General features: G+C 37.8%; 5 protein-coding genes across 13 annotated transcripts; 1 reads left to right on the forward strand and 4 right to left on the reverse strand.

Moving 5' to 3' along the window:
- Positions 1-2,134: 2,134 nt before the first annotated feature.
- OTOP1 (otopetrin 1) lies at positions 2,135-15,012 on the reverse strand. The gene is made up of 6 exons (XM_056490359.1): positions 14,727-15,012; positions 10,060-10,196; positions 7,120-7,178; positions 5,097-5,227; positions 3,191-4,137; positions 2,135-2,814 (listed from the first exon to the last, which is right to left on the reverse strand). Exons 1-6 carry the CDS (start codon positions 15,010-15,012, stop codon positions 2,644-2,646), a joined length of 1,731 nt encoding a protein of 576 aa, XP_056346334.1. The 3' UTR covers positions 2,135-2,643.
- A 2,253-nt stretch (positions 15,013-17,265) lies between these two features.
- TMEM128 (transmembrane protein 128) lies at positions 17,266-23,661 on the reverse strand. 2 transcript variants are annotated; one of them, XM_056490383.1, is made up of 5 exons: positions 23,539-23,661; positions 22,325-22,463; positions 21,455-21,616; positions 20,366-20,474; positions 17,266-19,001 (listed from the first exon to the last, which is right to left on the reverse strand). In XM_056490383.1, exons 1-4 carry the CDS (start codon positions 23,654-23,656, stop codon positions 20,375-20,377), a joined length of 519 nt encoding a protein of 172 aa, XP_056346358.1. In that variant the 5' UTR covers positions 23,657-23,661; the 3' UTR covers positions 17,266-19,001; positions 20,366-20,374. The 2 variants fall into 2 exon arrangements, with proteins under 2 accessions (XP_056346358.1, XP_056346357.1); XM_056490382.1 differs by having other exon boundaries at positions 22,325-22,466.
- An 8,810-nt stretch (positions 23,662-32,471) lies between these two features.
- LYAR (Ly1 antibody reactive) lies at positions 32,472-42,079 on the reverse strand. Of its 8 annotated transcripts, none has more exons than XM_056490370.1 (9): positions 41,948-42,079; positions 41,005-41,172; positions 40,603-40,717; positions 38,598-38,705; positions 37,128-37,211; positions 34,940-35,279; positions 34,569-34,673; positions 33,612-33,697; positions 32,472-33,294 (listed from the first exon to the last, which is right to left on the reverse strand). In XM_056490370.1, the coding sequence occupies exons 2-9, from the start codon at positions 41,124-41,126 to the stop codon at positions 33,160-33,162; spliced, it is 1,095 nt and encodes a 364-aa protein (XP_056346345.1). In that variant the 5' UTR covers positions 41,127-41,172; positions 41,948-42,079; the 3' UTR covers positions 32,472-33,159. The 8 variants fall into 8 exon arrangements, with proteins under 8 accessions (XP_056346345.1, XP_056346346.1, XP_056346349.1 ...); XM_056490371.1 differs by having other exon boundaries at positions 34,940-35,276; positions 41,948-42,049; XM_056490374.1 differs by lacking the exon at positions 41,948-42,079 and adding an exon at positions 41,305-41,449 and having other exon boundaries at positions 34,940-35,276.
- Positions 41,200-41,700, reverse strand: LOC130252853 (keratin-associated protein 19-2-like). The gene has a single exon (XM_056490855.1). It carries the CDS (start codon positions 41,698-41,700, stop codon positions 41,200-41,202), a length of 501 nt encoding a protein of 166 aa, XP_056346830.1.
- Positions 42,080-42,119: 40 nt separating the features above from the next.
- ZBTB49 (zinc finger and BTB domain containing 49) lies at positions 42,120-59,595 on the forward strand. The gene is made up of 8 exons (XM_056490358.1): positions 42,120-42,182; positions 43,494-43,667; positions 45,618-46,726; positions 52,109-52,155; positions 55,227-55,300; positions 56,044-56,126; positions 56,214-56,375; positions 58,283-59,595. The coding sequence occupies exons 2-8, from the start codon at positions 43,516-43,518 to the stop codon at positions 58,927-58,929; spliced, it is 2,274 nt and encodes a 757-aa protein (XP_056346333.1). The 5' UTR covers positions 42,120-42,182; positions 43,494-43,515; the 3' UTR covers positions 58,930-59,595.
- The last annotated feature ends 4,095 nt before the right edge of the window (positions 59,596-63,690 follow it).

Raw genomic sequence — 63,690 nt, forward strand, 5'->3', positions numbered from 1 at the left:
AAATCAATATTTCTTAAAAATGTATATTCTCAAATATTCAGAATTTCATGACTCACTATTGCTTCAAGAGTAGTTAAGCTAAGAGCTGCTTCCATAAATACTCTATTTGGATGAAACAATATTTTTTGAGAGAAGTCCTGTTGTGAAAACCTCTTAAGCATGTCAGGTCAAAATCAAGTCTCTGGTCCTGAAACAGAACCATTTTAGTCAGCGGGATTTCATCAGTGCAGCTTGGAATAGAATTTGCCCATTAGCATGTTTAAAGCATTTGCTCACTGCCAGAGTGCTACCTTAATTCACTTTTCTGAATAAACTTCAATTTCAGCACTCAAAAACAATTTAATATTGTGAGCAAATGAAATTATTTCAATCACAATGTGAAGAAGTAGAAAGGGATAAATAATTGAAAATGAAATATAACTAAAGAGGGATGTTATTTATTTTTGAAACTTCCAAATGTGTGCTACATGTTTGTAATAGAGCATATGGCCCCTTCTTGGCCTAGGGATTTAGAGCTAGCTCTGCTTTGGCTGAACACAAATGCTGGAAATCAGCTAAAGAACACCAGTTCTAGCTAAAGAATGACATGGGACCCATCCCACAGGAGCAGAGGAAGAAGAAACAGGCTTCCTCTAGCCATCTTTATGAGCAGTCAAAGATTGAAATGGAATTTTTGCCCCTACTAGTGAAACGATTTTTTTTTTTTTTTCTGATACTGGAATTAGCTCTAGAGTTTGTCCAGGAAGGAAGATTAAAGATTTCTTTGGAAAGAAGATTAAAAGTTTTATTTGATTACCTGGATGGCCCTGTTTACTCAAATTGTAGAGAGACAACTGAGCCGTCAGAGCTGGTATTTACATGAAACTAGGTGAGATCAAGCTACTGAGTTCAGGCAGAAAGACAGAAAATGCTACTGTCTGGAATGAATATAAGAGCCAAAAAAGATGTTATAAAAGAGCATGACAAGCAGCCTTAGGAACAGGCAGAGATTACAGAGGTGTGTCTCTTCTAAAAAATCAAACAACTACAATTGCTTTGCAGGAAGATAGGAGTTCTCATGCTCTGTTTCCTGATGTTTCTATAATTCAGACTTCACCTGAGACTTTAGATGGATACATCTTTACCTGATCTGGGCTCTGCAACAGGTAAAGAAGGCAGTAAAAATTCCTAAGCAGGTTATGGGTTATGTGTACCTTAAAATAGAAGTGAAGATTAATGATGATGTGAAGCAATTCCAGAAGCAACCTAAAGCGATCAGGTAATTTATCGAGTAGTCTGTGTTTGCCATCTAGTGGTACAAAGCCAAAATTTCTTTGGGCAGAAACAACTGCTGAAATCTCCTGTCTCAGAAGCAAACCTCTCCTACATGGAAATACTCCTGCTCTTGGGGTGATGGCAGTGGTAAGTACAACTGTCCTTTCAGGAACAGGAGCAGAAATTCTTCAGCCCTTGACCCACCAGGCTTAGGACTAGGTCATCAACAAATTAGCAAAGGTTATCCAGCAATTATTTGATCTCTAGCTCCAGTATCCTGGTTAGTGCTCCAGTCTTTTGATCTTGCAGGTGCAGATTCTAGTATTGAGGCACCCAACTTTTCACTGCTTTCTGTGAGAATTCAAGCAACTAAATATCACAGGGTTTTAAGATTATATTCTAACATCTTGTAAACTACACTTTTAAAACTCTCAGCCAAAGGCCCTCCAGATTTCTAGAGGCTTCAGCTTTGCATTACAGCACCTCTGTATGAAAACATATGATTATTTTCCAACCAGGAGACTGATCTAAAATGAAATTAGCAGCTCATTAAAAAATTGTGCAGGGAATACATACCAATCTGGCACTGGAACACATATACCTAAATATGAGCTATAAGACTAGATTTTTCTCTTAAAACATTTCAAGAATATTTGAATAAAGAGTTAATAAAAGGATTAATTTTATTTCTCAGTTATATCATAGAGTAAATACAAGAAAATTAATACAAATACATTTTAGTAGAAAAAATTATATACAGAATGATATCTAATCATACACGTTACTTACCTGGATTTCTTGCTATCTGTATGTATCCACAAAATAATAATCATATATTGATTTTCATCAGTAATAAGGAACTTTAAACTAATTCCCACACCCCAATCTTCTAGCAAATATTTTCTTTTTTACTATGAAAAAAACAAAGGTAGGAATTAAGAGTTTGAGTTTTCCTAATATCTCTGTGATTCAGCAGAGGCTCTTCCCAGGATTTTCTGTTCTAAGTCATACAGAATTTTTTTGTAAGCCCTTTTCACAAGTCACAATGAATGAAAACAAATCCATACAAATTGTATAGAGAACAAATACAAGTTGACTAAAACAAAGATTAATGAGATTGAATTAACTTTACTATGTAGTGCTAATCATATTAAGACTAATATGATTCTGAAAAGTGTATTTATACAATAACACCACATATATAACAAAACATGTGGAAAGAAAAAGAAAATTACATGCTATTAGCTATGGTCCCTTATTTAAAAACATTATTGAATCTTCTATTTATTGAGCAGCTGCTGCATTCACTCATTCATTCATCCATTCCCTCGACTGTTATTTATGTAATTCATTATTCAATCAATTGTTCACTGAGGGACCGTATATGATCTATGTTTTACAATTGACCTCAAAGAGCGAGGCAGCTGAATGCATCCGATAGAAAATAGAAAAAGGCATCGCGAGGTTCACAACAATTATCCAGGGTTCAAAGCCAAAAACGATTTCTTCCAGCCCATTGTCATATTCCGGGCGGCACCCGAACGCCGGTGGTATCCACAGCTGCAGGAAAGAACGCCAGGCCAATATTAATCACCAGTGGTACAAGTCAATAGCCCTTAATGACTGTGACTCCTCCATACTGCAAATTGCCTTCAGGAATCCCTAAGAAATCCCTCCCTGTTGCTACTGGGGCACGCTGGTGGAAGAGAGTTTCAGCTTCTGCTGCTGATACAGTTTTTTGGACTGTTATTGAAAGGAGCCTCCCATAGTCCACATTCAAATAAACTTTGTTCCCCAAAAGCATGTTCACCTCTTCCAGAAGTAAAATTTACTGCCTACAAACTATAGAACCATGCAATTTTAATATAGTTATCATACTTGAAAGGATGGGAAGTTTTTGGGTATTAACTTGTGAATTACATTCAAAATGTCTTACCGAAAGATTGCAGAGGAATAAAAATGCAGCGATGTTCTTCAAAATTCTCCTCTTGTTGTTAGTAGCTGAGTTTCTACTGGAAAATGAGAAATCTGAGGCTGAGTGCATGACCAAACTATGGTCCTGACTCATTTCCTCTTTGGCAACACCAGCTCCATCACTTTCTCTCGCACAGATGCTGCCCTTAAACAGACAGGGTATGTCACCGCTGTCACGAGCTGCTCTGCCATTGTAAATCTCTTTGTACAAGGGGGTGAGGGACAAAGTGCTCCCCCGAGATATGGTCACTATCCGAAGAGTTTTAATGTCATCATTCACCTTCTCCTGCTCGCGGTGGATGGATTCAATGATAAAGAGGTTCTGAATATATTTCTCAATAATAACCAGAACAGAGTAGGGCAGGTTATACCATGTGTATTTGGGATGACCTTGGGCACAGATAATGGCAAGGATTGAGCCCCAGGAGAGCAGCCAGGACCCTGCAGCTGTGCCCACCAGCAGTTCTGCATCCAGTTTTCGAGCAGGATTCTTGGAATTATCCAGAGATCTATCTTCCAGTCTGTAGATGAGAAGGGCAACAATTCCAGCTGTGCACATGAGAGCCAACACAAAGATAGCGTGCAAATAAAACATTGTGAGTGCTAACTCACTTTTGATTTTTGAACCTCCAATCTGAATTAAATACACAACAACTATGGCTATTGTGCTAGTTAACACCATTAGTCCAAAAATCATTCCAACAGTTATGCCGTGGAATTTGAATGGAGTTTTGTTTTGCTGGTGGTACTCAACTTTACGGCCAATGTTCTTCCACAGGACATAGAGCATGGTGGATGCTAGGATGTGGTACTCTATATTAAAGGGATATAGGTAATATATTCCTTGAGAAAATATCGAGCAGAGAGTTGTTGTTGTGCAATTGCATTGAGGTGCATGATCATCTAGAACTAAAGGAGAAGGAGAGATTAGTTATGTGCTTTATAAAGATTCCTTGGTTTAAGTGAATAAATAAAACATAAATAAAATAATGAAATACAAAAGGTAAGATTTCAGTCAAACACCCAGTTGCCCACCTAAGAAAGGGTCCCACTTCTCCATGCTTCACTAGGGTTTGAAAGCAGAAGGCATCCCCAGCAGTTGTCTCAGGATGGCCTGGGTTGGAAAGGACCCTAAAGATCGTCTGTTTCAAACCCCTCTGCTGTGGAACCTTCCTCTAGATGAGGCTGCTCACAGTCCCATCCAACCTGGCCTTGAACATTTCCATGGATGGAGCATCCGCAGCTTCTCTGAGCAACATATTCCAGTGCCTCAGCACCCTCAGAGTGAAGAACTTTTTCTTTATATCTTCCTTATTCTAAATGTTTGCTGATGACAACTTGCACCATCATACCAATGGAGAAAAGTTTTCATTATTAAAACACCCAAAGTGTTTTACACTTGTCTTGTAAAACAGCACTAATGGATAACTTCTATCCCTTTGAGCCATGCCACTGAATCCTGTAGAACCACAGGCAACAGGCAACAACTCTCCTAGGAAAGATTTGCAAGATTATTCATGCTTGTTTTTTAATTAATAAGTTAGTAAATAGTAAACCCTCATTTTAACACTGCTATATTAATTTATTACTGTGATTTAGTAATAAAATAGTTCTTTAGTGATGCTCCTCAGTGATGTTATTCCTCAAAAGAAATGTTCTTTAAAATTCTATTTGTTTGGAATTTAGAAAAAACTACTGCCTTGATGACATGTATAATAATGATCATATAACATTTCAGTATCAGCTAATTACCATGTGCCCCAGAATGACTATGCTGACATAGTCAGGAATTACTCAGCTACATCCTGTAGTGACAGTATGAGTGTCCTAGAGCAGGAATTTCACAATGCACCAAACCTTTTGCTTACCTATAGTTATGTTCCCAAAACCAAGGGTGATTAGTCTTTCCTTATGTTCATTCAATTGATGTTTTGACTCTGCTAAAACACCATTTGTCCACAGGAGCAAATTTGTGAAAACAGAATGGATAACACCAAACCTAGAAAATACAGTAATTATTGAAGGAATCTGCACAGACTGTATCTTGTGAAATATGTGAAATGAAATCAAATTTATTAAATTTCTGTGTACAAACTACCTGGCAGTATATATTGTCAGTGCAGGAGGAGGGTTGAAAAATCACTGATCTCTAAAGATGTTCTGCAGACACTGAATATCAGACTTCTAAAACCTCACAGAAATGCAATGTATTAAATGACCTCATATATTCAACTATTAACAGGGTGCTTTTATTATTTTTTATGCTCTCTTATGCAATGGGTTTTATTCTTTGGGCTGGACAAGCTTCATGTTAGTGATTGAACAGTCTGAACAGGATTAACTTTTTGCATACTGTATTTCACAGCCTTCTGCAGTGCTCTTTCATATTCTGTGTATGATCTTTCTTCACTGATACAGCCTTCTCCATCTTCTAGCCCATGGATTTTTGTCTCTTGGAGAGAGCTGAAGCTAAGAGAGGGCTTTATTCCATTCAAAGTACTGGGACAAATGAGGGTAGGTCTCCATGCATTTTTGAGACTCCTGGCTTCTGGCAAGCCCCTTCAGCTTGGTGAACAGCGTTGGAGAAAGAAGTCTACTAATGGCTCTGAACTTCCTAATAAAATCCAGACAAAAATTGTTCTCCATTGCCAAACAGTCCCTTTTTTGTAGGAGGTCATGTATCTATCTCTTTCCTAGGCAAAATCCTTTCACCTACCAACGTCAGATGTTCTCCTGCACCCGAGGCTCTTCATGTTTCTTCACCAAGAAATAGTTCTTTATTAAAACACTATTCTCAGTGATAAACTTGCAGTTAGAAATTTTTAAAATCTACTTATAAACAGAGCTGACAGCACCAGCTGACATGGCAAAGGCTTCTATAATCACTTTCCTCCTAAGCATGAGGTTTGAACACTTACCCAAGAGAGCAGAGCAAATGGAGCCCCTTCACCACAGATGACATTTCCGAACAAATTTATTTTACCTCCTACAGAAATTCATCAGATCATTTTTAAAAAGTACTTTGAAAATTACCATGTTTGCTTACATATGTTCTATGTACAGGCAGATTAATATGCATTAATCCACCTTCTCACAAAACCAGAAAACACACTGGATCTGATTTGGCACATAGGGCACCACCAGGGAAGTTGTGTTTCCAAGTGCATGTGCACAGCTGCATCTACCACAGCTGTGAGGTGTGGCTGACATGCCTGAGGGATGGGATGCCAGAAGGACCTGGATGAGCTCAAAAAGGGGCTCCATGGGAACCAAGTGCAAGGTCTTGCACGGGGGTCAGTGCAAGCCCCATTATCAACACAGCTGGAAACATCCAAGGCTGGGTTGGATGGACCTCTGAGCATCCTGATCTAGTTGAAGCCTATTGCAGAGGGGTTGGACCAAATGACTTATAAAGTTTTCTTCCAATCCAAACTATTCCATGCATCTAAGTCCTAGTTTTAAAAAGGTGCTTTCAATAAAATCAATATAAAATATTTCCATTACGTTGCATTGACTGCAGGTTGGTGATATGGGTTCCCTCTCAGTAGGTAAATAAATAAAACATAATACAGTACATAGTCTTAAAATCCATACATGATGCTTCCTTCTTAAGTGACTCTGTGGTATCATATATTGCCATTTTCCTCTCTCATGAGAAAAATATATGTATTCTGTCACTCTTTTGTATTACAAAATATCAGTGCATGTTAAATAAGGGTGAATGGAGTTTCTTTCTATTTAACTTTTGTATTTCTTTCTACTTAATGCAATCAAGAGGAGAATCAATCTCTATATACTTTCACTGTCCCTCATAAAATAAAACTTTTGTGATAAAGCACTGTACAGACCTATACCTATTAACATGCCAGATGAGGATCAGATCCACTTTACCTTTCAAGTGTTTTGAAAGACTGGATAACATCCTTTGCATGACACCACAGAAAGTACACCTAAATGGAAGAAATACAAATATCAATACACTAATGAGCATGTGTAACACTCAGAAAGGAAAGTGTATCTGTAGATAGACATTCCAATGGTTAAAACTTCTGATGATTTAAACTGAGGCAGCTCCATCTCTACATGTGAAAGAGCTCATGATTTCCTGTCATATTTACACAGAACCTAAGATTTCTTACATGACAAATCAGTGGTTTAACAGTAGAAAGTCTAAGTATTACTCACCAAAACATATTTTCCTTCTGTATCTGAAGAGACTTTTATTTCCATGACAAACAAAATAAAGCCACTGGTTGTGGATACAGGTATGATTGCTGCAGGGTGTGGTGATGCTAAGTTGGAATAATTTATGAAATACATTAAATTCTATGGAGGGAAAGAGATTAATGAAAGTATGTCAGACTTGACTAATAAAACAGATGCCCAGGAGGCATAAGAAAAGTTTGTACTAACTGCCTGAGATCCAACTCCATTAAGAACATGGCAGTCGCACTCAAGGATAGTGCAGAAAACTCAAGGAATAAAAGAGAGGGATAGCAATGATGAGTTAGCAAATCAAGGGCAAAGAGATTGGAAAATTCAAACAAATTAGAACCCTCTCTTTGTGAGAGCACAATGAAGACCTCAGAAAGAGATTGCTGTTGAAACAAAACCTAGTGTGGACAGGTTGAAGAAGAACTATACCAATAATACCCCAGAGATGTTAGGGTGACACTGGGAGTCTGTTTACAATAATTCCTAGGCTACTGAACTCATCAGTAGGTGAACTGTGAGGAGAGAAAGAATCCTAAAATTTATCTTAGAAACCTGCCTGCAAAAATGGTCTGAAAAGTAATAAAAACTTTGGGTTTTTCTTCAGGAACCAGAATAATTGGAAGCCCATTTTTCCACAGCATCCATTACTGTAGGACGCCTCTACAGCCTGTTTCTGAGGCGTTCAATGTCTCATTTTGGAAAAAGCTAGGCAAATGCAGTTCTTTATGGCTCACCTATGCTACCCAGCAATAACAATTTCCCTAATGAAGCATTTATGAATGAGAAGAGTGGCCACTGTAAAATCCTAGATGTAAAGACTAAAATATTTCATGTAAGCTTCAGCTGAAATCATATTGAAGTTACCTTAGTCTCTAATGCCAGATTCAATTTCCCATCCTGGGATAAGTGCAGTAAATCTGACAGCAGATGTGAAACCATTCTTTAAAAGTTATACAAATGTAAGTTTTGAAGATCTGTTCAGACACAAGATAGTGGGAAGAAATAGGAAAAGTCAGTAAAGAAATAGTATAAAATCCAGTTTTCACTCACGGAACTCATTGCCTCAAAGGGACTTCTGCCTGCAGAAGAATGTAATGCACAGCCTTCCCTGGGAGGGCAGGTACATGTTAGATCATATATGGGTGCAGAATGTATATATTAATTTCATGGCATGTATCAGGATGCCTCAGAGTAAATGACAACAGAATCTGATACCTATCCAGTAGAAAATTAATTCTTTGGTTTTTAGATGACACATATTAGGGATGTTCTCTGCTGTGATTTCATCCACTATTTCAAAGACATGAGAAGATTTATCTTAGGTAAGAGGTATCTAGTTAATTACTTTTTTAATTTAACTTTTTTCTTTGATTGCTCAGGCTAACATTCAAGTGTTCATTATTTTAAGCTCTGTAGATGATAAATTCAGAGACACTGGGTGCTGTAAATTTTAAATCAGAGGTCTTGTTGCCTTTGTTCAGCATTTTTATTCACTCTTCCACACTCCAGTTCATGGTGGTTGGAAACTTTGTTAGCTTGCTATAATGAAGAATGCTGTGTTCAGATCAGCAGGGCAGAAGGGCTGAATTTTGTTGTTTTTCAGAGATGAAGTAAAGTTGCAAGACATGGAGAGTGACTATTACAAGAATGTGAAATTAAGATTACTTCAGTCAACTCAGAATTTCACACTCAGAGAAAAACATAGATGGGGTGAGAGTTACTGTTTAAATTTCAATGGTTTTTGCTTTATTTTTTTAACTGTTGAAGAAAGCAGAAAAATGTAGGTTGTTCAAAAGTTCATTTACATGCAACCACAACTGCTGGGAAAACATTTATTTTCTTTCAGAATGACTTAAACCTCTTGGAAAATGCATAGAAGTGCCTGGCTATGGTTGAGTATCTCAGTTGAGTGGCTTTTTCTTTCCTTCTTCCCTACAAACCTGCTGACAGGGGTTCAGAGGAGTCAATGTGAGAAGCAATCAGCTATGGAGTGTACATTTACCACACACTGTAGACCCAAAGCCATGTAACAAACAGGCAGCTGGAATATTTCACAGGAGTCACTGGCCATGTTTGCTACTGTGCAGCCACTGATAAGAGCAACCAATTGCTTCTAGAAGGAACATCCATGTTCGTTTCACAGGGAAGTTGTGCAAGTGTTTTAGAACCAGCCAGGAAGGGTTTTGACCCCTTTAATTTACACCTCTAACCACAATGAAATATCAGGTTATACAGATTGATTGAACTTGTGTGACAAGTTCTACATATACAAACAAGGGAATTGTCTTTAGCAAAACACTCATTTCAGCTTGAAAATTCTGAAAATTCTGTATGTAACTTCAATTAAACAAAAAGGCCATGTAACTTCAACTACAGGAGAAAATTTTTTTATTATTTTTTTTTTCAAACCCGTGTTTGAAACCCATGAATATTATGGCTAAGCAACTTCAAGTTGCAATGTCTGAATTCACTATACATGCACAAGCATTTAGTCTTCAAAAGTATTCTATGATATGCTTAGAAATTAAATTAGCATTAAGTCCACTGATGACAAAATAAAATATATTTTTGTTAAGAAACAGAAATTCATAAAAAACTGCAACCAGTGACTTTTACCTGTAAGATGGTGTGGACAGCATGTGTAACAGGAAAAATGCCTTCAGTTGGTGATAGACAGTTTGAAAAATCAATATAATATCCAATTTTAAAGGAATCCAGAATTAAAGTAATCACTGCAAATAATGTAATCCCACCTATGAAAGAAAAAGATATTAGAAAATTTTAATGTATAGTTACAGTGTCTGGAGACTATTTGTAAAATATACAAAAATCTATTTAGGGGAGAGAAAGTTGATCAGTATCTGTATTCTAGTTTAGGGAAATAAGACTAGATCAATGCTCATGAAGATAATTTACGCCATTTTTGTTGTTGTTATTGTTGGGTTTGTACCTGTATGACTAAGAACAATTGGCAACAAGATTACTGAACCAAATTCTAAGGCCTCAATTTCCCTGATTTTGGTTTGTTTTGAGGGGGGAGGTGGGGGTTGTGGTTTGGTGTTTCATTGTTTTTTGTTTTTTTCATTTTCTTTTAGTCTTTTATTCAAGTAAGCTTTCACTGGATTTAATTTGGACTTATTTGAATGAAGACTAGATATAAATTTATCCACGGACCTGAACCAGACCTTACTGTATAAATCAGCATCAATATCTTAATCATTCCTTGCCATTCCTCACAGAGTAAATAACATCACTAGTGTTGACTTTGATTAATATTTATCTTTTATATGGGCCCACAATCTAACTTTCATGCAAGTATCATGTGTTCCACTTGACTTGTGGTAGTAAAAAAGTAATACTAAAATATAAATTTATGTAATTATATTTCTATTATCAAAGTTGCATTGATAAAAATTAGGTAGAAATTATATAAACATACTGTATTTCTTTATTATTTCACTGACCCTTTAAAATTAAAAAAAAGTAGATTTCAGAAACCTTTTTAATCACAAGGGTATGAATTCCAGTAGGATTTTGTGTTTCTGTTTTACAATCTCTGTAATAAAAAAACTGTCAAATTACAGGTTGAGTGTAATTTCTACCAAGAGCCAAAAACTTTTGCTTTCATATTGCAAAATCTAAAGCCTCAGCTCTACACTTCATGCATGTGTATAATCCCATACAGTTTGTTTTTTTAATTTATGCTTCTTAGGTCAGCTAATCTGTATTCTAACAAATGTAACAGAACTGGAGTCCACGTTTTTAAATAGAGGTGCCTTTTTCATTGTGTATGAAAGTAAATGGTATCATAAAATTCAAAATTATAGGCTACTCTTGAGATCAAATATGTTTCCTTCCTTATCTAAAGAATGTTAATAATTCTGAAATAAATTAGGATTGCTAGTTCTGATTATATTATTTTAAATATAACTGCTTATAAATCACTCTGCCTGAGGCAACTAGACATGCTCTGAGCAAGGTGTTAGACTAGATAACCTTCAGAAATCCTTCCTAGCTGAATTATTCCAAGATTGATTTTGTGATTTATGGTTTATTTAGAAAGTATGCAGGAAAGAGCCTGTTTGTTTGAATTGCATCAGTTTGAAGAACTTCACTTGTGTTATGATTGTTTCAATAAGAAGGCAAAAACTATCTTCTGTAGCAAAAAGATTATAGATTACTGACCTCCAGGGATTAGAAGACTTTATATTACTCTTTTAATTTTAGATTGTTTCATTTATTCAAATGGTATTTAGATATTTCTGCAGTCACCCAGGTGGCCAGACAGCAGGTGTATAAAAAGTGTCCAACATGCTTATTTATGGGCTTCAAAAGAGAATGATTGTACTAATTTTCTTAGTCAAAAATCAAAGCACAAACATAATGACCATGCATATGGTATGTTAATAGTTCTTCAGCCAACTTTTTGTGATGGAAAATTCAGTAGTGTGTACTAATATTAAATGGACACCAGTAATTTCAAGGAAGATAATTCCACTGCTTAGTTATTTCCATTTAAATTTTAAGAAAGGTAAAATTATTGCTATTGAGCACTGTTTCATTATTTTTTCTTTTCAAACATTCATTGAAACCTGCGTTTCTTAAGGTATCATTAACAGGATTTTCAATATTGCTGAGTGCTGGCTCATTTCTTCCTAGTAACCATCAAGAAGAAAAAAACCTGATAGTTGCAAAAATACCACTCTCATTTTAAAATATTGTTCAAATAATTGGCAATTCAATGCAGAGAGTAAAAAGATACAAGTTGAAGTTTGACAAGAGCTTTTAAGTTGTCAATGCTTTACATAGAAACTGTGCTGCTAAAGAATATGATAAAATAAAGCTGTTTGTGAAGCCAACTGGTTTTCTTTTTGAGTTCTCTGGCTCACTTCACTGAACTATCCCAAAAAATGGTCAGAGAGCTTTTCCTGGCAGGAGAGCATACTTATGGAAGCAACATTTGGAATAAGTCAAGGAAAGACTTCCTAAGGTTCCCGGTGGTTATTTAGGTCAGGATAACTGTGTTGTGTTAAAGACACAGCTCTGCCACAAACTTTTCCCACATCCAAACTCTAAGAGTGGCTCTCGGTCAACCACTCAGGCAGGAGGACAACCAAGGTCAAGAGTTCACACAAATTGACACCTTGGTGCAGAAAGGCTTGAGGAAACCTTCCTGTGAGCAGCTCTTGCAAACCGATCATCTGTTCTTCTAGCATTGCTGAACATGTACAATGAGTCAGTTATAGAAGGTTTTGGTTAAATACTTCTGTTTCAACAATTGTAAGAGGCAAATGGTCTAAGCAGGCAACTGCCACCACTTTTACTAAAATGATGTTCACAGTTTGAAAGTACTCATGAAAATACATTCATTTTATACTGTTTAATACAAGGACATTTGCTTTCACAATTACAGCAATGAGATGTTCTTCTAAAGCAGCTGACAGAGCTAGAAAAAATTGCAGACAACTTTCAGTGGAAAAACCCAAACAAAATATGTCTGTCCCACTCCATCCTCCCCTTTCCTTTTTGGACTTTTGATCTTTCAGGTAAAAGATTTCTATGACAAAAGCACACATAAAGAGTAGGACAAGGGAGATCTTGGCAGAGGAATTGCCACCTGAGTTTTTCTTAGCTCAAATAAGTTTTCTTTTACCAATAGAAGATAAAGCAGTTGTACAGACTTGTTGTAACTACAAGAAACCCCCAAGAATAGGAAAGTGTAGGTCATTCCCTAAGGGCAAATTTGTTGAATTGCAGCCTAGACATCCAAGAGAAGCCATGGAAGCCGCACCACTTGAGAAGCCAGTACAAAGAGACATCCTGTGCTGGTAAAAGAAATGGATAAGGTAACCTAGTAGTTCAATCCAGGATCTTATTTCTAAGTTTCTGTGACTCTTATATTCTGTAGGACAAATGAAATGCTGTGAATGCGGCGCCAAAAGAAAGAGGGTGGGGGACCCTGCTGTACTTACCCATGTTAGGCAGTATTTATTCCATATCTAGGAGGGGAAAGCTACTCTCTGAGTAACAAAATCTTAGCTTGGTCCAAGGTAAGATCAAGTAAAAAAATAGTAAAATAGTAAAAAAAGTAAAAATTCAATGAAAAATAGTAAATAATCAAGAGGAACAATTCAACAGTTGGTATATGAACTCCATACCTTTCAGGAAAGAGTCTACAGACCATAGTTGTACATTAAACATTTAAAGAATAGGTTTTTTGTCAGCAATTCAAACATAAATGTTTACTGTTTTAAAGAAAAGAAATGATACACAAAAACTGGGATTGAGAACAAACTACATTTCCACAGCACAACCTTGCGTTTCAATATTATCAGGATGTTCTTGGAATTTTCATTTAGATATTTCATTAGCTGCTGTTTTAAAATTAGCTGTTGTCTTACTGTTAGTAGGTAGAAAAGCTGTCATAACATTCCATAACATCCCAATGGGGAAAGCTGTCATAACATTCCATTTAAATGCTTACTTTCCAATCTATTATTTACAGTGCTGAGACTGGAAGAGGCTGGTAAAACTGGGATTGCCTACTATTCCACAAGCACTGATGTAGGCTGTTTCTTTTCCTAGGTACCCAAAAACACTGTCACTATGACTCTATGATGTGCTCCCCTAACCCCTACTCTCAATATACCCTTATACCCTCACTCTGGTACGCACCTGGCTGTAGATGAGGTAACTTGTGTACTTCTGCAAGTGAATGCTCAGATTAGATTCCTTGTTTAACTGCTTTATGTACTAATTAAAAACTGATCTGGCCAGGGATTTTGTCCTCTTCTGTCTAACTCTAGGTGTTTTGAAAGCATTGCTGTACACATATAAACAGGAATCTCTGATATACTTTAGTATAGAGAGTACTCGAGGACTGGTACTACCATAAATAAAATTGCATTATACCATCTGGAAAAGATGATAATTCCTCCAAAAATGTGCAAGACACGAACAAAATTGCCTCTTCCACTAGCTATATTTCATTTTTCAAGTTTCACCAAAGCAGCCTGATAAGGAAGAAAGGTGCCAGAGCTTCCAGCACTATAAATAGTAGGTTGGAAAGTGAGGATGTTTAACAAACAGCTTCCCAATACAATCTCCTAGTATGTTCAGCTTATGCATATATTTACTTTAGAGTGCACTGCGTGTGCATTCAGTTGGTGAATACCAGGATGCCTGCCGGTAGGGATGGAGAGGGTAACAAAGAGTCGGCAGACACAGGTGATGGCACAGTGTCCCTTGTGCGGCACCACTCCGTGCCATCAGCCCGTACTTACACTTGAGCCAGCGGGCTCCGGCGTGTGTGTCCTTGTCCCGGATCAGCCTCCTCTGCGTGCAGCTCCTGCACAGGTACCACAGCATCCACAGCAGCTGGATGAGCATCAGCGTGATGAGGTAGGAGAGCAGGTGGCTCTTGCTGATGCCCACGGCATGCACAGCCCAGGCGAAGGTGAGCAGCAGCCCGGCCAGGAAGAGGTTGATGCCGTACTGGCTGCTGAGGATCTCGGCGTTTTTCTGCGGGTAGCTGCCGCCCACCGCGGGGCAGCCGGCGGCTCGCTCCATCTCCAGCCGCCGGCAGGTGCTGCGGGCAGGCGGCCCCGCTTTCCCCGGGGAGCCCCGAGCCACGGCTGGCCCGGCCCCCATCCCGGGGGGGCGGAGCGGGGCCGCCGGCCGGGCCGTGCCCCGAGCCCTGCCCGCGGGCGGGGGTCCCCGCTGCGGGACAGGCTGCTGAGCTTTCTGCGGGACATCCTTGCCTGAGACTGACAGCTGGGGTCCGGATCGGGGGAAGGAGAAGTCACTCGGACGAAGGGTAGTTCAGACATGGGGCTATGTCCTGCTGGGAGACCTGTGCGGTGAACACGTTCCCTGGACGGGAACAACACTGTGTGTTGAACAAACCCCCGGCCCGACGGCTGGAAAGCCGAGGAAGTGCCAACACCTGGGAGCCGGCGAGGCTGGAGCCCAGGAGCCACCGGCTGCTGCTGGAGCTCATTCGCGCAGTGATGCACAGGGATCACACGCGAGCTTCACACTCCGGGCCCCACAATCTTCTTTTGGGCAATCGGTACTTTCAATGCTAGCCTCGGTTTTCAAGAATTCTCTAGAACTTTCAAAAGTGGTAATTTACCTTGTTTTTTTTTAAAAAGTCCCTTTCTAACAACACAGTACTATAGGAATTGCTAGCTGGAGAAGAAACTAGGAGCTCAAAGTAGCAAAACATTCTGCAGAATTTAGCCCACTTCTTATATATTCTTTTCCCCAATATTTATACACACTTTCAGTATTGACCCTTTTCTACTTAAAATGAATTCTCTTAACTTTGGATATTTGGGTGCCAAGCATATCTTGGAGGCCAAACACCAAGATAGACTGGTTCTTGTTCTGGCTAAACAGGTCTTACATTTTTTCTCTGTTCCTATTTATCACATATTGATGACCAAAAACATTGGTTTTACAATGAGTGACCCACATCTCACATAAAATTAAGCCATTAGTTCTACTACAGTAATAATAAAAAATAGATATATTGAAAATACAGCATCTATTTTACTCCACTTCCTCTGGCAAAGGAGTAATTTTAAACTTTTTCTCTTCTGAAGCCAGAAATTAATAGAAGGGTTTTTCTTATCTAACAAAGGACACTTTTGTACTTACATACAAGTGTCTGGAGTTCACAAGCCTCTTAAAGAACGGGTAAGAAAAACAAAATGGTAGAAAGGTAGAATGAGTGAATTCTGGACAATCATCTATTTAGATAAACATAAAGAAGTAGTAGTTCCAGTCCTTTATTCATTTTGTCCTGTTCTCAAGAAACAGGTATTTTAAGCTATCTGCAAATTTTCATTTTGAGGAAGGCACTTAACAGGAAGCCAGCCCTATGTTTCTGTTTGGCCTGTTAACAGCAACATAAATCAAAAGTGTAACTAGTCAAAGAATCAAGCTTCAATTACCTCTAGCTCACACCTACGTCCATCATTATCAGAACTGGCATTGTGGAATTGTCAAATCCCAATTCTATCTCATATGATGTACCCTGTAAGTAAGGAAGATGCTTCTATTTTACAAAACTTCTATGGGTAACCATGATAAATAATCTTTACTGCATGGAGTATTTAACTTCATATTATCGAAGAGTGTCCCTTGTCATCTGTGAAGGAAAGGTCTTTGGTGCTGGTACACATTCTCATCCTGAAATGAATTAATGTAAATGGATACAGAAGATACCTATGGTGTTTCTGTAACAAGAGAATACATTCAAGCTTTAGTAGAGGTGGGGATTTCAATTGCTTCATTTTTTTTTTTTTTCAGGGAATTATTATGCTACCTCTTTCTACTCTCTTGTCCTAAATTCTTTATTTGGCAGTAAGGAAAATAACAAAAGCAAGGAGTTCACAGAAGTGGCAGCAGCATTGTGTCAGGTTACAACAATTAAAATAAGCATTGTTTTGCATTCTTACCAGATTTGCCACTACTTCCTTTTGAGCATGTAAGTGAATGAGTGTTGTGTTGGATACTCAGATTTGTTACTAAAAGACTTTGCTTGACACAAATGATACAATGAGCATATCTACTGGGATTCTCAGGAAGACTTCAAAGCAGTCAGAAGGCAAACAGCTCTCCAGAGGTGAACAGAGTATTATTACACTTTCAGTAAACCCAGCTGAGGCGACATGAAAGCCAAAACACTCCAAGTCAAGTATAGTATTTAAAATCTACATGAACATCTATTTTATAGAAAAGGCAATGAGATGGCATGGAAGTCTCCAAGAAAGTGTAATTAGACAGTTAAACAATTAAATACTGAACAACTACTGATCGCTTTTGTACAAAGTTTATTAAGATGTTCAGAAGAATGAATTTGGAAAATCATGTAGCAAATAGTAATTTTAATTCAGATCACAAGGCAACTTAAAACACCTAGAGCATTTATATAGCTGATAAATAAAAACACAGCTATAATAACCATCCCTGAGCAATATTGCATTTTAAATATTATAAAAGTTACTCAAATGTACCTTTGTATGCAGACATAAAATTGTTAAAACCTCTTAAAAGATGAAGACCTGAAAATAAGCAACTTGCACTTTAAAGATGTGAAGCATGACTGGTTTGGGCAAATTCAAATATTTCATTTAAACAAAGCAAGCTGTTAACTTACCCTACAAACTACTTCAAGTAGTGCTGAATGCACTTTGTTTTGGTTTGTCTGATCCTTCGTATTACATAATATTTGGTCACAACCTTTTTCGTTAATGGAACAGTAAATGCCAAAGATGATATGTACCTCTTTCATTACTAAACATTCCATGTGTTCAGCAATGGTGTGAATCTGGAAGTCAATATGAAGAACACAGTATCTTTTGACAGTCCAGACTTCAAGCAACACTCACAAGGAGTAGATTTTAACTGGTTTCAATACCCAATTTCTACATTCTTCTATTTTCCAAAAGGCATGAGTGAAAAAGTATTTACACAAGGATCTACAAGAAGTGGTCTAGCAACTAGATGGTGCCCAGGTCTTCAGGTAGTTAAGTATGTCAGTCAACATGAACAGACACCTAATAAAAATAAAATCTTACTTTCTTCCTCAACTGAGTATTACTAGTAGCTTTTAAGTTAATATCAGTGTCTTCATTGCTGAGGAAGGAAAATGGAAACTTTATTAATAGGCACTGCTAAGAACAAAAAGTTAATTTACAGAAGAAAAAACAACCTGAATACTGAAAAACATACATCAAAAAAATTTAATGTGTGCTCTAAATTTCTTGTGTAGTGTTAATACTGTTCATAGCATTGCTGGTTATTCACAGCTTCATCATCTACCTTTGACTGTGGACAAACTGTATGAGCACAAGTAGAATTTATTTATTTAATTGATGGCACTGCCAAATGTCAACCACTTTCCCTTACCCCCATCCATACTTTTTTTTTAAATACTAGCAGATCTGAATTCCAGACATTAGATAATATAGTAGTTCCTACATGGTAAAACACATAACATTAGAAATTTAACAGATCAAGAAATGTCTCCTGTAAGTAAGTTTACAAGTACAAACACAGGTTCCAGATAACAGTATTTTACCTGTCAATTCAAATGGAAAGAATATAGTACTAAAACCCCACAGCACTTAATTTAAGTATCACTTACTTACAAACCAAACAACATGATTTGAGCAGGAAGTTTGAGTATGTGCTCTCTGAGGTCCCCAGAGATAATATTTAAAGGTCCCTTTCAACACAAACTATTCTATGGTGCTATTACTTACTACCCATGAGCTTAATATTCCAATATAAATAGAAGCTTTACAAAGATCTACAAAATCAAAGGCCTCATGTTACTAAGAGATGTAAAACCTATTTATCTTCAAATTATTCACTAATCAGTTGCTTTTTCCTATGGTTATGTTCATTGATTTATAAATCGAGTAGATTAAGAATTACTGTATTAGTTAGAGCAAACAGGCAGTATTAGAAACAACAGAAGTACTGGAATGCAACAAAAGTGACATACACTTTGCAGGATTACAGTTACTCAAATCCTTCACATGAAGCTGAAAGAAAAGAAAAAAAACAAACCAAATTTAACAAAAATCTTTGAAGGTTCTATATACTGCACAAGCTGTATCATGTACTGAATGAATTAATGATTCTGGAACACCGAGTAATAACTTGTCCCTAATTATTAGGCAAATAATTATTTGACCTAATTATTAGACTTTCCCCACATACTTCAAGGGTTCAGATAGAATTCAGCTAATGACAGAACCATCAAATATGGATACGTTTGTATCAGCAAGTGTGGCCCAAGTTCCCACAGTAAAGAGGTTCTGAATTAAGTACTGTATTTTTCAGAAGTCTGAGTTTTGCCAGAATAGAAGTCAATTATCTCCTTAAAAATCAGGTTTCTTGATATTTCAAAACAATAGAGGGGAAAATGCAACCATGGTTCAGTTTGTTATTAAAAAAATAAATAAATCTGAGTTTCACCATCCCAGCCATTAAACACTTTTTGCCTACAACTTTGTCAGTACAAGAGACTACACTCTAAATCCAGCTACCCAGCACAGTCTTCTTTTTGCTGCACTCCTAAAAATGCTGAGGGATCTCCTCACCAGGAAGGATTTGTGATGGCAAGCAAAGCCAACAGGCTTCCTCCTCATTCCCTTGAGAAGTACAACAAACAAGACCTGCTGAAGGAGTAGCTTCCCTGGGGGTTATGAGACACCTGTGATACAGGGGACATCCCTTACTCTATTTACTGAGCTGTATTTGATGTCTTCCTTAACTTTTTACATTTCACTGTATTCATATGATAAGTATATCCTAACAAAAGATGTGGCAGTTATGGAGAATACATTTTTCAAGTCAACAAAACAGATGGGTTTGCCTTTGAAAAATTCTTTTTAGAAAGAACAAAGAACATCTCGTATCTGGCAATTTTCCACACGGTAGGTTGATCTGGGCTGTGCATCACAGAAAAGGAAAACAGCACACTTGAAGAAAAAGATATGACAAAGATTTTTAATTTTAAAAAAATAGAGAAGGCCTTTGCACATGGATGTTGATATCTTCTCTCCTTTACTATCAGGTCAAGCAGCTTTACTAAGAAGTTCTCCCAGTCTAGGTAAAAGCTTCAGGCTTTTGGCCTAAATGTCCCCAAACCATCCATTCTCACTAATGTTTCTTTTCAACATCTAGAATGGAATTTTAGAGAAGTGAAAAGGATACTCTTCCCCTTTGGATAATTGCATGTTCTCTGGTTACTCTATAGGCCATAAAATGTCACAATTCTACGAATGTACACAAAAAATAGAGAAGGAATCCCTAAATGGCCTCCCAATCCTTAAATGTCTAACAAAGATAAATACTAAATAAGATAAATACTTTTATGTGCTTAAAAAATTCAATTATTTACCTGAAGAGGTTATCCCAGAAGTGACACCAGCATCACAACACCCATGAACTGAATAAAGAGCAACACAGGTGTAAAAAATGACCAGACAGGCCACAAGGCAACATTGAAACTGGGAACAAAAACAGAAAGTATTTGGTAAGTTCAGATGTCATATTGCAGAAACACCATACAAAGGAAACATATCAAAAGAGGAAATAAGATTTAAATTACTTAACCTGGGAATATACTTCTTTGTTTCTGAAAACAAAACACATCAAGGGTAAAGGGTAAAGATATATTTTACTTTCAGAAAATCTGTATCTGAAGTCCCTACTCTTCGATTTTTCCATGAGCATACATGGCATCTGAGAGAAGTCTTAAATCTGAGCTTTTATCCAGACACATTTCAGTTAACCGAAGAGATGGGGAAAATCAATTTGTTTTACAATTGACTTACAAGAATTACATATTTGACTAATTATAAACCATAGGGAACGTTTATTTTCTTCAATCTTCCTTTTTTTCACCATTGCAACAAATACTTTCTGATACTCCAATACAACAGCTAAACAAGAGGAAATAAATTTTCATGCAGAAAGCATATACTGGCACAACATATATAATTTTCTTCATTCACATTTGCTCAGTTCTGACTCATATTACCTCATAAGTAAAGCAACTTTTACTAAAAGTAGCATTCTCAGACAAAATATAAACCCTTAAAGACCATATGGCAATAGTCAGGAGTCTAACATTTTGTGTATGTCTGCTACTTATAGAATGTTTGATAATGAACTGTGACAGAAACTGATCAGGCTGAGTTTTTTCTCAGATGGAGAGACTGCACCTCTGCCTTAATTTGTAAACTGCACAAGTAGTTGCCAGAGGTGAGAAATCTACACTAACAAATACAAAAACTTCATTTCCCCCCTAAATTTTCAAGACAGAAAAGATCCAGTACATCTCCAAGTATACAGTATACAGTTTCAACTGTTGCAACTCTTGCTTTGTGGATGAAAGTGCAGAAATTATACTTGTTATAAAATGAGTCCATTAGCACCCAGACTCACACAGGTTTAGCAGAATTTTGCGCACAGTGTTGGAACTCACCAAACTGCTGCTGCTATAAAGGTAGCTGTTGCAACAGGAATCAGTGCAGGGTACTGCTCATCATAGTCCTGAATTCCACAGTACCACTCAAGATACAGTATGCAGTAAAAGGCAACAGATAAACATGCAGCCAATAAACAAGTGCCACAGGAAAGCCACCAGCTGCAGGAAGAAAAGCACATTAAACCATGTTTAGTACAGTCACATTGCAGTTTGCACTGATCTCCAGTTTACAAACAAAACTTCAGTCTACAAATAGAACAGGCAATATCTGTTAAACACAGAGATTGTGGACTAGATTTCCTGTAGGTTTTACCTGAATTTTTACAAAACACTTTTTGCCCTCAAAAGCTGTCTTCTAAAAACAACTGAGTTTAATTTTGCAATGAAACGTTCCTTTCATACACTGTCCCCTCAATGTGACAAATCTTGTCAGGACTCTACTATACTACCACACCAAAACCAATTCTTCACTAATAAAATAAAACAGGCTCCACTGCAACTGTGGAGTTTTTCTCTATAAGTTAGACTGGTGATCTTTGAGCAAGAGAAATGCTGCAGAAAGCTTTAATATGGTTGTAGTTTGTAAACTCTCAAATTTCACAGACAAGAAGCCATTTCAGTTTGTGCCCACTGCCTCTGGTCCTGTCCTGGACACCACTAGAAAGAGCCTGGCTCCGTCTTCCTTGCAGAAGGAAGATTGACAAGATGCCTCTGGGCCTTCTCTTCTTCAGGCTGAACAGTCCCAGGTTTCTCTATTCCTACTGCACACCTAGTTCATCCATGATTTAAAAAACAGCAACCAGATGTAACAAACTGAGTATGATTGTAAGACGAAAACACACCTTTTTGTAAGAAAAGACACCTTACCTATCGGCTTGCATAGTTTCTTTAACATTTTTTAAAAAATCAAAGTAGTATGTCACAGCTATTGATGCCAAAATCCAGAATGCAGAATGAATATTCAGTCTGTTAAGAGGCCTTATCGTCTTCTCTACAGCTGTAGACTCTTCTGTAAATAAGAACATAATTATAGCACTAAAGCCAGTCATTAAATGGAGTATGATTATAGTTACGTAAAGCATCATGCTTTATCTTTTTAATTCATTTATCTTGGGAGATTATTCTACTCATCATGATACACTTTGTACTACAAATAGTCTGAAAAGCTCTGAACATTTACTAAAATGAAACAGACTAAGAAGGTATCCTTTGATAAAAGGATAAAGCAGTAACAGTCAGTACAATACCGTATCTGTGTGTCTTTTTAGGAAACAGCTGAGATTTTTGTAAGGGTTGTTTAACTAGTTAAAAACCCTTTGTATTATTAAAGCGTTTCTATTAACCCAGCAAATAGAATTTCAGATTATTTCCTATTACTAGTTTATTTGTACCCTTCTTTATGAATTTTAGTATTTGCAAAACTATTCCAGGCATAAATAATTTTCTTGTTCTCAACTACAGATAATTCACAAATTTTCAGCTGCAGTTTCAGAAGCTAGTTTGACTTACACTGCACACTTTCAGCAGGTAAACTACAACTATCATTGTGCAGGAAACTAGCTTCTCTTTTCCTCCTCATTACCATGTACTGTTTTAATGAGAGCGAGACAGCAGAGCGAGCAGATGAGAAAGACTTTTTTGTGCACGACAGTAACCATGTAACACAGTATTTATATACACTGTCAAAAGAACGGTGTCTGAGGCGGTTTTGATGTCTCACACTCTGAAGTTTATCACTAGGAGTTCCTGGTGGCCTGTGTGCCTTCAGCAGTGTCACACATGCCGACTCCTCCACACGCACCGCCACCAGCCGAGCGTGGCCGCAGCTTCGCTGGAGCTTACAGGCAGCTTTATTTTTAATTTCCCAGATTCCTCCTCATCCTAGTGGAGCTTGGGCCCGGGGCATCGAGCACTTCATCCACATCGCCCCTGCGTCTCCCTCACCCCGCTCGCGGTCAGGAGCGGACACCTGAGGGCAGCGGGGCCGCGCTCCGCTCCGATCCGCCCGAGGCGGCCCCGCCGCCGTCCCAGCGCCCGCCCGGCGGGGCCCGGCACCGCTCCCGCGCCCCGGCACCACCCACCGGCCGTCCCGCCGCCCGGCACCGGCGGCTGCGGCTCCTGCGGCTCCCGGGGCTCCGGCCCGCGCCGCCCCGGCCGCCGCAGCCTCGGCAGCGCGTCCCCGCCGCCGCCGGGCTCCATGTTGGGCCGCTCCGGCAGTGACGCGGCGGGGCGGGAGCGCGGCGGCCGCGACCGCCCCGGCCCCGGCGTGAGGGGCAGCGGCGGCGCTGGGCCGGTGCGGGAGCAGAAACAGCCCCGGTATCGCACTGAGGCCGGTGCGGGGACAGAAACAGCCCCGGCACCGCACTGAGGGTTTGGAACACAGAAACAGCCTCGGGAACCGCACTGGGGCTGGTGCGGGAGCAGAAACAGCCCCGGTACCGCACTGGGGCCGGTGCGGGAGCAGAAACAGCCCCGGTATCGCACTGAGGCCGGTGCGGGGACAGAAACAGCCCCGGTACCGCACTGAGGGTTTGGAACACAGAAACAGCCCGGGAACCGCACTGGGGCCGGTGCGGGAGCAGAAACAGCCCCGGTACCGCACTGAGGGTTTGGAACACAGAAACAGCCCCGGTACCGCACTGAGGGTTTGGAACACAGAAACAGCCCCGGTACCGCACTGAGGGTTTGGAACACAGAAACAGCCCCGGTACCGCACTGATTCCCCTGGAGAGGGGGAGCGGTGCCGTGTACAGTGAGAGCTGTGGTGCCGAAATTATTCAGGAAAAAAAAAAAAAAATACAAAAATTCTGTGAGTAAAAATGTTTTCCTCATCTGCCAAGCAGAAGTTCTCGAGGGCAGATGTTAGGGAAATCTAATTTTTTGAGACACAGACCAATGATTTAGGTTAAAAATGATTGGAGCGTGGTGCTAATAACAGCAAGCTCGTAGGTTCGATCACTCAAGGATTGGATTCCGCGATCCTTCTGGGTCACTCCCAACTCGGAATATTCTGTGGTTCTGTGAAGTGCAAAGCTCTGGGAGGTTCCCAGAGCCAAGGGCATCCTGTTGCACTCGAGACTGCAGCTTGTAACTGGAAATAATAAACATAATTGCAAGACAAACTAGGTAAAAGTTAAATAAACGAACAAAATGGTAAAATAGATTGTTTCAGTTCTGTAGTTGATTTTTTTGTAACTAGATACAAAGTCACATCATCATGTTTCTGCAAATAAAACTTTGAAACCAAGTATATTACCGGCACTTTCCTGTTTATTCACCTGGACAACTCAAAACTAGTCGATTTTGCTGGCAGATTAACCTTAGGTCTGGTCCTTATAAGAATACTATGAATATTAAGAGTACTGTGAATATGTGTACTGTATCTTCTGGATACAGTGTTCAGTGATTAAGCCATTAACTTGGCTTATAAAATGGAAAATTGTTTCTAATAGTAATGATTTATTAGATTAATTAGATGATCCATGTGATTGTTACAAAGCCTGTGCTTTCTCAGAGAAAGTTGTGGCATAACATTCTGACTAAGGCAAAAATCTTGCTGACTTCAATGGGGAAGTACCTGTCCAATACAGCAGCTGTTATGTATAGCTTTTCAGTGGGATTAAATGTAGAAATATTCAATGAAACCTCAGATTTATTATAAGGGAGATTGAAAAAACAAAAACCTAATTTTAGTATGTGTGTTTTACTTACCAAAATCATATTTACAGTCCTTCCAGCTGTATATAGATTAAAGTTCGAACATCCAAGTTTTTCATAACCTGATTGAACTTTTCCTCTCAGAAGGCAAAATATTTTGCATTAAAGCAATGATTATGAGAAATGTATGAAATTTTCACCTACCACATGCATTCTTTGCATATTGTGCAGCATTTATCAACAGAAATGCCTTGCAGATACTTCCTCTGTAGTTTTATGTTGAGAAAATGAAAATAAAAAAGAATGGAATGTAGGCTATGTTTAAATAATTATGTATTTTATCAGTAAAGCTTAAAAAAATTTTAGCCAGTTCTTAGGGAAGAAACTAACTAGTAGAAGCTAATTAGGATAAAAGCTAAACTTTCTGTGACTTGCACTGTTTTAAAAAGTTCTAATCCTACTGGAGAACTGTATTTTCATAAATATACTACTGTCTGTTTTCTTAATGACTAAGAGTCTAGGGACAAGGGAAAACAGGGTTCTGGTTATTCTATATTACTGTGAATTGAATTTGAGTAAATTCAGCCTAAAAGATACAAGAAGAGATAAGAAATTATTCTTCTTTCTCTGCAAAAAGACAGGCTTTCATTTACATCTGAATTTCATGTGAGAGGCATCATAGTAAGTTGAAATCATTTTCCCAGCCTTAGAACACGTATCACATAAGGGCCAACCACACTCCACTCCTTAGTGACTACAGGGGATTATTCTTTATGTAGTTCAGTTGAATATTTTGAAGTTAGTAGCTCATGGGAGATCAGAGCTCTGCTTTCTTATCAATGAAATAGAGGTTTCTTTGTTTTATTGCCTTTGAGTGAAATGACTACCTCAGCCTTCACTTTCATCTTAGTGATTCAAATAAGAAACAAAGGAAATCTTCATGTACTTTCTTTGCAAAAGCTATTCATAGGATATATCTTTGATTTAAACGTAGCAATTAAATAAATATGTATGCTTGGAAAGGTTAAGATCTGTCAGTGTTGTTAAACTGAACACTTCTGTTTACCTACAGAGTAGGTATTGTGCTGTGAACTGAAATAAGAGCTTCCTTCCTGGACTCACTATTGACCTTAACCGAGACCGCTCATGTTCTGTGTTTGTAGAGCTGAGATGTTTTCTGTGATCTTTTCACAGAGCTCCTCTGATTCAGAAATTATTAATCTGCCAAAGAATAGATAGCGATCAGGAGCTGAACTGAGACTGTCACAAAATGAACAACATAATTAACAATGCATCTAATCAGCAGGCCTGTTATGGATAATTAATTCTTCCCAGTTAATGTTTAAGAATAGCTGTACAAATGTTAGGAAGCATTTTAAAATGTGATGCTTGATGTGATAACTTTAGTTAAAAATCTGTGAAATAAATTTGTGATTTTGAATTCAGTGAAAGAAATATACACAAAGCGCAGTTTGCAGCAATTTTTTTGTGAAATGTATTCACGGTCTCTCACATAATGTGATTCAGTTTTCACGTCTTGGGAACTGAATATAACACTTTCACAATCTTTTAAGTAAAAATAATGCTTTGTATGTTAGTTCAAAGCCTTTAAATATTCAGGTTTTTCAATTATAAGCTGAATTTTGCAATCTATTTATTTATCTATTTGGATATTTTGAATTTTATTTTCTTGTTGCTCACTGAATATTTCCTGCTTAGTGATTAGTTGGTTTTATGTTGATTTATGAGTAATTCTTAATGGCACACAAATGTGGTAGTTTTTTGTGTCTCTCGACTGGGTAGATATAACATTTAGAATTGGTATTTACAGTTAAATTCTCACTTTTAGGAAGTCAAATTAGTTTTCTAGTATTCTAGCCAATATTCATAACTTTTTTCCTATTACAGAAATGAATAGCTAAATTTGCTCAAATGTTATCTTTTCACAAAAGACCTGGCTGGAATTCATTCCATATCCAAGTAGTGTGGGCTCCTTCCTATGTTAATTTTTAGCTGAAGTAGGTTGGATACAATATAGGTGTATTTTTTTATTTTGAGGAATGATTGTGCTATATAGTCTGTGCTTTCTGTTCATTAACTAAGTAGTGATAAAGTCAGTAGTAATCTGCTGCTGGTCTTCCACTATCAGTAGTAAAAGATTGGATGAGCAGAGATTCTCAGTCCTTTCTGAACCTTGTCCTTGAACTAAAGTATTGTGCATCCTCTCTTACACTAGGTGAAAAAATACATAAATACATTTTCTGACTCATCTAGGTAACAAAAAAGCCTCCAAATACTACAAACAGTTCACTTGCTTTCATCTTGCATTCCTTTATCTATTTAAATTCAATACAGTGGTAAATGACTTAAAAGCACTTGGTGTGAATAACTTAATACAGATCTAAAAAACAACTGCCGGGTAAAACTCAATTGACTCTGAATGTGGTCCATATACAAACTCCTGAACTCAAGCTGAATTCTCATGCGAGTATTAAATTGCAGTGCAGCCTTGGATTGACCCTTTAGGGAGGAAACAATACATAGAATAGTGTGTTTGATACCAAGACGGCTCTATATTTAAGCATGCAAGCATTTGAACTTCATGAAGAAAAAGAAAGCAGAAAAGATAAACGCAGTTTAAAAGGTGAAGAGGGCATCTAGGAGAACAGAAAAAAAACACATAAAGACATCTAATTTATCTCATCTGATTTATGTCATTCCTCACCTTGAAAGTTGTCAGCAAATTATATAAAAAATGCTGATCTCAAGTATTTATTTGATAGAAGACCATCTTAACCCTCAATTATTCTGATTAAAGATGTTAGATAGCTTCAGTATTTAACACTTGCCTTAATCAGCAATATGAATATATGAAGACTATCCTATTCATTCCATCTTTAAATGTGCAAACAAAGCTATTTTTCCAAATATCAAAAAAATCATCCTATTTATCCAAAATAAATCTGGATGAACTATTGTCCTAGATGTAGCTAAGCAAATTTTCTTATTCTCTCTCTTCTAAATCATTTGTTGAGTTTATTTTCCCTTAACTATGCTTACTTTCTTGAGGGAGTACAATGGCTCTCAAAATGTTTTCCCAAGACTACAGTTTAATGATACAAAGCACTTGGCAGCAATACTCCAGCTATAATTGTTCTTGACTACTCAGTCCCCAGTAGTGGTATATAATACCTCTCAGTTTGAGGATTTGATCTGGTTTTAAAAGCCTGCAAAAATGCAGGGGGTGGTGGAGAGGCTAAAACAAATGGCCAGATGTGGGAGAGGGGGAAAGAGAACACTTGGGACTCACTGAAACTGACTTCTTTGCTTAGGAAAAAGTCTATGCAACCATGCATCTGTAACAACATAAAAAGAATTTCATACTTAGAGCATTTAGGAACATCCTAAAGTGTGGTTTTGAATAATGAGCATCAGATCTAATTCACACAGGAAAAACTATCAATTGTGGGAATGGGCGTTCAGGTGTATCATGCAACATTTACTGTGCAGGAGTATTGGTCTCTTTTGGTGGGACATTTTATTTTTCTGTTGGTAGAGGTTAGCATTTTTAGGCAGTGATAGAATATGAACTTTTTTTGAAGATGTGTAGTATCATCACTGCTGTGATTTGACTGATGTACTAAAGAAGGGACAAATCTTCTTGGGCATGTGGACCTCACTGTTAACAAGATTGGAAAGTACAGTTCAGCATAGCAACATCTCATTTCTGTGTATAGCGTGGGATTCAGCCCATGCTCTTTCTGTGCAGTCTTGAAAAAAAAAAAAAACACAAAACAAAGCTCTTACATGCTTTATTCATGGCAAAGGTTTTCTTTATCATTGCCCTTCATAGTCCATTACCACTTGCATATTCTCTAGGGTCAAACTTTCAAGTATTCTGTACGGGTATTGTAATTAATTGGACAACACTTGCCGAGCAGTAAACTGTCCAAGACAGACAGGAAGAAAAAGATGTTTCCTTTATGAAGACTGAATTCAGCAATTTGAATTTTTGGCTGGAGGTTGATGGTAAAATTCCCATTACTGTTTTGGCTAATCTGTGTAACATAAACAGGTCTTTAAGAGCATCACCTGAGCTCAAATTTTTTCTTCTCATGGAAAAATTACCCAATGCTAACCTCTGGAACCACTTCAGTTGTGACAGTTCACCAGAAAAGCTGAAACTTTCACAGGTGTAATAGCTGAGCCAGAATTGTAGAAGAAGCAGGAGGAAACGTATTTTCATGGTATAAGAAAGAACAGTCTAGCAGAAAATCCTGGTCCCACCTCATCCACGGAAAACATGAGCCTTTGTCATGTATGGATACTATACAGTGTCAAGAGTGTGTATTCCTCCTGGAATTCCTTCTCATCAAGAGAAAAGGCCAGCAGAAGGGCAAAAATCAGACTATAAAAGTGCTTTGTCTTTATACATTAATGGATGGATGGTGAAAGTTCATTGTGTGCAAAAAACAAAATGAAGAAGTAAACAGAGTGGTTTGAGCCACCTGCAACGCAGACGGAATTCTGGTTCTTTTTTTGTTCAGATTCTTTTTCTTTGTCACCTAAGTGAGATGTAGTGATGTCAATACTTCCAAATGTATTTCATGCTGCCTGAGAAGAAGATCCCATTATGTTTAAAAGCACCTTTTTTTTCTGGTAAACCAAATATATGTGAGTTGAGCTTGATTGTAATTGGGCCTTAATTAGGTTTTCTATACTAATTTTGTACTAGTGCATTCCACACAGAAGTTTGAGGAGTTTAATGGGTGGCTAGGCATACAGACACCATTTCTGATTTTCTGTTACTTTCAAGTAATTTCAGGAACTATAAAACTACTTCTGTTGTAAGTCAGTATTTTACTTCTGCTGTAGCTCAGGTATGAAGTTGTGTAGCAGTTCCTACTAAAAGATTCTAATGAGAAGGGCAAAGCACACAATTCTCAATCTCCTAGAATAATTTAAAAGGAAAGATAAAAAAAGATGTGTTTGGAAAAGACTAAGATCTGTGATCTGCAGTCTTGAAGAAAAATGTCTTTTTGCAATCTAAGCAAAAAGCTTGAAGGTTTTTCAGCCTTTGCTGTCTAAAAGCATGAAAGCATGAAGATTCAGGTGCAAAAGGAATTACATCTAAGAATTGCAAAGAAAAGCAGTAGATTATAAGGAGCAAAAGGAACAGTATCTTAAAAGTGCAAGGGAAAGTTATTAGTAAAACTTCCTCTTGTTCAAGTGAAATTTAGAATTCAATATAAAGTAACACTTCCTGTAAAAGTACTAATGGGAAACATAATATGCAGCTTTTCTTGGCTGACAGGGCAGAAAAGAAACTTAGAGAACTTATTCCTGTTTTTTTCTTATAGGCTAATCCAGAAGAAAGGAGCACATGTTGAATATATTGACTGAGATATCTTGTAACCTGTGAATACAGCTCAATGTACAGAACAATATGCCTTTTTTCACTTATCTCACACAAAAAGTTTAATATTTGCTCTCTTATTTCCTTAATAAGGGTGAGTGTTACAGCCTTAAAAGTTTCCGAATGAAATCATGTATTGGGTCTCTGTCTCCTGTGGTCATCAGCTACGAGCCACTACTCCTGTCGGGCCCTGACTACATTGTCCTGATGCAATTGGATTAGAGCACCAGGTGGGAGGATCAGTTTTCACTGGAGAAAGAACGAACTACTCTAATGCACCAGGACAGTGGAGGGCTGAGCACAACAAATAAGTAGCTGTCCTTTGAAGCTTTTTTCTTCCAGTGATTAAAGTCCCTGCTTAAGTGCTTATGCTACACTTATAATGAAAGCCACTACCTTTAAACAATTTTCTAATTTCTTCCATCCCCACCCTGCCACAGAGACACTCAATTTTCAATAAACTATTTTAGAAAGAAAAAATTTAACAGTAAGGTATAATTATGGAGCTATGTTACACTGTTTAGAAAATCACTAAAACATATTCTGGGTTAAAACAATACTGGTAAATATGCTGCTTAATTACTGAACAGAAATTAGAGAAGTCCTGCTGTTTTTTGTCTTCTTGAAGGATTCTCAATTATCTCTGAGGGATTATACTTCCCTCTGAAACAATTATCACCAAATTTGTAGTAAATTCCAATCATTAGTTGCAAGGAGTAAATTAAAGTCCAGAACTGTTGTAAGAGAAAAAGCCAATTTCAGTCCTCTGAGTACTTTATTAATTGTCTAATGAAAAAACATCACAGTCGGGGTTTTTTTCACTGGGGAGCTGCATGTCAATAATGCAACTATTCATGGACTGAATACAATTCTTCTACAATTAGAGTATTATACTCATCTACCAAACTTCAGTATTCCCAAGAACACCCAGAAAGAAAAATATGCCTACAAAGCATATTGTTCCCCCTCCTCCTCTTTCTTCCAACCGCTGCAGCAACATACACAGAGGTTATACTGTTGTAATTATAACAGGGCTTACTTGCAACAGACTCCCACCAAAAGAGTCAAACAGAGGCATGCATTAGTCATGTCTGCCAAATCATGACTGAAAAAACTGAACATCAGCTGGTGCTGCTTTACCCTTTACATAGAGAGGGGAAGAATAATTTACAGTATGTTTACTACTTCACACAAGCACCACTAACCCAACCATGGCAATGCATGGGAGTACCCTGTTTGAACCTTTGAAGAATCATAATAATTAAAGTAGGAGAGAAATACAAGGTCACATCCTACTCTGACAGCTCATCTGCATACTTTTGATTTGATATTCCTTATTTCCAACTTTCAACTGATCCATGGTGTTTGAACACCTAGCCAGCTGCTTCACTTCATTCAGTGATCACTGCAGTAAACCCTGAGCATCAGACACCAGAACTCTACAATGACAGGAGCCAAGATTCTGGTTATCTGTAAGACTGAATAAAAAGAATTGTTGCATAGCTTCAACAAAAAACTAACACTTACTGAAGAGATCTTCAATTCATTAGGAGCTTTCTTGCAACCTTTACAGTACGACAAAAATGTATTCAGAAAAACTGAACCTAGTGTATCACAGTTAATTTTATGGTATTTATTCCCTTTAATATATTCAATATTTCTATAAATTCAGATATTTTAATGTGGAGTTTTAGAGAAGCGTATCTGCTTGAAATCAATAAGCAATTTTTAAAAACACCATATGACCGACTGCTTTATAATGCTGTTTTTAACAGACCATGTCATAATAGGAAACTTCCTACATGAAAGTAATTTTGAATTTAAGTAAAAACCTGTAAGACTTCAAGTAACTTTCCCCAGGCAGCTCTGTCTCTACATACCTATAACATTTCTGGCCTAGCTAAATTGTTTTGGTGACAGCAATACAACAGCCTCTTCAAATGATGTATAATTTGTGGATTTATTATGCAAAGTGACAAGACTCATTACATTTAAGGTTGTACTTTAAAGTAATCTATTTCATCAGTCGATTTTTAGTCCATGTAACCACTTCTATTGATGTCAGTTGCACTAGTAATCAAGACTTTGAGTAGCAATGCATATGCAGGTAATTCAGTTTTGAGATTTTCACTGCATGTGCAATATTGCATACACAAATCTAACACTTTATTTATGCATTTTACAACACAGAATCAACAGTTTATTAAAGGTTGCTTTTAGTATAACAAAACATTTATTCCACAGTGGGTTTTTGAATATGAAAATCCTATTTGCTTTGAAAATAGTTCCTGCAAAAAGCCACACAACTCAGGTCCTGAAAAACATTCATGCCTATAAATTATATTAATTACTGGAAGAATCTTAATACAGTAGGCCAGCAATTATTTTCAATGCCTCTTAAAACTTGTACCAAAAAATATACATTTTCCATAAATCAAAAAATAAAATATCTGAAAATGTTCTGTGATAAATCTAGAAAAAGGGAGGAATTCAGTATTAAAAGTTAAATTCTGCTTTCACATACACAATTTAAAATTATACCAATGCACAGTATCTGTACAGCTGACAGAAAAGTTTGACTCCATCTGCAAGATTAAAATGCAACAGCTATGAAAAGTATACAAACTGTTTATTTCACAAGTTTCACTTTGTCCTTCAGAACTCTAAATTTGGGATTGTTATTCACTTTCTTATTGAATGTGACTAGGATCTCCTCTTCTGTTTTATGATGCTCACCAGCTACTGCATAATATTGAGCTATCACCTGCACAAAGACAGAGAAATGGTTTTTAGTCTGTGAAGATGATTCCATTGTAAGCAATAATACATTTACATTACTGCATTAAAAGTGGCATGGAAGCTATTGTGCTATTACTCCTTTGCAGAACTAACAGGGAATTTCTTGTGTAATTCAGTAAGCAAAAAAGAACCTGCCCTTCAGCTGACATTCTGTTAATTGATATTCCATTTAAAAATGCCAAACTTTTTTGTTTGTGCAACCCAGAATTTTCTGATCTTAAGCATTACACAAATAAATTCACAAGACCAAAGGAGATTAAAAAACCCCATATTGTACAGTACCTTTTTTCTTAGTTTTTTAATTGAGATTTCATTGTCTGGAGCCTGTTTCAGAACTGCTTTGATAGTTCCCTTCCAGTTGAATTTACCTAGAAAATAATTAGGTGTACAACATCATTAGTAAAAGGAGGTATTCCATGTCGTCTCCTCTACTAGTAACCAGCCATCAATCTCCTAATTTTGGAATGGGTTTGGCTACCACAAGAGCTTTTACCTTACTGACCCTAAAACAGGAGGATGTCTTAAGCATAAAGTAATCAGCTGTTTCTGAATATGTAATGGAATAGAGACAAAGAATCAACACAGTACTTGAACAATGAGGGTCAGAATTCTTTTTACTTAACTTCTGCACTTCAGCTATTAAACAAAAATTCTTAAATAATATGGGAATAGTTAAGATCCTGTACCTTCACATTTAAAGCACACGCAGCCAAATTTGACCATACCACCTTCAGAGGTAATTAACTGGTGGTTTCCAAATAAATGATCTGTATGTTCAAACACACAGTGTGTCAGGTGATAGGCAGAAGTATTTTTTTTTAAGTATAAACCAAGGTCCAACATATCTGAAGTCCAATTTATGATTCACTGAGCAAAAATGGGGGTATGAGAGATACCAAGATGTCTAAGAGTTGTTACCTTTTTGTTGTGCTGCCTAATGTACACGGCAGCATGAAAGAGACCCATTGTGGTGAAACCTCAGTGTCCACTGGAACCAAGTATAGCCAAAGGCTGCCAGCACAGCACAATTAACAAATTAGAGAAATAATTCATTATCAGGTGTTAAGAGTAGCACAGGCTACTTACTCTGGAACAGATGTGTACACTGAATATACACACATTTATGTATACTGAGGCACAACTTTTATCATGGCTTACTACAGAAGCTGTATTTATATCATGCACTAGGTCTTTTGCAGAGTCGTTTTGTAATGATCTAAATTATTCCTTTAAGAATACCTTTATCTGTTCCCACATTTTCTTCATTGTCATTAATGTTTTCTGTCTCCATGTCTTCTGAAACACTTTCAGTTTTCATTCTCTTTGTTTTGGTAAGAGGTTCCTCTGGAGATGGAATTGGATAAACATAGACAAGAAAGATTTAAAAGCAGAACTTCTGACATGATTTAAGTTTTTGTTCTTGTAACATTAGTTTGTATTTGCAAAGTGGTTCAGATCTTATAAAAGAAATGCGCAATCATTGTTAAAAATAATCTGATTTGTATATCTAATGCACTACTTTAAAACACTACTTAGGTAGTTTATTGAGCTTTGAAATTGAGAAAAAGCATCTTCAAAACAAACAAGAATATAAGTTGTATGATGGATACCTTCTACATGTTTATGTTTGCGTTTCTTTATATTTGTTTCCTCTTCTGTTTCAGTGTGATTGCCATTTCCATTTATTTCAATTTCATCCTCCACACTTTCTTTTCCTTTCTTGGACTTTTTACCCTTTTTTACTTCTGCCTGGTTTTCTAATTTCAAATCTTTTTTTTCTTTCTTTTTGCCCTTTTGTCTCTCTTCTTTTCGTTCCCTTTTATTCTTTTTTTTCTCAGCTTTTCCATCTGTAATTCCATTTTCTTCTGCCTTTGTATTTTCCCCAGTTTCTGCAGATTGCTGCTCTTCTGTCTGTTGTGGTTTGTCTTTTTCTTTTTCACTTGAAATCTTCTGTTGAAAGAAAGATTATTACAGTTTTTGCATGCATTTTTTGACATTGCAACTTTCCTCTACTAGTTCATTGGTAACTGTTCAGAACACTGATACCCTGAGATCAATGAAGTTGCTCACATGTGATGTCACCAGTTACCTGAGAAGCAGCACTAGTGAAATAATGTGCTTGATGTTTCTTTTAACTTAACACACTAAGTGCTAATTAAAACCACAGAAGAAATGTTATCTTACAACATATGTAATTCCTAGTTGAAGTGTGTCTATTGGGTTTTAAATTATTTGCTAAATGTAATTAAGGAAGTGACAACTCTCTAATTTACACACAAAAACCTACAGCATATAAAAGCAAGATGCAGAATTTATTCCCAAATACACAGCCCTTCAGTAATAACCTCTTTTGCCATCCACTTCTCAGTCTTGGATGTGTCTGGGACAACAAACCATTATGGCATAATGCTAAGAAAGACACTCAAGGTTGTTTTAATTGACTTTTCTTAACATACTTGGTTTTCTTCTAATGTTCCTAGGCACATAATTACTTTCTTGTAGAATAATTAATATATTAATGAAAATTTTAATGTTCAATTTAAACTTTAATTTTAATAATTACAAGAGGAATACAAGTAGTGAAATGTTAGTGTAGCTATTTAGAAAGAGAATAGATCTTTATACAAGCAATTTAACACCATTTTTATACAGTTACTTTAATTAAATCTGAATTCTAGTTAAGAATTTCCATTGAGTATATACCCTTCAAGGTATGTATTAAAAATCATATCTTAAGAACTTTTTAAGAACTCTTAAAGGTAAATTGAAATGCTGTGTTATATTTTTTATTTTAATGTTATGGTCCGTGGACAGCATAATTGTTTAAATTTGTGTTTAAATAAAAGGTTTCCAGATTGATGACTTTCTTAAGTCAAGGGAGAACTGCTTATGACTTTAGTGAAGTTGTATAAAGTCAGTATTAACACTCAAAACAGTGTACTTCAGTGTCCAGAGTTTATGTTATGCTCCTATCCTTTAGTAAATGTGTTTCTTTCTTCCTTTCCTGATTCTTATATTTGGATTCCTCAGAAAAACTGCAAATAAACTTAACTGGAATCAACAAATCAGAAACATAAAGCATCATCAAGAAGGGATTAAAGCCAAAGCTGTGCCTATGCCCTTCCTCAAAAGAATGTGGGGGAAATGGAGGAGAGCATCTTTACCTCAACTGAGAAATGAGCTTCTCCAACAGCTTTCGAGTAGCAGCAATAGACACAAACAAACAAAACAACACCCTACCAAACACACTGAGCTAGTAATGAAATACCAAAGAATTAGGCACTGACAGGAGGTCATAGTGAGTCCACAATTTGGATAAAGAAATGGGAAGAGCTTGTGCCACAAACTGGAGGATCTCTCTCCCCTCTGATGAAATATGTAAACTATAAGTTTATTTCTCACTCCAATACACAAAAATTTGAGACCAATAAAATCTGAAATATGTCTTATTCTGTCTTAGTGTGTGCTAAAAGATTGGAGCAAAGATAAAGGCAGTGTGTTTCCCTTTTTTTATGTATTAGTAGCATAAATTAGCCTTCTGATTATCACGGCACAAGCATGTCACCATGTCAAAGCTTTCAATCACAACCTACCCAGGATGAACAACTACTTCAGCAACAGTTTTGTGTGCCACAAATAAACAATTTAGTCAAGAAATATTACATTGTAACATAATCTATTGGAACTATGGGAGACAGTGTTTTCACTAACATCTACAAAGGGAGTCTGAAAGTTTTCCCTTCCAACATTTTGGAGTGCATTTCCATTTTATAATGTTGTACCTCCAGTTAAACTTACGTTTCTGGTTGCTTCTGAGAAAACATCCCACACCTGATCTTGCAAATTGCTGTCATTAATTCTCAAACTGTTCTTGATCCAATTCTGTGCATACAAAAAACAACAATAACTGAAAACATGCACCTCTGTTTTTCTTTCTTCATTACCATACAAATGGTTCTTGTTTTTCATTTTTGATTTAAGAATCTAATCACTGCTTTTGACTAAGATCTGGTTAGAGGTTACTCCTATCAATCTCTCAAGCCTCCTTGCTAAATTGTTTCACATCATCTCTAGGTACTGTTAGGAGCTAGACCACATATCTCAATTGCCTGACCAACAGCTATCCCTGAGTGGTAAATATATACAAAAGATAATCCTCAAGTTTTGATACAAATGGCTATGTTAAGGTCCTACCAAATCTTCTGACTGCTCCCATGAGTTAAAACATTAATGATCTGATCTTATTTGTGTACTGGACATATGGTCATGCTCCTAAATGGATCCCTTGGTTTACTACAGGAGAGTAATTGAAGCAAATATCCCAATGCAAACATTTGAAAGCTTTTTGGGTTATTGCAGGTGTTCCTGGTGAAAATGAAAACATAGCAGTAAATTATGCTGTTCACACTATCTGCAAGAGATCAACTTTTAAAAATGTGGAATTCAATGTTAAATGTAATGTAAATATTTTTGCACTGCAATGAAAACCCCAGGAAAGGTGTATTAGTCAATTGGAACAATTAACTGCAAAAACTTTTGATCTTCCAATGCAGTGTATCTTATCAAAAAGAGAGGCTTCTGGAAAATACCATTTTTCCTGCTCAGAACATTAATTCTGTAGGGAAATATTCTAACCTTCAGCTTGCTAGCAGTAGTTTCACCACAGCTCTATTAAGTTCTATTTGAGTGCTTTGGAAGCAAGACTGATCTCTCAGCCTTGCAATCTGAGTCACAGAACAGAGAGGGGGAAAAAAGGCCAGTTTGTGAGTAATTCTTTACTTTAAATGAAATTCTTTACACACAGTAAATTCTCCACATCTGTAATTTACTTTGGTGAAGCATGCAGAGTGGGAGATTCTGTCAGAATACTGAGTAACAGGAAAACAGGATCTTGCCTCCAGGAAAAAACAAAGCCAAAAAAATAATAAATATTTAAAACTATGTCTAAGAATTTGGACATCCAATAGAAATAGCAAATAGTCAAAAAAGAAAGGTATTGAAAACAGAACACACCTACATACGGAGATTAAACTTATAAACTAAGTCTCTGGCTTAATAGCCAATTCAACTGGTAAACCGACAGTCCTTTTAAGCAAATAAATGTATTTTACAACCACTGCCTATTTGAAATTCAGTTATGACACAATATATACGAATGCCCAAATAAGCAATTTGGTCCCACCTTTGTTAAAAGAGAGTGGCATTCCCGAAAAAAGTCTAGTTTTACACTCATTGCATGGATTACTGTAAATCTCTATTAAAACATACCTGAAACTTTACTTTTTTTCTTGGAATGTTATCAAAGGCACGTATTTGCTCCAGGATGTTCCGCACTTTAGGGCTTATGTTGGGCTTCTTCATTACTTCATGAATTTTCTGAATGAAGAAAAACAATTAAATCAGCAAAGCATCATAAGGATCAAATAGCACAGTCTGAAATACACTAGGCACCCAGCACCCACAGCTAGTATAGTCTGCTCATAGGAAATGTTCAAAAAACATGAGAAAAACACTGACCTTTGGTTCTATCATAGCTCATTAAATGTGTCAAAGTTATCTATATAAATATTTATACCTATATAGTAAGCAGAGGCAAGCAGGACTGCTCACCAGTGCTTTCTGATGAATAAGTTACAAACTGTAATAAAAACATTTCAAACTAAAGTAACTGTATCAGAGAAGGGATCCTTGCAGCATGAAAAAGAACTGCATTAAGAAAAGCAACTTTTTTGTTTTGGAGTTAATTATGAAAAATCAGGTTACTTTTGATGCCATAGATGACATGCATTTCTTCTGGCAGCAGTGCCAGCTTCAACAAGCATTCATCCTGTGCTATGGGTGTCAGCAGCAGAGAAGAGAGATTAGACCAGGGCCTCATGGCAGTCCCTTGAACTGCACTGCTGCTTGTGGTAGTAAAAAGGCTCTGGGCTTCCCAGTATTTTAAGAGTGGAGCCACTGGACACTGTAGAGCCTTCCTGTACTTCTGAAAATCTGATGACTGAAAGGCTTTGTGAATATTTTAAGACTATCAGAAAAAGGTGTCTGGCAATAATCCCTCATCCTTCTACATAGGAATTACTTACTATTGAGCTAGTCTACCAATGTTCATAAGCAACAGCACTCACATCATGCTGTCTTTACAAATGCCTTCAAACAGTGTTCAATCTCAACCAGAGCATTCATCTCTGACTTGCACTCATCATATGCTTCAAGTATGTGTGTAGCTTAGCACCTTGTCAGGATGTGTTATTGTGTTCTACATGATGGAAATCAACAATTCTATGCATAAATGTGGCCTGATTTATTACTAATAGGGTTTTAAAGATGTGTTTGAGGTCTTTCCAAAATCCTTTGAAGGACAGTAGTAAGAGGGTAGATTCTTGTCTAAGACAGAAATAGTAGGAGATATTTGTATCCATGCTGGAGCTTCTCCTGTTCAACACATTTACAAAATATCTGACAAGAGGACAGAAAATTTTCCCAATGATATGAAGCTATTCAGGATGAGGATTCCAGAAAGATCTTAAGAAAATAAGTGACTAAGTAATAAAAAGGTGAAATACATTCAACAGAAATTCATGTAAAGCAAGAAGAAAAGGAAAAGCAATCCTAATTTCACATCTAAAACGGCAGACTTTAGTTGACCATTGCAGCTTAGATACAAGATCTCTGTGTTAAAATAAGCAATTGCATGAAAATGCCAGCACAGTGATCAGCAGCAGTGAAAAAAAATAACCAAACCAAAAAAACACCTAAAAGCTAATTAACTGACAAAAAAGAAAAACAAAACAAAACAGTTAGAAAATAATAATGTCACAGAAAATGTAATTATGACACGTAGTAAATCTATGGTACACTCATGTCTTGAATAGCATTTCACAAGCATACAGGAGAGTGGGAAGACTTTAGAAGACCAAAGATATGATTTACATATGAAGAAAAACTGAGCAGAGTAGGATTTTTGAGCCTTGAACACAGATTATGAGATGGGGAGAGATGCCTGATAGAGGTCTACAAAAGCATAGATGGCATGAGAAGGATGGACAACTGCCAATGTCTCTTTGCATGCAGTTGGGAACATTACACTAAATCAAACCAGTAAGAGATAGATTCAAAACAAAAGACACATTTCTCACCAGGATAAATGCAGACTTAACAAGGAAATGCCAGAAGGCAGCTGGGGATATTGGTAAAAACAGATCTCTGGCTTGAGCCAGTATAGGCACTTTTCTGGCTTTGATAATTACAGGCAATAGTTACACACAAACTGTACCTGAATCCATTCTTGCTGTTTAGCATCTCCTTTGTTAGTTTTGGCTTCAAAGCCTTTCCCACCGTATTTCTGGTCTTCACTTACACACTTCACGTGTTCCTTATAGTCGTCACCCCTGAATATAAGAGATTTTTAACCACAGTTCACTGAAATGCTTCAGTCTTCAACCTATGCAACACTTAGCTAACCAACAAGCTGAAGTAATAGATGATTTAAATGAACAGATCATTTAAACCTTATTACTGTCAATGCTTAAATTATTAAAATGTGATGTGCTTAAGGTACATGCTTGTAAGACCACAGATATTTCTGTTATGACACAGCTGTCAGTGAAAATCTCTTGTATTTGTGACAAGAGTGAGTCTGCAGAGTGAGCAAGGCTATTACCCATCCTTTACATACCAGAAATCCTTGCCACAATCCATGCAGGACAGGCACTGACAGTTTCTGCAGATGTTCACATGCTTTTCAACCTGTGCTTTCTTCACAGCTTCTCCACACGCATTGCATGTGAAAACTACCATGTTGGCGAGTGGTCAGGAGCCTCTTCCTTCCCACAGAAGCGCAATTCTAGGAATACAGGAAGAAGATCTTATTTCACAGCTTGAAAGAAACACTTGGAAGGGTGAAGCAAAATGCACCAGTGCACCCACTGACAGACGGTGAGCAGCCCAGTGCTGTATATGCAGGAGCTCGTTTCACCTGACACCCGCCCTGAGCACAGGGGAGATCAGAACCACGGGAACCAGTAACTCCCGTACCCATCACCCAGACTGGGGAACCAGTACCCCCGTACCCATCACCCGAACTGCAGAACCGGTAACCCCCGTACCCATCACCCGAACTGCGGAACCAGTAACCCCCGTACCCATCACCCGAACCGCAGAACCGGTAACCCCCGTACCCATCGCCCGAACTGCAGAACCGGTAACCCCCGTACCCATCACCCGAACCGGGGAACCAGTAACCTCCGTACCCACCACCCGAACCGTAGAACGAGTAACCTCCGTACCCATCACCCAAACTGGGGAACCAGTACCGTACCCGCCACCCCAACCCCGGGACCGGTGACCCCTGTACCGCTCCCCACGCCGACATATCGCGCAGTCATATCCCCGTCCTTTCCCCTCGGGACCCGCCGCTCCGTCCCGCTCCCCGCAGCTGCAGACGCGCCTCGGCCGGGCCCCGCCGAGCGGCAGCGCTGGGGGCTGCCCGGCCCACACGGCGTGGGAAGTCCGGCGAGGCCGCCACCCGCGCTCCTGGGCAGCACGCCCCGCTGTGCCGTGCCATGTCCCGCCGTGTCCCAGCCCGGCCCCGACCCCATCCCCACTCCCGCTCCCCTCACCTCAGCGCCGCCGCAGCCGCAGCCGCCCCGCGCGGCACGTGCCGCACCGCCCCGCACCGCCCTCACGGCCCTCACGGCCCTCAGCGCCCGCGCCTGCGCTGCCCCCGCCCCGCGCGGCGGAAGGGGAAGGGAGGGAAGGGAAGGGGACGGGAAGGGAAGGAAGGGACGGGAAGGGGAGGGAGCGGCGGCGGAAGCGGCCGCTGGCGGGGATGGAGCTGGGAGGTGGCCGCAGCCGGTAAGCGCTGGGCTGGGCAGGGCCGGCTGCTGCCCTTCGGGCGCTGTCCCGCCCGTGCCGGGCCGCGCCGCGTTCCCCCGCCCGGGGCTGTGTGTCCGTGTGCTCCTCGCCCTGTCCCCGGGCAGAGCCGGCCCGCAAAGAGGCAAACCCTGCCTCTGCCCCCTTCTCCTCCAGCCTGGGCTCTGCCCGGCACGGCTGAGGGCAGCTGAACCGTGCACAGCGGCTGTGCCGGAGGGGATCCCCTGCCCGGGAGCGCTCCCCGGGCGGACACACGCACCTGATGGATGAGAGGCAGTTCACTGTCAAAGTAATTGCAGGATGCCGTTGTGGGAGATGTTCACAGAGAAAGCAAATTTATGTGCTTTCTTTATTTTAAAGCCTGGTCAAAACATGATAAGCATTAATAGAGAAAAAGCGCAATATAACAGCCCGCCCATGTAATACAGCAGGAGGCAGGGTATCACAGAGTAAAGCAGGGTAAATTAATATGTGGAGCCCTTGTCATTCATCTCAGATTTGAGAATGGGGTGACCGCTGTCTGGTCATGCTTAACAGAAAGTGGTTTTCTTCTTCATTCCTTAGAATAGGAAGGTTTTCCTCCTTCATTCCTAGTTAGAAGACTAGAAATTCTGATTGTCCTAATAGTTGGAGTTGTCATATTTACAAGCTCACAGGGGAAGCATTACATCCTTGTTAGGAAAAAAATTAAATAAGTATAGAATTCAATGTAAATGTGTTGTGTTGGAATGTGACTTTTCAGCCTGTTAAGAGGGGATTTTTTTTTGTTTAGATATTACTTTGTATTGAAAACAATACCATCCTAATTTTTCTGATTAATCAGATCCACAGTTGAAACGTACGTAGGTAGAACAGCAGCAAATGTCTCAAATAATAAGAATACTATGTTCTCCCTTTTGAGTTTAGAGGATGAAGAAAATGAGGTTTTCAGCTACAAATGCTACTGATTTTGTACATGTGATGTGTTTTTGCATTAGAATCTAATTCTTGTGGAACTTGTCTAAGTTGGGGTGCATTTTTCGTGGTTATGGAGCTCAGTTTATAGGCAGCACCATTAGATTTTTGCAGATGCTCTTTGTTGTAAGGTTATGTTAAAATATGTGTATTGAGGTGTATCTGTTGGTGAGCAACACTGTGACTCATCTTTAACCAGAAAAATGTCATTAATGATCAAATTGCAGGTAAACTGAAGTCTGTATCCTTTGAAAGCTGAAACACATTGTAAAAATGTTCTTAATATTTTGTATTAATTTAGCAATTTAATACTCACCTTAGCATTTTATGTCATTGTAGGTAATTGGAGTGATTTTCTAGCATGGACACTGTTGCTAGCCACAGCTGTCATCTTCTCCAGCAGCTACATGAGCAGCGCATTCAGGGGCTTCTCTGTGACTGCATGCTGGTGGTGAAGGGTGTCTGCTTCAAAGCACACAAAAATGTTTTAGCTGCTTTCAGTCAATATTTCAGGTATGTGATAGAAAATTCTTCTCTTGGAAACGCCAACTAAATGCCGTTGGCTGAGGTTTTCTCTGAGAAGGGTATTTTTTTTCTGTTGGTCAGAGTGAGTAACTGTTGGCAGTATAAGGAGAAAAGGAAAATTGTCCAGAGATAAATCTGTGTCTAGTATTCATAGTATGCTCTTTGATTTTCACATTTTCTTGATTTACTTGCTTATACTGCTTCATATAATGGATTCTGCATGGACCTGCATTCAGTATTTCACCAGAAAAAGATAACTGCTTACAGGGAACATAGTAGAGTATATGAACAGAGCCAGATAAGGGTTATAATTGATAAAACGTTATCCATTTCCAAATAATGAGACTTGTTTAATCAATCATATTCTAAATAAAATGTAACTATATAGGTTATTAGTGAATCTCTGCATATTCAGATTCTCAGAGACAACAGCTGTGTTTTAAAGTATACAGGTGGCCCATTATGCCACATCACTGCTTTCTTCCCCTTCTGTCCTGCCCTCAATTGTGCCTCCAAATTTTGGAGAGTGCTGCATCTCCCAACTTAGTGTTTTGTATTAGTTATGAGTAAGCTGTTAGATCTGGCAGTTTTTAGACCTTGAAACATCTCTAAAGCTTGACTGCTAATTCATTTGTAAGAAACCTATTCATATGTTATGATGAGGAAAAAATATAAGAGGTCCCTTTTTGTCCTCTAGTGGTGTAGTGCTGATGAAGTGCAATTATGCTCAAAGACCAAATTTCTAAAGTAGTTAAAAAGAACTAAGAACTCCTATTCAAATTCAATAGGATATAAGTGGTTAATTAATTTAGGCTCTCAACCCAGATCTGTTCATTATAGTTCTGATTTTAATTTAGATAGGATGGTCTAGATTTGTAAAATAATTTGGATGTGGGCACTGGCTTCAGAGTATATCCTGCATTTCTAAAGTTTCAGCATAGACTCACATTTTCTTAAGATTTAGAGCTCAGTGATATCATGCCCACCTTTAAACAAAACCAAATTTGAAATTTAGCCCACAAAGAGAAACCATCAAATTTGGGGCATTTTTTAGAGTAGGAAAGTAACTACATGAGTGACCTGACACCATTTATATGTCATTTTTTACTGTGGAAGTATCAGGATTTTAATGGAAAGGTATAAAGTTCTTGACTGAGAGAGAATATGAACCCACTTGATCTAGGACTGCTTGTGCATGTGAAGAACTACATCTCTGATGCTGAGAATACTTTACATCAAATAGTAAGAACTTTTGTGAATTCGTTCACTTTAAGGATTCAGTGACAATGTAGTGGGTATTGGTTGCACGGCTGTTTTAAGATTATGTACCTGTACTCTTCATTATTCTTTTACTTGGTTCTTATCCAGTAAGAAAAAAAAACAGTAAAAAAAAGTATCTTTTTTGATATGAGAGAATAAATTGAAAATAATGTCATCTTCTTGTTTAATATTGCTGTCCTCTTGTGTGTTTGTGGAGAAAGAACTAATGCTAAGAACTTTGATAGGCTTACTGATTGAGTTCAATGGACAAGCTCAGTTGCCAGAGGAGAAGAGTTTAGCTGACTTTGAGGTCTATCTTCTCCATTTTGCTAGAAAATTTCTTATGTCCTGTTTGATTTGCCATGATGAAAGGAGAAAAACCATTCTGAGTCAACTAGTTCTGCAAATTGTCCATAAATATACCACTACACCTACTATGTGAAGAAGGTTGGATAAGAAACCACAAGCATAGGGTGTTAATTGAAAACATAAAAAATACAGAATTGAAGTTAGATGAATGATCATTTACTTTGATTTATACTAGCAATCTAGGTAAGGCTTTAGAGTACAAACTTGTTTCATACCAAGCAGCCTATGTGAGATGCATGTATGTTTTTCTTATTGAAGTGTTAGTGAATTATTTGTGTTTGTACTTGAATATTTACCTTATTTTATCAGGACCCTTTTCCAGAATTCTTCAGGCCAGAAGAATGATGTGTTTCACTTGGACATTAAAAATGTAGGTGGCATAGGCCAGATCCTGGACTTCATGTACACCTCCCACCTGGATCTTAGTCAGGACAATGTACAAGCTATGCTGGACATTGCACAGTGCCTCCAAGTGCAAAATGTGCTGAACATTTGCCACACCTTTTTAAAGTCTTCCACAGCTGTGGAGCAGGCAGGCAGCATGCCGTGTAATAGTGTATTTTCACTGCAGAACACCTTGGGTACAGATACCAGCTGTGCCAGTGACAGCTATGGGACAAACCTACTGCCTGAGTGCTCAGCTGACGCACAAACTAACAAAGCCTTGCCTGAGCACCACTCACACACTTCACAGTCTGTTAGTGTGCACACTCCATCATCAAGTGATGGACAGAAACCAGCACAGGATTCCTTAGATGGCAACTGCACAGAGCTTCCATTTAAGCAACCAAATTACTACTACAAACTACGCAACTTTTACAGCAAACAGTTCTATAAACAAAACGCTTGCTCTGATCACGAGAGAGGAGCAGAACCATCCTTTTCTTACAGCACATCCACAGAAATAAACACAGGGGAGAATAATTCTTGCGCTGTCAATCACTCTGAGTGTATTCTGGAAACCTCTGATCATTTACCATCAAACTTTCTGGTTCAGTCTGCAAGTGAAGCTGCTCCAGAGCAAAATGCAGAGAGCACAGGTATGCAGCCCACCAGACAGATGCGGCTGAAAAAGGCAATACACCTCAAAAAGTTAAATTTTCTAAGATCTCAGAAATCTGCAGAGCAGCCACCTGAGCCCCAAAGAGATGACAGCAGAATAACAGAAGTAATTGAACCTGTAAATGAAAGTACCATGGACACGACAGATGTTAGAGTCAGTGATGAAAAAGAAGTGGAAGACTTAGTGAATTCAGAGAATTTTGAACAAACCGTTGAAGTGGAAAGATCTGAAGGTCCTTTGGAACAAGAAGGACAATCACAGACTCTTCAGTCACAGAAACAATATACTTGTGAGTTATGTGGGAAGGCTTTCAAACATCCAAGCAATTTGGAGCTTCATAAAAGGTCTCACACAGGTACAGTTATCAGTTACTGCAGACCAGATAGTTTAATTGCAGAGAATATCTTGCCATACCTCTTGATTCAGAGATGCTGGTTAAGGGTCTACTTTCAAAAGGCTGTGGTTTGTTTGTTTTGTTTTTTTTTTATTGGATAATCCTACAGGAATAAAGAACTGCAATACTGGGTTTTGCTGGGAGTTGTAGAAAAGATTTCTCATTTGTATTTGGGGTTTTGGCTGATTTTTCAAAGAACATTATGTGAATTCGATGAAAATTAAATTCTGATGAAAATTTTGTAGGTAAGTAATTTCTAGTCAGTTTGTCAGGTGGCCTGGATGTTTGAGCCAGATGACAATAAAAGGTGTAAACAAATAAAAGGTACTATAAGTATACTAGAATACCTCTGTTCTCTCTAGTCATATATTCATTGTAAGATACAGGTGACTGGGGCTTGGTAGTAATTTTTTTTAACCTGTAGAAATATGTAGAAATTAAAGAAAAACTTTAATTTTGTTTACCTAGAGAGTAAGGCTCTCACAGGCTGCAGAGTAAAAGGGCATTTTGAATTAATTTACTTTGTTTTAAAAATTCACCGGTAATATTTTTAAACCTAACGTAGATTTATTTCTGAGTATCTTTTTATTTTAGTGAAAAACAAGACCTAGTTTAACTTCAAATTAATTAATTGGTCTGTTCAATTTAACCAGCATGTCTTATTATTAGATATGCTTCTTTAGAGAGTTTTAAAGAATTACCTTGGTTAGGCAGGTAACCATTGATTCATAGTCCTTGAGACAGTATTACTCCTGGTTAAGCTGTTGAATATTTTTTGCTTTTCTTTCTCCTGTATTGTATTAAATATACAAATGCATCTCTCTCAATCTTGTCAAATAAACACTGCTTTGGAAATCATCACACATGTACTGGTACTTTGACACTAAATATGAAAATCTTAACAGAGTTAATTTATTAATATATATTAATAAATATTAATATAATGAGTTTATTTTGTTAACTGATTCTTAGAATTGAAAGTCTATTTTTCTATTTTATTCATAGAAAATTTTTCCCAGAACCTGAAAATGTGAGCATTATTCATTAGCTTCCTGAAGTTTTCAATTGTTAGCTTTAACTGCTTCTGTATGTTCATGTTTCTGATACTTTTTTTAAAATTTGTTATCCTGTGAGAGAGTTGCATATGCCTCTTACCTAGATCCTCTTTTTGCCATTTTTTTTTTTAATCTTATCATCTGGTTTGAGCTGGTATCAAATAAATGATCAGATAGAAGGCAAGAGCATCTAGAAAAGTCCCAGCTAAGGGAGAAACTGCAGCAACATGTCAGTTTGTGCTGGAGAGACCCCAGGATTCAGGAATTCTCTGCTGCTTTTCACACACCATCTTCTAGTAGTTTTCAAAAATTCCAGACTTGAATGCTAGTTAATAAAGCGCTAGAATTCTTCTATGGATGTGGTAAGATGACGAAAGTGTAAGAGCCTAAGTTTAACAAATAATAAGCACATCAAAGGATGGAAAAACTGAGGCAAGGATATGAGTAGAAATGCCTGTTTGCTTCCCTGTTATTTTTGGGAATTATTCCCTGTTATTTCCCTGTTATTCATGTTAATTTATTTTTAAATACCCAACTAGTGCAAAAAGGGTGTTTGGAAAATTGCAGTTGGTAGTGAGTAGAATGTTGATATTGGAAGACTTGTAGCGGAAGGTACAGGGCACATTTGTATTGTTACTGTTAGGTACATTGGTAGTTAAGTAATGCAAGTGTGTGCTAAAAGCCATTTCTATTCATCTTCCTCTTCAGAAAGCATAGCAGATTGCTAATTAATCAATTGTATTAAAAACATTCATTTTCTAGAGCTAAGCAAAAGGGTTAGCAGGCATTTAAGTATTAGAGTGGTCACTGAAAACCCTCCCAATACAGCTTTGCTGAAGAGATGGAGAAGGCTGAAATCGATATGCCACACAGGCAAACCTGTTTCTAACCCAAAAATGACAGTTCTTTCTACACAAGTGCTGTGTTGATCTGGTTGTCACAAAAAAAGCACATGTGAAATTCTCTGTCTCTGTTCCTGAACACTAGAAACTACTAAAGAATTTGCAGGTTAGCATGAGTGCATTGATGAGTTTTCTGTATGAAGGCAGCCAAAGTGTGTTCACCAGTCATTGTACTGGCATGTCTGGTTATTTTAATTGTATTGCTCATGGACATTTAAAGGAAACTGTAAACAGCTTACTTTACTGACTTTGGTTGATTTTGGCTGAATGTTATAATTAATTTGTTCTTTATTATTATATTGACTGGTCTGAAAAAAAAGGAAGCAAGTATATCTTTTATATAGTCCATACCTGTCCAGGAGCATCCAGTGGTTTCGTTGGGGCATTTTATATATTTTCAGGGAACATCTCAAAAGAACAACCCAAAACAAACTCAGGCCAATGGGAAGAGCCATGTAATGTATTGTTGATCCTCAACCTTTTCATTCAGAGTTTTGCTCCAGCAACTTCCAGCATTCCTTGCCTTAGTGAATACAGCTCCTCACCTTTGTGATCTCATCAGGAACATCACTTCTGCCTTCATGCCATTCTACTCTGGAGCTGACACAACACTGCTCTGACAACTGTTGTGTACTTCACCTCTTCTTGTAGAATGTTGAACTGAAGATAGAAAGCACAAGGTAGCCCAAGGGTTCAAAAGTGAAGTCCCCTGGATTAAGCACCATCTAAATTGTATTTAGTTACTACTTTTCCCCAGTTTCCCTCTGTTGCTGTTGATCCAGCCATAGACCCCACTATTGTGTACTTTATCTTCTTGCAGGGTATTGAACAAGAAGGATACAATCCTGGTGTTCTCAAAGGATGCTTTTGGTTTGGAATTTATTGACAGTTGTATAATCATAGAATAATTTAGATTGGTATGGATCTCCTGATGTAATCTGCTCCAGTTTCCTGCTCAAGACACATCAAATTAGATTGAGTTGTTTTGCTCATGACCTTGTGTAGTGAAAATTTTGGACATCTCCAGAGACAGTTTCCACAGCCTCTCCAGACAATCACTCCCAGTGTCTGACCACCCTCGTGGGGTAAAAGATTATTTTTATATATCTAATTGGAATTTGTCTTGATCAAATTTGTGTCTGTCACCTCTTGTCCTAAGACTGAGTACCAGGAACAGTCGACTTGCATCTGCCTTTCCATGCTGCGTTACTGTAGATGGCAGGAAGATTTCCTGTTTGCTTTCTTTTCTTGGGGCTCCAGATACTGTCTCACCGGTGTTAGGCAGAGAAGAATTTTCAGCTTATTAGCTACATTCTTACTAATGCACCCCCAGGTACAGTGGGGCTAATTGCTTCAGAGCAGTAGGTTACTTGATAAGCTCACTGGTTTGGAATTCTACACAAGTGCAAAATTATTCTCCAAAAACTGATATGATGTTTCTTTTTTTTAAAAAAAAACAAAAAAAACCCAACCCTGTTTGTTTTATCTTTATCTTGGGGAAAAAACCTCCAATTCTTTATCCATCAGTACATTTAGAATGAGGCTGCATGCAGCCTAGAGTAATAGTTTGGAGAAATTTGAGCTTTCAATTCATTCCCTCTACCTCTAGTCATTTCAGAGTGGATTGATTCCTGTTCAGATACTATTCTTCAGATCTCCAGTAATTTTTTTTTGTATAGTTAATTTCTGCAATTGTTTACCAGTGTTTTTTATCCTCCATTTTCTATTATCTTGAATTTTTTATGGCTTTCAGAATCCTTCCTAGTTGCTACAGATCTGGCTCCCTGTTGGTTTCATTTGTATTTGTGTTGTCAGTATCAAAATTTTTAGTGTTTTGAAAGTTTAAAGCCATAATGAAATCAAGCCTCAGTGCTCTTTATAGTTGAGTGACTTTATAGTTGATTTACTAGTTTCATAATTTTTATCTTTAATTGAAGGAAAGCTTTTTTAAAACTGCCAGATTTCCATTCTTCCTTGAGTAGACAAAGCCTCAAGCTGTCAGACTAACTGCAAGGTTTCAATCTGTGAAGTAACATAACTGCATGTTTACTCTGTGTTTTAAAATCTAAAGAGAATTGCATTTAGTCCTTGATCCTAAAATATGTTGGAAGAACTTCTGTATTTGGCAGGAGGAAAGGAAAATGGAATTCCCACATCTGGATGTGGTGGATGTTGTTTGTAACATTTCCAAGGATGGAGGAAAAATATTGATGCAGAAAATACTTAATGGAAGAGAAGCCCAGAGGTGTTCTGTAAAGGCGGTAAAATTAAAATTAAAGAAGTAAATAAAAATCTTTGGACAGATTTCTTAATCATGACCAAAATGAAACACAGTGTAATATTGCCTTTGGAAATATTCTGTTTTCAAATCACATGGATTTACACTAGTTTTGTTGCCCTGCACATGTGGGACAGATTACAAATGTCCTTTAAATGTGCAGTTAGACTCATGGAAGATGATGATACATGTGACTGTCATTGAATCAATGGTATTTGAGCATCATTTTTGTTTTCAAAATTCTAAAAGATACACATAAAATTTTATCAACAGTATAAAAACTAGGAAACCAAGAACTAAGCAGGGGAAATTAAAAAACACCTTTATGAAATACTATAGAGGAGAAAAAGTTATTACAAAAACATATTTGTCTTAAATTAACAGCAAGAGAATTGAAGTGCTGTACAGTCACTTTCTAGATTGAGAGGCAAGTTATTTTGAAAAGCTAAAATGGGCTGCACCAGTTTTTAGTAAAGCTGCCAGTCTGTTTTTGTGGATTCAAGGATAACAGTTTTACAGGTGTTTTTTTATGTATAAATTCAGAATTTTGGAGCAAAGTACTTGGGTAATCTTCAGGTACTTTTGTATATGATGAGACTTTGAAGGCAAATATGTAATTTCTGCAAGTGAATGGCTGTGTGCTGAGCAGAGATGTTTGGAAGACATGAAAATCAAAAACCACAATTCCTCTAAATTAGCTTCCCTTCATTCCTCATTCTTTTTAATAATGGGTCTCTGTGCAAGGGAAAAAACAGGTGCCCTTGCCATCACTGTTGTTGTTGGGCCTTGTCATCTATTCTGTTCTTCCTGGTGGTATGATGCTTTCATTTCAAATCAAAAGTATTTTAAAAATATTAAAACCTGCACCCATTTATATCAAAACTCTTCTACTTGTCTTGAAAGATAAATTCTGTGCAAGTCTGCCTTACAAACTTAGTAGTAAAAGGTGTATTTCCCTCTTGAATTTCCCCTTAAATACATGGGTAAGTGTTCTTTTGGGGATATTTTTTACTCTTGCATTACATGTTTTAAAAGGAAGTTTACCAATTTTAAACATTTCTGTTCTACTGCAACAATTAGAAGTTCTGTGTTCTGTTTCTTCTTTTAGGTGAGAAACCTTTTGAATGTAACATTTGTGGGAAACACTTCTCACAGGTGGGAATATTTTATATATTATGGTACTTACACTTGAAATGTGTCGATTCTAATAATCCTGAGTTTAAGATTAGATGGGGTTTTTTGTTCAAAGACAGAATTCACTTTAGGGATAAATTATTAAAATGTCTTATTTGAAAATAACATGTTGAATGTTTTAGATTTCTTAGATGCATTCTATGTCTTTGATTCTGTCTGCTCTCAGTAGATTTGTTAAGTATTTTACCTTCAAATGAATGTTTAAGTATACAAAGCCACAGCTATGTTTGAAGTACAAAGAACATTCCTTTCCAAACTGTTCTTTTGTTTTATGCTTAGAGGTATGTTGTGAATAGCATTTTTACAGTGTCTGAAAAAAGTGCAGGATCAAGTTTTATTATAATGTTGTGTTCACTATACAGTTTCATCTTTCTAAATGACATAAATTATTAATTAGATTTGAGTCAGATAAAAAAAAATAGTATCCATATAATTTGGCTTAGTTTCTTTCAGTGAGAATGTCACCGCCTGTCTGAAGTGGTAAAACTCAGCTATGATTTTAAAAAAACTTCTTGTGAAACTCCATACTTACATACAGGACCTAAGTTTTTACTGCTTTATTTGTAGTGTTTGTTTCCTGTTCTGGGTACAACAATTAATTTGTATTTCTACAAATTTGGTGTCTAGTTGTCTCACATTTCCAAAATGTCTATTTCCTTTCTGATTTTGTGGTTGAGATGTGCACATGTAAGTACAGCAGTCAATGAACAGGTGTGCATATTTTTATACTAAGATTACATAATTATTATCAAATAGGTTTGGCATTTCTTATGGGTCCTGGTTCAAGAATTAGAGCTATGCTGCAAATAATATTCCACTGAGCAGAAAGTAAGATGCAAGGATAATTACTATCTACTTTTTCTTAAAATAGCGTCTCCAGTCTTGTCCTTTATCTTCTCTGTCTGCAGGCACAGAAATAGAAACACTTTTCTTATTAAAGCCTTCATGTTCTGTGCCTTTGAGACAGTGCAGCTGTTGGGCCTGGTGGGATGTCTGCTCCTGCTGGATGTAGCTGATGTGCCCTGTGTTGGAATGTGGAGCAGAAAATGAAAGAAGTAGGGGAAATTGATGTGGGAACTCATAGCTGAGAACAAACAGCTTTAAAAGTCTTTGATTTTTTGAGGAAAACTTTCGTTTTTTACTCCAAGCCTGCATCTTCCCTTACTGCTTGTACACAGCTTGTTGTGATGTGAACCCTCTCTGGATGGTGATCCAGGATATTGTGTTTTTCCTCCTCCTGAAGAGATTCTTTGGAGCCCATGTCCATGAGTTGCTTCACTTTGAAAGCTTGCCATTTACAGGAGAACTAAGTCTGGTGTGTCTCTTTGGTCTCCAAATTTGTGAGGAGGTCCATCTGACCATTTAGAGGATTCTTCTGAGCATTTTTTGTTCTTGCACTGAAATGCAAGCAGAAGTCCCCTTAGGTTTTTTTTCACTGGGATGGCATGTGATGCTTTAACCAAGGTTGTGTGCCAGCTTCAGAAAGAATAGAAGTTAATGATGTTTTTGCTGCTTTTGTCTTAGCACAGTTAGTAGGCTTTGCTCTTGTTAGGAGGAAAGCACATAGGCTTATAATAAAAAAAACAGATCTACTCGCTGCTTTCTGTAAAATGTTTTTATTCTTACTTAATGTGCCTTTGTGGGAACTGCTTCAAAATAGTTGTTGCACTTCAAATTCACCCTCTGTCTTTATCTGGAATAACTTTCAAAGGCCCATGATAGAGTTTGTTTCTGACATGGATAGAAGTAAAGGTTCTGTCATTTTTTCTATGTGTTTTTCTAAAATGCACTGTCGCATAAAATCCCTTGTCTTTCAAAAGCAAAAATTGTTCCATGGTTCATCTTCTTTTTCCTCAGAAATGAGTATCAAACGCCTTTCTTTGAGTGGACTTCAGTATTAGAAAGTTTGGCCTTAGAAAAACAGTTGTTCAGTCACACTGTTGTCTGAAAAGATGTACCAGGGTTAAAGAAAGCTCTTGCAGGTTTAAACATTGATCCATTTGATACTGTCCTCTGTGTGTGTGTCTGCAGTACTTGAGTTCTGGTATATTATCCAGTCTGATTACAGTGACGGATCATAACAGGTAATTTATTATTTAAATGAGTCAGAAGGAATTAATCTTACTGTGACTGATGAGGATGATAATCTTTGCATCCCAAATTCTCTTTCCTGATGTAAAGAACTTGATGTTTCCTTAGTTAAATAAAAACCAGGCAATTGTCAGTCAACAGTCCACTGACTGTGGAAGTGTGCATAATGTATGTAACATCTGCAGCTCTTCTGCAAGGTGTGTCTTGTGGTTTGAGAGCTGGACTCAGTGGAGTAGCCATTCACAAGGACCAGTGGCTTTAAAACTTTCAAAAAAAGTTGGACTCAGTAAGAAGGTTTTATGTAGTCATTATCTGGTTTGCTGACCAGATTAGCATGAGTTTTAGAGGATTGAGAGAGGAAAGATATGTATTAGCAGTAGTCCTATTTGTTCTTTTCTGTACTTCCTGCTCTATTTTGATGTGAGTAAATAATTTCAGGTTTGAGTATTTTATGGATAGAAAAATTCTCACCCTGTTCTTTTCTTTTTAATCACCTGGTGAATTCAGACATCCTTGTGTAACAATATTTTATTTGTAGGACAGGGAAAGTGAGACTAACATGAACCATATTGCTAGTAAGTTAGTAAGTTTTCTTTTTCACTGCATTCTAGATAGTGTAATTTTCATTTATAATTGGATCTACTTTAAATTATAGGTCTTTCTTTTCTCTTAGTATTTGATTTCAGGCTTCTTGTTCTTATTTTTTCCCCTATTTCTCTTCTTCTCAATGGATAATTGCATATATAAACAATTTGATGTCGAAGTACATGGTAGTCTGTCTTTACTAGATAAGAATGCTTGAGTTCTTACATGCTTTGTAGTCTACACTGCCTCAGAAGTAGGAATAAAAAGCCAGTCTCATAGTTGCCATCATTGGTTTTTTAATCTGTACACAACATCAGGCAAGCTGAATTTAAATGCTGAAATTGCTCTCCCTTCAGGCAGGTAATCTCCAGACACATTTACGTCGACATTCTGGTGAGAAGCCATACATTTGTGAAATCTGTGGGAAAAGGTGAGTAGAATTGTTCATCTTAGTAAAATTAACATGAAAAAATTTGTTTTCTGCTAATCTTCATGATCAACTGCAGGCCAAGAGCTAAGGCAGCATGCTGCTCAATTGTCTTTAGAAGACACTGGGTTTAAATGTGTGCTGATGGGATTAAAATACATAAACGTTTGCAGTTGACTTGTTTTAAGATAATTGTGTCACCAGGGCTTGTGGTCTAAATTTTTTGTATATTAAGAATATCATTGAGTGTATTATTATTGTGTTATATGTGTATGTGTTATAATGTTGTATGTATTGTGTTGTATTTTGTTGTGTGTATTTTGAACAGAGTGTGTTACAATAAATCATGCAGATTTTTACCTTTCCCCCACGTTTTTCCATTACTTTTTTTTTTTTTTTACATTTTATGGAGTTCTGAAGTATGAGAAATTTGACAAATTTAAACAAAGCATTAAATAATTCTGCTAGCTAACAGGAGACAGAAAATACACTAATGCAAAAATAGCATAAAATGCAAAATTAATTAGTAATATTAATGGTAAAATTTTTTTGGAGTTTATTTCCTAGCATAAATTTAATTGGACATAGTTTAAGAATGTTTTCTTAATTGCATCCATTTATCTGTGGTTTTGGTCTTAGTCTTTATTCAGAACATCAGGCATACATTTAAGCCAATTTCCATATGATAGTTTAGGGAAATGAGGGCCTCATAAAGGCACTAATTTGGTTTCTGTGTTGTGTTACAGATTTGCTGCTTCTGGTGATGTTCAGCGTCATATAATTATTCATTCTGGAGAAAAGCCTCACCTGTGTGATATCTGTGGCAGAGGTGTGTAAGAACAAAGTTTCTGCCTTGGGTTTTCTGTCTGAAAAGTGAAGAGTCATTTTGATCTCATAGTCTGTCATATTTTTGTAGGTTTCAGTAACTTCAGTAACTTAAAGGAGCACAAAAAGACTCATACAGCAGATAAAGTATTCACCTGTGATGAATGTGGGAAGTCATTTAATATGCAACGAAAATTGGTAAAGCACAGGATAAGGCACACTGGAGAGAGACCGTACAGCTGTTCAGCTTGTGGTAAGGTTCACTGTGCATTGCTTGGTTGTGTCTTTGCTTTTCAAATGATAAGTAAAAGTTCCTCTGTCAGCAGAATAACAATTAATCAAAACTGTTTTAAATGGAAATACCTTGTGGAAGTCAATCACAAAATTTTCTGTCTTGCATGCTTTATAGTCTTTCATTTGGTGTAATAAACTTCATTTCTCTTAAGTTTAAAAGAGGATTTCAGTTGAAAATTAGAGAAAGGAAGTAAGAGGAATCAACATTGTATATTTGCTAAAGAGCTGCTCATAGTAGCTGCTTCAAAAACAGATTTATTTTCAGAATAGTCCTTTCTGATGTAAAGTTAGGTTTGACATCACTTGGCTATTGATGGGGCCTTTTTCTTCCAAATGCATACTATTTGATTTTAACTGCATTCACCCACAGAGTTTAATAATAACAACCTTTTCTTACTTTGCTTCGGCCTCTGGAATAAAATCAAAACTTGATCAGTATTTAAAACACCCATTTTCAAAATCTTTTAGGCATTCTGCCAGGAGGTCTGAAAATGGCTTTTAATCGGGGTCCATTCTGATCTTATAGGTTACTTAGCATCCTGCACAGTATTTTATTTTTTTTTTGCCATTATGTGCTATTTTGACAGAATTTCATTCAAGGAATCAGCTTTGGAGAGAGGGCAGCTTCATGTGTTCAAATCCAGCTGCAGTATGTTTTATTTTCACTGTCTTAAGGCACAGGAAAAAGCCAATGTTATCAGGAGGCCTTGCATCAGGATGAGGAAATAGATACACAGGTTACGAAAGAAAAACAATCTGTTGTGTTGCTGTCATTAAACAGGCTTGTTTTCATTCTGTCTTATAGTGGTCTTTTGAATATTTTTTATTTTAGCCAAGTCATCTTATTCTGAAAAGGCAAAAATTGTGCAAAGAGGATCTGATGAAGCATTAAGAAATCATTCACGCTATGCAAAATATCCAGATGTATTACTCCAGTAATTTTTAGTCTTATCATTACTATTTGATGTCTGTTCTGAAGAGAAATCCGTTAGCAAAATAAAAACTATGCTGCTAAAAATTAAGACTGCAGTTTTATTGGGCAGTAATTTAACATGATTTGTTTTAGTTGGTATCTCTCCTTGCAAAATAAATGAGAAAGAAGTCACAAGCTGACTTCTGCTGTTTTAAAGAAAGTGAAGGTGTCTGAGTCATGTGGCAATTCTGGAAATCAATTCTCTCTTTTTCCTTTTGTTCTTCTACACTTTGCCTTGGTTCGGCCTCAGACTCCTTTCTTAGCAGTACGGTGATTGAGCTTATTTGAGTCTTTAGCTTTGAAGATAGACAAACAGTTGAATATTTTTCTGTATTCTATTATTTGCAGCAATAAAAATTACAGTTCTCACACATTCTCTGGCTAGAATATAAAAAAGGTCTGCTGCATCTTGTTAGCCTAAAGTTAACAAAAAAGCTAATTTTGTCAGCAGTTTGAGCATAGTTCCTTGTTAATGAACAAACCATTTCTTTCTATGATGCAGCTCTCATTGGAAGAATATATTTAGAAGCTTGTCAGCATGCTGTTTTTCCAGACAGACAAATTGATAGTTTAATTTTTTTTCTCTCCATGAAGATTGAGACAAAGTGAGAGCACTCACAGCTTTCAAGTACTAATGGATATTCCTGTCTCTGGAGACAAAAGCTAAACTCACTCATTGGGAAACACAAGTTAGAAAATCAGATCAAGAAGAAGAAACAAATCAATGGAGTTGTAAAAATAGATGAAGTTTGTTTGAACCTAGATTTGAACCTTGTTTGTTGTAGATAAATGATGGGACACACGACACCTTATCGCTCGGTAGTTTGTGTCACTGAAGCGTGTTTATTGCTGGGTTGAGAGCAGTGTCTGAGTGTGTCGCTCGTGTCTGGCAGGGAAGTGCTTTGCGGGCTCGGGGGACCTGCGGCGGCACGTGAGGACGCACACGGGGGAGAAGCCCTACACCTGCGAGACGTGCAGCAAGTGCTTCACCCGCTCGGCCGTGCTGCGGCGGCACCGCAGGATGCACTGCAGGGCCTCCGACCAGGGGCCCGAGGACTTCACCCAGGGCATCGAGTCCTCCGACCTCGACAAGTCCCACAGCTCTGACTCTTTTGGCGCAGAAATGTCTGTGGCGTTGTTGCCGGTGTCTGTTAAATTTCCCATCCATGCAGCTGGAAACTCGGCGGAGTTTGACAGTTCCGCGGACTCTTACTGCAAGCTGCGGTCGATGATGCAGCAGCACGACTCGGGCAGCGCGGAGAAACCGGGCGGGGATGCTGCGAAAGCGCTGAAAGCGCAGGCACAGCCGCCCCCAGCCGCGCCCTACGGGTACACGGCCGCGGGTGCGTCCCCGGCAGAGGAGCCCCTGCCGCCGGAGGGTGTCCCCCTGCCCCGCTCCTCGGCGGCCGCGCTGGACGGCCCCGAGCCCCTGGGCAGCCGGGGCCCCTACAAGAGCAGCGAGGGGCCCTTCTTCTCCAGCATGACCCTCTGGGGCTTGGCCATGAAGACCTTGCAGAACGAAAGTGAACTGGAGCAGTGAGGGCTCAGCTGACCCTTCCAAAACTTCTTAGTGGTTGCAGTTGCTCTGCAGCATAGAGATCACAGAGAGTTTTTAGGGCAGGTAGCTTGGACACTGACAGGAATCCAAGTGCTAATTCCCAGAACCACGTGTAGCCTGCTTTATTTACCCTGCTTCTCAGCAAAGTTTAAATGCACTGTTGGGGACCTTTGTTGTTCTGTGACTGCACTGTGTAGCTCCTGTGTTGTTGCCATGATTTACTAAAATTGCCACCGACTAAATTTTCCATTTAACTTGGAATTTTTTACCTGATAATGGAGAAAAGGATGGCCAGTGTCTAATTTGGTGATATGGGTACAGTTCCAAGTATGGGTCATCAGAGCTGTGTAAGTGTGTAAATATGACAGGAGGAAAATCTTTAACCAATCCCTAGTAAGCCTGAGTTTCAGTAGTGGCTTTCTTACCAGTAGGGTCATTGGTTTACAGGACCTGACTATTGTGATATTAAATTTAAATGTTAAATACTGGGCAATATTTGTGATAGTGCAAAGTAACTGTATATCTAGAAACTTTATTTTTTTACAACAAAAGCTTTTTTTTTAGTATTTTATAAACTATTTTGCACAGCAGATTATTTGTACAGTGAAGACCAAGATCAAGTAATGAATAAAGGGAAATTGTTTTACATTGCTCGATGTATTTTGTCTTTCTGCAAAGGATTTTCAGTAACAGTTTCATCTATTCCAGGTATCCTTACAATGCTAAAGGGGATGCCATCACAAGAAGAGCTGCACTATAAAATAAATGCAATTAATATACCAGTAGGTTGTCTTGTACTTGAATAATAAAAAGCATTGGCTGATTAATGGAATAAATAGACTGTTATAGGATAGAAACATTGCTTAGAAGCCTTTTTCTACTTTGGTGCTTTGGATATTTGCTGCATTTCAAACTGCTTGCTACAGATACATGACATTCTGTTGAAATTTAAAAGAATTCAAAACTTGTTGTTTCATTTCTTGTGTTAACCACCATACGCTACAATTTGGGGCTTCACTTCCATACCTCTTTACTTGGTCCCTGTACCTTCCTGAGATAAAATGAGAGAGTGTTTCTGGCCAGAGTACAGCACACCTTAAAACAAAAGGGGCATCCCATTACACTGAGTCTTAAAAGATACACATTTCTCTCAATAGTCATTTAATGTTATGAAAAGGTTTTTTACTACATTAACAGACCAGTTTAAAAAAAAATTAGCTGCACTAGAGAGCAAATTGGGATTTTTTTTCCCACCTCTTTCTTGTAGTGCACAAATACTAGAAAATTTAAAACCACTATTTTTCCAGCCAGTGAAGTCAAAACACAAAAGCTTTTGCAGGTTGTTAAAAATAGCACATAGTCCAGCTGAACACAGTCCCACACGGATTAAGCAGGGAACACTATATATGTGAACCCTTAGCCCTCCCCTCACTTTTTGCTTTTTGCATTATTTGCTTTGGAGCACTGCAGTTCCCTGTGGGAATTGCCCATGTGGCATTCCACAGCCCAGGTATTGCAGTTCTGTCCCTGACCACGTGTGCTCATGCTCACTCTCACTCTGCTTTCCTTGCACTGGTGCCCGAGGCAAAATGTGGGTATCTGCCAGTCACTAGCTCTGTAGGATTCCTCTTGTAGGAAACTATGTTTAAATTTACTTATCCCAAGAGAAAATAGAAATTTGACTCTGTTCCCACGAGGGTTTTCTTGCTTGGAAAGGACAAATGTGCAATTTAAGAACCTCTTAACTTTTTAGTTGTCTCAGATTCCACACAGTGATTTTGCCTTCTCTGTTGTATATTTGAGGAGTCACTATAGGATCAGTTTAAATCAAACCATGTTGCAACCTTTGCTCTTCTAACAGTGTGTTGGAGGTCTGGAGGAATGTATAAAACTGTCATAAAGGTAAAGTGACAACTTGAGATACTTTTAAGCACATAGATTAGATCAGATCATGGATCAGTATCAGGTACTTCGTGCCAAGAGGACAGCTCTGTTGCATTAAGGATTATTTCCCTTGCTTGGCAGTATTTCTGTGAGAGTTGTTTCACACCAGAGACATGGAAGTTCTCAAAACTGCTACCAGACTGTGAATACTGTTTGCAGTTTGAGAGTTTGTGAAAACACCATGTGGCATCTTTGAGAAGGAAGTAGAGCAAACACTGATAGGAGGAAGCTGTTCCATCTGAGTTTATGCAGCTGGAACCAGAAAAAGAAGGAGTTAGAGTACTGGGAAGGAGCACTAAGAACTGTTGCCTTTAGCTGGCTTGAAGGAAAAGCTGAGCAAGAGAGAAAATTCAAAAGATTAGTAGGTGGATGGAGTCAGATAGAAGAGAATGGATTTTTATCTATGGAGTAAAGAGTCTTGGATTAAGAAGCTCCATCCCTGCAGCCACTCTGCAGTGAGAATGTCCCTGCCTGACTGCAAGAAAATGTATCTTGCTGTTGTGTTTCCGAAATCAAATACAGTCTGTCATGTCAATTTAGTATTGCCTGAGCTTTTGTCAGAGAAACCTCAGTAGAAAATTACCTTGAAAGAGGATTTTTTGTGTATCCTAATAATTTCTTATGCCAACCTGTAGGTCTATAATGAAGAGGATGTGAGTGGGAATAGCAAATATGGTTGATAGTCCTGATGCTGCCATAAACCTGGCACAGCTGGGGAGGAACAGCTGTCCCATGGCTTTGAAGAACAGGTGGAAACTGTGACACCAGTGCTGAGGCAATGGTATTTTACAAGCAGCAGACACCCCACAGCTATTGCTCACAAATACCCATAGCCAGGGTGCTGAGGGGGAAGAATAGACATTGGTCCTTTGGCCAGTACCAGACAGTGCAGTAATGCCATTATAGTTGATGTAAATGACATGCTATTAAAAAAAAATAAAAGAAAGAAAAAAAAGAAAGATTTTTGGGAAGAGGATGTTAACCAACCTGGCCTAGTAAAATTGAAAGAGTGCTAATTGTTATTTCTTGCAATAATTATCCTGCAGCTCAGAGCTGCTCTTTGTCTTGCAAACCTGAATCACTTTTTTTTTACAGCAGGTGTAGGTGACCACTTCGTTTGGGTTTGTTCAGGGCAGACATATCTGTCACTTGACACTTGAACAATATTTTTAAAAATAAAATTAGTGTTTTGACTTTGGAAGGCATTGCTGTTTTGTTTATTTTGATTTATTTTATTGATTTTTTTTTTATTTTGATTTTGATTTCTTTTTAAATTTAGTTTGATTTAAGATCATTAAATCTGTACAAAATGTAATCTGCCATTTTTATGTGAGAATGTTTACTGTGTGTACATAGGAAAAAGAGAGATTATATAATTACATCTAAGTTCAAATAACTCTCCTTCAAAAAAAAATCCTCTGCTTGAGACTTACTTTCTAGTTTAGTTAGAACTGAAAAAGTTGTATAAGGAACAAGAACTTCATTAGGAAGGACTTATTGCTTGTTTATTACCTGTTGCCATTGAGCACAGAGTGTTTTTGTGGTCTAACACTTCATCTGCATTCTCTCACACTCTTTTTAAACCTGGCCTACTAGATGTTTCTTGAATTCAGAGGTCAGGCTTTAGAACAGAGCACTTGTGCTTTGTTTCCATAGCTTCTTCAGCAAATTCAAATACACTTAAACTCCTGTTGATCATTTTCCAGGGAAGTAATTGCTACACATGAAGTATTCCCAAAAGATCTAAGTGGCATATACAAGAGCAAGGCAAATTTAAAACAAAATCAGTGTGAAGCAAGTGGAACTGGCCCCATAGGCCATTTGCTTCTGGAATCCACTTTTTTCTTTCCTTGCATTGTCTTCCCCACTGTGGGTAGCTCCATTCATACGTGGACAGCTGCATTCAATTCTTGCTGCTCACTTCATGCCACTTACCCACTCCTCATAATCCAGAGCAGAGGTTAACATATGCAAGCTCAGTGAAGGAAAGTGTAGAGGCATATAGGTAAGCAGAGTTGTAAAACTTTATAAATTCTCCAGGCTCCATGTTTTGGAGTGTGTGCTGGGATTTTGGATATTTAGCTTTCTTTAGCTAAAGAGCTTGTTTGAGAAGTAGTGTGTTAGATAAACATGGCAAGACGTAGATGGTCCTGCTTGAGAAGAAGACTTAACAGAAAGCAAATAAACATGAGCTTTGTAAACAGATTCAAAGGAAAAATGTGATAGCTTGGGAAATGTGTTCTAAGGACAACTGAAGTGCCTTAGATGTAGCTATTTGGTAATTCAGTATGCTAATGACTTCAAAGTGACCTGTGCTCCACTGTGCTGCAAATAGATTTCTTTGTACTGGTACACACAGGCTTGTGCTTTCTGGTCCATAGCCTTATTCATTAATCCTTACTGACATCTATTATTGAATTTGCCTTCTCTAAACAGTTGGTTTCCACCTCTGCTATTAAATCTCCATCCTAGAAAATAGATTAAAACTACCTTTAAAACACAGCCTAGTGAAGACACAAGCTAATGACTCAGACATCCTTTTTTTCTGAAGACAGTACCCCTACTGTTTAAATATAATTTTTCCCCTTTTTTGTTGTTGATATTCGCATGTGTGTTCAGATCTGACAACAGTTTTGTTCACTTGGTGAGGGAATTTTTCCTGGAAGGTTACAAAAGCCCATTAATAGAAGTGCACAATGCAGTGCTGAGGAGCGTGCATGCATGAACTACAAGTCTGCCAGCTTTTTGTGAAGCTCTGCATGGGGCAGTATACTGAAATAAAGCCTTTCAGACCCTTTT

This window comes from Oenanthe melanoleuca, chromosome 4, assembly GCF_029582105.1.
Source record: "Oenanthe melanoleuca isolate GR-GAL-2019-014 chromosome 4, OMel1.0, whole genome shotgun sequence".
In the NCBI taxonomy this organism is placed as follows: domain Eukaryota; kingdom Metazoa; phylum Chordata; class Aves; order Passeriformes; family Muscicapidae; genus Oenanthe; species Oenanthe melanoleuca.

Excerpts from the sequence above, each read along its gene's own strand:
- OTOP1 (XM_056490359.1), bottom strand. The coding sequence starts at position 15,012 with ATGGAGCGAGCCGCCGGCTGCCCCGCGGTGGGCGGCAGCTACCCGCAG. Across the intron at positions 5,228-7,119 it reads TCTTTCAAAACACTTGAAAG|GTTTGGTGTTATCCATTCTG; the intron begins GTAAAGTGGATC and ends TGTATTTTCTAG. Across the intron at positions 2,815-3,190 it reads TATTCCTCTGCAATCTTTCG|CTGTGGATACCACCGGCGTT; the intron begins GTAAGACATTTT and ends TCTTTCCTGCAG.
- LYAR (XM_056490370.1), bottom strand. The coding sequence starts at position 41,126 with ATGGTAGTTTTCACATGCAATGCGTGTGGAGAAGCTGTGAAGAAAGCA. Across the intron at positions 35,280-37,127 it reads TCTCAGAAGCAACCAGAAAC|AAGATTTCAAGTGAAAAAGA; the intron begins GTAAGTTTAACT and ends TTCTTTCAACAG. Across the intron at positions 33,295-33,611 it reads TTAAAAAACTAAGAAAAAAG|GTGATAGCTCAATATTATGC; the intron begins GTACTGTACAAT and ends GTCTTTGTGCAG.
- ZBTB49 (XM_056490358.1), top strand. The coding sequence starts at position 43,516 with ATGGACACTGTTGCTAGCCACAGCTGTCATCTTCTCCAGCAGCTACAT. Across the intron at positions 43,668-45,617 it reads GCTTTCAGTCAATATTTCAG|GACCCTTTTCCAGAATTCTT; the intron begins GTATGTGATAGA and ends TTATTTTATCAG. Across the intron at positions 52,156-55,226 it reads GTGGGAAACACTTCTCACAG|GCAGGTAATCTCCAGACACA; the intron begins GTGGGAATATTT and ends CTCTCCCTTCAG.
- TMEM128 (XM_056490382.1), bottom strand. The coding sequence starts at position 23,656 with ATGGAGCCCGGCGGCGGCGGGGACGCGCTGCCGAGGCTGCGGCGGCCG. Across the intron at positions 21,617-22,324 it reads GAAACTATGCAAGCCGATAG|CTGGTGGCTTTCCTGTGGCA; the intron begins GTAAGGTGTCTT and ends TTCTTCCTGCAG. Across the intron at positions 20,475-21,454 it reads TTTATAGCAGCAGCAGTTTG|TTTCAATGTTGCCTTGTGGC; the intron begins GTGAGTTCCAAC and ends TTTTGTTCCCAG.
- LOC130252853 (XM_056490855.1), bottom strand. The coding sequence starts at position 41,700 with ATGTCGGCGTGGGGAGCGGTACAGGGGTCACCGGTCCCGGGGTTGGGG.